The following is a 68,146-nucleotide window of genomic DNA, read 5'->3' as shown; positions in this document are numbered from 1 at the left end:
TCATATGTTACAGTAATACCTTGTGAACTCTCTAGCTCTATATATCAAAGCTCTTCAAGCAAACTGCAAATAAACAGTATGTAACCACTTCTGTTTTCCTGCACATTATGAAAACACCCCCACAGAAGTAGATGACCCTGTGCACTGGGAGATAATGAACTGATCTTGTGTCCACATACTTTGTAAGGCCGTCTTACCCAGTGGTGGGGGAGGTCAGACACTTTACTTGAGGTGGGACGATCTAACTCTTGAAAAATGTAATAATGCAAACCTCCTCCTCACACAAACGATAAGCTGGACTCAAAAGCAATAAAAGACACCCTTTCTCAATTTATTGTTGTTCTGGGTTTTTGCTGCTACACCTTTACTTAGTCTGGTGTGACCACAAGCCTTTGGTGGCGTATGTTAGTTTGCAACCTCGAGATAGATGTTGTACAAACGTAGATGTATTTTTGCATTACCATTTTTTATTTGAACTATTCTACATCATTTTGGGTAGTTTAATCTAAAGCTATGCATCATATATACTATATATACTGTATATACATACTTGAGTAAATTTACTTGAAGTTATGTTCCACCACAGGTCCTTCCTGTTGTCGGCTTTAAAATCAAACCTAAATAACAAAATCAGTCTCCAATTCATTGTGTATGTAGCAGCTCCAGACTTTATACTTGATGACATCGCAAGTCTGAGACTTACTTCTCTGGTGTCTGGCTTTGACTGAGAGTAGCTCATGTTCACAAATATTGATTCAACTTTCCTCAGCCATGGAAATAAGATATTGGAATTCTTAATTTAAGTGGTGTCGCCCTTTATAAACTGAAATAATCTCACACATTTCACTTAAAAATGTGGCGACATCTAGCGGTGAGGTTGCAGATTGCAACCAACTGAAACTTCTCCCGTGTGGCAAGTGTTTAGGAGAACTATGGTGGCCAATGCAAAACCACAACACACTACATTTTCATTTTCATTAAACTCTAAAGAAAACCTAATAATATTTCATTTAATTTCTGCCAATAGATAACCTTAAATGCTCCCCACCGTTTCTTTAAGAGTTTATGAACACTATCAGCATTTATCAGACGCAGCCAAGATGTCAACAGAGGAGACACTTTATCTGAGGTGAGAAAAGAAAACAAGGAGCTTCTGACCAGGAAAGAGCATGAGACCTGAGGGAGACGAGGACCTCCTGCTGACGCATGAAGGGGTTTTAATCTCGCAGTCCAGCTGATATCACCCACTCACTTAAGAGAGCAGAGAGCAGCATGCACCCTGACATTACCACATCAAGACTTTGCTAAACTGGTCCATGAAGGGGTGTTTAGTGCTGATGTAAGAGCTGTGTTTTATGTGAACTATTATTGATGTAGTTTTATGTGTGTTTGCAGAGTAGGGATATTCATTAATAGGACTTGGCACACACACACACAAACACACACATGCACGCAGACGCGAAGTTGCAGCTGTTGGCAGTCTGTCACGGAGAGTGGAAGTGACTCATCGAGCATCAGCACAGGATGCCTCTTCAAAACCGAGTCGGCCTGATGATACGGTTTCTTCTCCGAGAGGAGGGTTAGTGCGCCTCCACAAGGACAAACAGGCTCATTGCTGTTTCACGTTTGGAATGAAAATACGACATCTGGATGGAACTGCTTTTTGCAACTGATGTGGTATCTTTAAGTGAAATCAAAGTATTTTATTCCATTTTATTTTTCCAATTCAATTGTATTCAAAAATCTATATAAAAAATCACACATTTGCCTCAGAGGGCTTTTTAATCTGGACAGCAAACAACATCCTCTGTCTTTGGACCCTCACATAAGAAAACACTGTATTATAGTGTATATAGTATACAGCTTAAACATCACACAATTCCATCAGCATCCTGTTGTTATTTTTAGTTACAATAAAAGCTACATTAGCTGATATGCTATAATAATTAAAATAGTCACAAGTCACATTGAGGACACACAGTCCATCTGTCTCATCCAAGAGAGCCCTCAAACCCTGTTTCTTTTGTGGAGCACCACCTGGAGCTTTCCCTAAATGTACCATTTCCAGGCATAGCACGGTATGACCTCTGAGGCTGCAGGTGTTTATTTTGATGTGACAGCAGATCTGCAGGGAAACTGGGACAATTTTGATGACGGTGGAGGCACAAAGTCTGTCCCATCTCTTGGCAAAAGGAAATCATGCATCATTCCTCCCACACAATTAATGTGACAACTTAAGAGTTGACAGAAATGGCAAAAAAAGTCAGAGTGACTTTAAACGTGTAGGATAGATGTGAGGGTGGCAGTCTACCAGTAGAGGCTGCTATGATTTCATTGTTGAAGCACTGTAACTCCCCAAAAGAGGTCTCTTCAGCTCACTGTTTTAATGCTTTTATTTAATAACTTCAGTATAAACATGTCCACCTTTCTACTGAATCAGCAACACCGTAGGCTGTATATTGAATGAGAGCACAGTGATGAGCACTGTACACCACAGGTTCGCATATTAAACTGAAGAAAGTACTTTTATACCAATATCTCACCCTGACGATTTATTTGGCTGCCTTTGAAATTGGATTAGAGTGAAAATCAATCAATCAAACTTTATTTGTATAAAACTTTTCATACAGGTTAGAGCAGTTCAAAGTGCTTCACAGATGACAGACAAGCCGATAATAAGACGTTTGGACCGTGAAAAAAGTACAAAAAATAAAAAAACAATTCAGCTATTTGAGACCATTGCACGCGAGACAATAGAAATCAATGAAAATATAACAAATAGATTTAAACGCCGTAATACAGTAATAGTAGTAAAACAGCATGCAATAAAAAACTAGATAAAATAACAAAAATAAATACGGAAAAATTGTACAGCTTAAATAAAATAAAATAGGTGATCAATAAAATAACATTAAAAACAATAACATTGAACAGCTCTAATACAATTAAATAACTCCTTTTTAAAATAACTGTAAAATAGAATAACATTTTACAGCATAAAAACAATAAAAGGAGTGAAAAAAATGAAACCCTTCTAGATCAAAAGCCTGGCTGAATAGGTTCTAAGACATGTTAAAGATTTTAACATTCGCAGCAGCGCTCAGATCCTCAGGCTCAGAGCATAATAGCAAAAATATAAATAAAAAATAAACAAATAACACTGGAACCATGCAAAAAGGGATGATTATGTCCATTAAACATCTGCTGATTTCTAGTTATGACAGCAGTGGAACGATGCCTTCAGGTGGTTTTCATTCTGTCTCAGCTTCTGAAAAGACATGGCGCGCTGCAGGTGGGTAGTCGGTGCATTTCCTGAATTAAAGTCTCCTCTGACCGGATGGTCGACCCCACCGAATGAAGAGGACGTCCCAACTCTGGAGTGAATGCACCCGTGTCTCCTGCTTATCAACATCTGCACTGCTGCTGCTTTGTTTACCCTCCGCTGCTCTATTCCGACGTTGTTTTATTTGGCCCTCCTTATTGTTGTGCATTAATTGCGCAGGAATGTGCATCTGTGAGGGTCTCTCAAGCCGTGGCTCTGACCCCTGTGTGCGATGCTGATTCTCGTTGCGCTCGGGGTGATCTCGCACGTAATTGGAATCCTGTTGTTGCAGCGATCACATCAACATCCCGGCGCGTACGAGACATTCATAACTATCATCTAGATTGCAGCGGTAGCCCGGCTTATTTGTAAAATTAGTAAATGAAACAGCTGCAACCAGGATTCAGAGGATGTTCTCCCCCTTCTCGTCTGCACGGTTTGATGGATTTAATGTCTCTTCATTTCCGGGGCTAATCAACAACAACATCTTTAACAGTCAAACACATGGCTCTTGACAAATCATCTGAAATAAGTACAGTTCTGATCCAACTCGGGGAATCTTGCCTTTCCACAGCGCTGACCTCAACGAGCAGGCCAGCCGCACAAATCTGTCCTGGCCCAGGAAAAGTAAACCACTACGTAGTCCACTAATACTTCCTTCCGAAGGGGCTGAATGTTAGTGTTTGGCTGTGCCACTTGGCCCTAACAAATAAAGATGGGAAGGACAGTAAATTAAAGCGAGCTCAATACAAGGGGTCAGCGAGGGATGGCCAGGAGGCTGAGAGGAAAACCTTGTCATCCTGTCGGGGCCCCCTGCAGGGGGCCCCGACAGGATGACAGAGAGCACTGCTGGAGCCAGACGAAGTCATTAGAGGCTGGTTGGGATTTATGTGACAGCCTTCACGACAATGTTTTACATGATGAAGAGGGCGGAGGCAGACGAGGAGGGAGTAGGATAGAAGATAAAACGGGAGCTCTTTGGAGAAGCAAGTGTTTACAGATGTAGAGGCTCTAAATGGCTGTTTTATGTTGATGACGTTCTGTGTCGCTCATAGCTGGCTTTAAATAGCATTAAGAGCGTCTCCGTGGGGCCGTGCATGGGCGCAGTGGTGCTTTGAGTTAAATGCTAACGTCAGCATGCTAACATCCTCACGATGACAACGCTAACATGCTAATGTTCAGAAGGTTTACCACGCTCAACATTTTAGTTTCGCCTGTTAGCATGCTAATATTTGCTAATCATCAGTGGTATATTCCATTAGGTAGGCTGTTTAGCTGTTAAGCGTTACTTTTCAAAAATTAAACTTCATTCTTTATCTATTTTTCAGCACTGTCGCTAACAACATTTAAAATGTGTATTGGTTAGTCCCAGCCCATATGATTTATTTTTTACAAGGTTTCTAAATAGATGATGGTTCATGTTTTTAGTATTTAGCATAGCATTAGCAAAACATGAAATGTGACAACAATGCTAATTTCATGAGAACACTTCCTAGTGGTTTACCAAAACTACCTTTAAAAAGAAACATAACAACATATAAGAAATAATTAAGGGTCTTGTACCTTGAGATTGACAGTCATACTTACTTGTGGAATGTCCCGATTAGAGGGGGGTAACAGGAATGAGTAACAACCTGGAGACATGACTAACATATAATGATATGGAAATAAAGTCACAAAATAAAATATAAAAAATAAGATTCTCGTCACAATATTTCATGGTTGTTCTAGGTAGTGTGTTTTAATGGTTTACATGATGTTTCTTTAATTTGCAGTAAGGACAAAGTGCAGGTTACAGTATTGGGAGCCTGTTCATACTCCATATAAAACCAGTTAGGGCTATAAGCTAAGCTAATTAGATAAATAACTGGGCTTATCAGTGCATTCAAAGCGATCTATCATGCAAACTCTCTTCAAACGAGCGACCAGCAGTGGAAGAGAGGATGGCATTCATCAACGTCATAGCCTACGTCAAGCGTGATTGGCAGTAAAGAGGTCACATGAGAAAAGATGGATAAACACAAGTAGGATCCATCCAGAAATTAATTAAAATTAGAGCGGGCAGACTAAAACCAACAACGCAGCGGCACAAAACGGTCAAATTATCGTTTATTATGGCACTTTTTGGCATCATTGATCACGAGTTGTGGGAAAATGAGGACAACTTAGGTCGCTTTCCAAAGCCCGGTGATTCGCATGCTGCACCACTGTATTTCAGAGATATTAAACGTGCTCGCAAAACATCTGGCCTATTTGCTTTGACACATGGTCTCGTTACCAGAGATCTTAAAAACACATGTTGCTTTTGGCTCGCATGGTGTCAGTCAGCAATCGCACTTCATTACTTGTGACCGCAGCAGCCTCTGGAGCAATAATTGGCCACACACTTCTCACTCGTTACATGGACCTTCACAATGTTACCAACACCGAGCTCTGCAATCAAACGCCCCAAAAGTAGGATCTGCTGCGCCTTCGTTCTTCCACCGGTTCTGCATCCAACTTGTCATGCTTTCTGACGTCCATACTGGTTTCCCATGTTTGTCTGTTTTTTTTGTGAACTTTGTCACAGGAAGAGAAAAAAACTAAAACTGTGCTAATTTATGAATTACACAAACAGGCAAATGCTCTTGAGCTTCATCTTCCCATGATGTCTTAAGTTGATTTATAGTCTCTCTGGGGTCCGTATTAGCTGATCCGGCCTTTACTAACATCAGAAAGAGAAAGACACTTCTCAGCTCTTTTCATCCAGCTCAGAAGCCTTCACGCTATTATCACTTTGAATAGCTCCTGCCGGGACCTGCAGCCTGTCTCTCTGCTTCACACCCTCTGTGTACACCGAGTGTCGTTCTCTCTCCCACAGGCCATCAATCACATCCAGCTCCTTTTGAGTTTTTCTACAAGAGGGAGTCCCTCACCTCAACTCAGGTTTACATTCTTATTCCACTCTATTTATTTTGCTAAACCGCAGGAGTTTGTACTCAAACCAGCATTGTTCCACCCAACATGGCTTTTCTCCCCACAGTTGAGCAGAATATCTCTAACTTTGAAGTAAGAGTATTCTTGTGATAAAACTCAAGAAACTTGCAGATGAAAGTTGGCCTTCGCTCGTCTCGAGAAATCAGATATCAGATAACTTCTTGCAGAAGATTTGGAAATCTATAAAATACATTAACTTGACATGGATAATGTATCGCTTTGATACAATGGCGTCTGATGAATTTATAAGTTCATTCTACAGTGCCCTTTCAGCTTTTTAGTATGTTTGCTTTATCGGCGGTCAATAACTGTGCCAGTTATGCGGCTGAGCCGACGATTTCTTTAGTTGCTGGCGCTGCCTATGGCCCCGCAACATGAAAAACATTTAAGACCCGAGTGTCACCAGAGAGCCGGAACGTGGGGCTTTCTTCTTCCCTCACAAGGCTGTGCAACTCACAGCTAAAGTTTGAAGAAGTTGGCATTTAAAGTCTGTCACTGTGTCAGAAAAACACAACAAATTCAATGACAGCAAATCGGAAAAAAAAGACGAGATACCAAAAACAAGAAACACAATACCAAGGAAACTAAATTCAAAAAAGCAGGTTATAGCACTGATTCACACCACGTTAGCTGAATGGTAAGACAACCTATTTATTCTGTTTATGAATTATTCAGAGATAGTTAACCTGACTGCTAGCCTTGTTAACACACCGTTTAAATGAGCTACTTTGGCATTGAATCATAGACTGTATAGAAGAGGTGGACATAGTCACTCTGACGTTGCCCATTGGTTTGTGGACTGCGGTTTAGAAGCCTCAAGTTTGTCATTTTCGACATCTTGGCTTTTGGAGCCAGTTCCAGTTCCCAGTGCTATTTAGGCGACAACCTCAGGTTCTGAAGAGCGAAGCCATTGTGGAAGTATCTTAAACTTGTATTCTTTCTAATGGCCATCAGGGGGCGACTCCTGTCTGATTGCATAGAAGTCTATGAGAAAATGATTCAACTTCTCCCTTGATTTATTACCTCAGTAAACATTGTGAACATGAGTTTATGGACTCAATCGCTAGTTTCCAGTCTTCTTCAATACAGCATGATGTTCATTTAGTAAATTATGGTCCATTTAGAATCAAATAGACCATAAAGGGGAGTATGCTAAAGTGCGTGGCTACCTTGTGATTGACAGTTCGCTACCAGAGCAGTATACGGCGTCCAAATATGGTCACTACCGTACACTGGTTGGTGACGGCTGTTATTCAAGATGGCGACGTCCAAAACATCAAACTCTTGGCTTCAAAACGGCAGTCCAGAAACCAATGGGTGACGTCATGACGACTACGTCCACTTCTTCTATACAGTCTATGCTGCTATCTAACGATATGACGTCAACGAGCACTAGGGCAACACTTCAGCAGCGACTCGCCGACAATGTAGCCGACCACAGTTGGGCGTTTTGTTGGCCTTTTGGCGCTTGTATTGTGAACACAGCATTAGCCGTCATAGCCATGGTATGCGGTTATTATATCTTGGCTATGAACCAATCAGATTGCTTGATTTAAGGGAACCAGTTAATAATCCCTATTTGATTTCCTTGGTTATTTACATCTGACTTGATTTAAAACTAAATTACTTTAATTTGACTTATTATTTGAATCCCTTATAATACATCACGGCTCCACAATGAAAGAGGATTATATCATTAGCCGTCTTTCTCATCATCTTGCACTCTGCTTACAACAGGGGTTTTTCTGCTTAAATCCAACCATCTTAGTTGTAATATAAAAAGTGTTTGTGATGGTGTATTTGTACTGGATTGATAATACTAGAATTAGGAGCCCATTCTAAAGGCATTTTATGAATAAATCTGATATGAAGCGAAGGGCTACAGACATATACTCTATTTTTACTTCCACTTCCTTTCTCTATGTTTTTATTCATTTCCATGTGAGCAGGTGGCCTCTTCAGGGGATTCAGTGGCCCCCGAGTGTTCATACTGCAGGTACTGTGCTCTGTCGTATCTGATTTGGTTGAGGTCCAACGCTGTCCGTCTACATGCGGATCAGACCCTCAGGGAGTCCCATCGCCTCGCCAGCGCTCAGCTCTTCCTCGGTTAACAGGAAAGGATCCGCTTTCAGTGGATCAGCCTGGCTGTGGATGTGAGGAGCCGGCGATGTGTGTGTGTGTGTGTGTTTATGTGCAGATGACAAGCAAAACACCACTTTGCTTTGACACCTGAACGTCCACAGAGACAAAACTTCCACCGGTTTCAGAAGTGGTTCTCGGTACCTCCTGTCCTCACTCCAACAAAGGACAGAGCTTAGGACCCGCATAGGTGTTTGCCAGCGTGCACGGACTCTCTTCACACCCCACTGCTCCGGACTCTGTATAGAACACATTCCAGCGAGGGTGTCGGGTCAGTGTGGGCGCCGAAGGACACACAGTGCTTTTGCAGGCTGCAGTAATTTGTATAACCTCTGATTAGGCCCAGGAATGTCAACTATGAGGACACTACGGGTCCCGACAGCATCGTTTGACACTTTGGCAATCTGTCATTGCCGCTAGCGAGCAAAGCGGGCGGGTCACCACTCAAGACAAAAGCCACTCCGCCGCCTGGCCAGAGAGGGAGTTTAACATATGAACCATCTGGTTTGGGCGGAAAAGAAAGCATGTCTGTGTATCTGCGTTATTTATGTTGTGTCTTTCTGTGCGATAAGCTCGCTTTGCATGACATACAGTGTAGCATTTGTATCAGAATATTTAACCTGATGTTATCATTAAAGGTAGCTTTTTTTACATTAAACATGTCTGCTTAAAGAAAGACGTAATGAAGGGCAATGTTTTGGAACCCTGACTTTAAACCTATGTCTATCATCACATCAATTTTGCACACAAAGTGCAGCCTGAACGCAGAATGAAAACATTTCCTCTTTTATTTAATCTAGCAACACAACACTGACCACATGTTACAAAAAGATGTTTAAATAAATCTGCAAAATCTGGAATGGAATGAGGTAAAAGCAGAGTTATCAAAGGCACATTTCTCCAGGGTTATTATCTTAACTTCTATGTGTTATGCTCAACTTCAAAACACCATTGTACTTCTGTTGGAGTAAAAACAGAACAAAAAAGAAAGAATAGCTTTCCGCAGGAGAGCTGCTCTACGCACACACACATTAAATCATACAATTTTAGTACGTTAATAAACATGTCAATTGTAGTTTTATAAGTTGCAGATATGCTTTATCTTCTCGCCATATGTACCTTTATTAATATCCCACAGGAGATTCTGTTGTTACAAAGCTGGAAGTTATGAAATATGCGTTCACACGGATCACTTGGTGGAATCATTAATTTCATGCTTCATATCCAACTCCAGGAGTTTCTTTTGTTTTTTCCCCACAAAGCAACATTGATGAGAAACAGAAACTGGCTGGGTTCTTAGGCTGTGTCATGTTGATGTCTGTGAAAAACATGTTGTAACTCGTCTTTACGATCTTCTCTTTGTCTTAAGGTTCGAGGTTATGACCAGGGTAAGTTCAGTACTTTCCAACCTGGAAACGGGCTGCAATGTAATAGCCAGGGTCAACTCCTTACCGTCCACCAAACATCCACCAAACGTCCAATAAACATGCTTGTTTTTGTCACTGACAGGCTCTGATTGCGTTTGTACCTTTCGCCTGATGCAGTTTGATTGGTTTTGTGACCACGTGAGTTGGAGAGAGGAGTGCAGGTGTTGTTAGAGATTGTTGTGTTGGAGTCTTAGACTGTATATAAAAAGTGGACGTAGTCACCATGACGTCACCCATTGGTTTGTGGACTGTCGTTTTGAAGCCTCGAGTTCGTCATTTTGGCCGTCGCCATATTTGTTTTTGGCCATCGTCATATTGTTTTTTTCCAACCAGAAGTGACACGAGTTCAACCGAGCTCCGAGTAACACTTTTCTAGGCGAACAAAATTTTACAATTAACTTTCATGAAGTGAAAACACACTGTGAAAGGGTTTAAGTTGTAAGATAAAGACACGGACAAGTCCCAGACCGGACAACGCCGTGCTAGTGACCTGTCAATCGCAAGGTAGCCACGCCCTAAAGCATGCCCTGCTTTTTGGTCTATTTAACTCTAAATGGACCATAATGTACTAAATGAACATCATGCTGTATTGAAGACTTGAAACTAGAGATTGAGACCATAAACTCATGTTTATAATGTTTGCTGAGGTAATAAATCAAGTGACAAGTAGAGTTTTTATCATAGACTTCTATAAAATCTGACTTGTTTTTGCAACCAGAGGAGTCGCCCCCTGAAGGCCATTAGAGAGACTACAAGTTTAAGGCACTTCCACATCAGCTTCACTTTTCAGACCCGGAGGTTGCGGCCTGGTTGGAGTACAGAAAGCGTAGCTTGGTGTTAGATAAATAAACAACCATGACATTAAAACTCTTAAGACAATATCAACAATGTGGATGTGACGCAAGATTTAAGAACGAGTCTTCTCCGAGCTAAAAGACAGATCGGATCAAGCGAAAGGTTTAGAAAAAGGGTTTATTTCTCTGTAAGGTCCTTTCCATCATGTTGTCAGACACTTACAACAACAATCTGAGCCTGTCAGTGGCATAAACAAGCACTTCTAGAGGACATACATTGACGGTGAGGAGTAGCCCCAAGCGATTACATTGCAGCCCGTTTAGCGGCTGCCGCCTGCAGCGTTCTCCCTCAATACTGGACCAATTTCAAAAAATTGTTGTCCCTATTAGTCACAAAAACGTGGAAAAATAGGGTCGAGAAATACTGAAATTACCCTTAAAGAGCTTTTATAATGCCCTTTAGAGTTAGAAATAAGATTCAGTAATATGAACTCTGACCTCATTCTTTGTGGGACATCAGCTTAATATAAGCATTTACATCTTTGTAAATATGGACGGATCATGACGTGGTACTTCATCATCACACGCTGGAATACACTGTTTATCTCTGTGTATTTGAAAAAACACACATTACTTGTATATGCATTTGTGCATTCTCTTCCCCCATGTGCACACAGCTGTAATTGTTATACATCACTAATAATAGGAATCAGTATTAATGTCCTTTTTCATATCCAGCAGAGGTAAGGTGATCACTCACATGCTGAACCTTGGCAGGTACGAGTCGTTTCTCAGCCAACAACAAATGCAAATGGTTCTCAGTCCAGAATCGAACCCAATAAAAACCTCACATGTTGAACTCTAATAATAATCACACTGTCAAGGCAGCAAATGCTCCAAGTGACCCTTGTAACTATTACCAGCTCATCGCTTGAATGTTAAGGTCACCTTAAAACTGTGCGTGTGTTACACTTGTAGTACAAAAGACAATTTCATCTCACTTTGGATATTGTATACAGTTGGGATAATAAAAATAATACTAAAAAAAACCCCACAATATATAATACAATGGTAATATTTATCGGCTGCGTTCTGTCAGCAACATTTTAATAGAAAAGCATCATCTCCTTATAGCGTTCCAGATACGTTCTGTCCTGCAGTTGAAGAGTCAGTGCTGCTCTGTCATAGCTGCTTTCCATTCAGAAGAGTTCAAGTCCTCTATATTATTACAGCGCAGGTCCCCAGGATAATGGGAAAGCTGTGGTTTGACATCGTGCTTGAATTTTCAAGAGCTGTTATAGCGGGCTCTTAATGTGCACACATTGCAAGTGTGGAGATAACACATACTGTATGCTTTTGTCCTTAAATAACATCACGTTTGTGAATCTGTTTGGGAACAGAAACAGTTCAGGTGAATCATCTCGTGCTCCGTTGTTCCTCCTCGTGGCTGGCTTTCAGACCGCTGAGGGGGAAAGGTTACGAGGCAGCGCAGCAATAGCCGTCGCTCTGGAGAGGAACCAGATTGAATAAAAACAGATTCATTGGATGACTCCCGGGGCCAGCGAAAATGAGATGAGACAAGAGGATGAAATAGGGAAGTTCAAAGTTCAAAGGACTAGGAGAAGTCCAGCGGGCGGATCATCATGACCGTGGCTCGTAGCGAGTAGCTGGGGCCCTTGAAGTAGTGCCACTTGATACCGTTCAACTTCCCTATGTGCTGTCCTTGGGTGAAGTACATGCCGTTAAGGTTGGACGGGCCACAGGCATCAAACCACCAACCTTTGAAGAGAATAAGGGGAAATAAAACATATTAGTTGCAAAGCGGCGATGCCTTTTAGCAGAAGAAACCAGGCTTTGAGTAAGGCGTTGATGAAGTCACCTCTATCAGAAGTTTTTGTCCTTGGTAAAGGTTGACAGCTTCCCATGGCCTCTCCCACGGGGCCATGGCACTGCTTCAGACACCATTGCGCTGCTATCTGCTCAATGTGTTACTGTCATGGGTTCAATGGCATCCGGTACCTGCTGATGGACACTTTCGGTACCTCTTTCTATTTAAAGCAAAGGGTACAAGTGCAGGAGCTCCAGTTTGACACCAGAGGGGTGAATGGCATGGGAAACTTATATTCCACTCCCAAGGTGACACATTTGCTCTGGTGCTCAGAGGAAGGGTACACGTGCTTGGACTTAGAGGACGGCTATTTCATAATTCAACACACACATTGGCTTCCTGTATCTTTCAGAATTAGCAGAGTTTAGAAGCGTCTGAATGGTTTAGCACCGCCAAACTTATATTTACTGTTTCTCCCTCTACCTACCGGTCACTGAAGCAGTTAAGACTCAGAAGTAGGGAGATATCATGGACCAAATGTGTGGAACAACCATAAATATCTACCATGTAACTTCTGTAATTATAGAAATATATATTTCTGAACATAACATGTAATCCATCCTGAACTAGTGAACTCGCCCTCACTGATACAGTCCGATATAGAACATATGTGAGGCATGGCATGTGTCAGTTACGCGGGGACAAATGGCAGCTCCTCTCGTCTCTCCGGTCGGACCTGAATACCACTGCGGACTACAGTGTGACATTTCACGAGAGCTGTCAGTAATCAGGAGCAATGTTCTGCCCTTGTTGCTGGCGTGGATCGCGCAAGATATAAATTTCACATTGATTGCTGCTTCATCATGAGGCACGTACACAACATAGAAGGGGAACTGGTGGACACCTCCTTACATTTCCACAGCTGCTTATAATTTCAGTAAATGCTGGCGCCAGTGGGAACCAAATATTAACGAGCACTTGCTCTTCTATAATTTCTTAAGATTTTTTGGGGAATAGTCCTCAAGCTGGGGAGCTCTTCCAGAGGAGCTACTGCACCTGCCATCTTAACAGATGGACCAAAGTTGTGAAAGGTTAAAGCTGCTATCGTCAAAATGTATAAATTAATGATTGATTGAATTCATTTTTGTAATGTTAAAGTGGTTGCTTGTGGTGACGAATCCACAGAGAAATTGTCACCCAACTGTGCAGCTTCCCTCAGCTCCACAGGACATTTCAGTCTTTCAGCTCATGGTTTTGGTTTTAAAGGCTGGCAGGCTTCTTGAGTTTCCAGCCACAGCAGGCGCAGCATGTCAGCTCTAAACTACAATAACCGCCTCCGGGTTTTATGCCTCCGCCAACCACTCATGTTGCAGTTTCATAACATTCATTTCTGTTCGAAATGTCACCACTTCGTCATTTTATCCTGTTAGACATGTGTGTGTGAAATTGTCAAAATTAGCGTATGAATTCTCGCATTCCCAAAATAAAAAAAACACAGCTGTCGCCGCTGCACAGGCATACTAATCCTCTGAACACTTCCTGCCCAACACCAAACGTCAGACAGACAAAGTTAAAGACTAGCTTCTAAACAGAGTGGAGCATTTAGCAGCTAAAGAGGAGATATTTCCCTCACGAGGTGGTGGAGACCAAAACAGAGCTAAAAGGTGAGTAATTATTGGACTTAAATTGCCGAGACAGCTATCTGCTGAATGTGTAAATAAGCAATACGTTTTGACATGTGTTGAGTTTACAGCTCGTTTCCGCTGCCCTCATTTGGCCGAAAAAACATTGAAGCAGCTTTAAATAGGAAACTGAATGTCTGCGAGCCGATTAATCACAAAAGAGAGGCTGGGGTTCACACTACGTAGTTTACGACACCAGCCACAAATAGAATTAAAACATTGTTGAAATAGCCGGGAGAAAAGCTAGCAGTAATGTCCTGTAGTTGATACAAGGATGGGATGGGGTTTGGTGGTATCATCCTAAAGCGTGTTGTGCAACCTGCTGTTTTATTTTATTGAGGTAGTGTTTTTTTTCTCCTCTTAAAGCGAATGTCTCCTACTTGCCATCCCTCGCTCGTTGATAAAGTGCAGACCACACAACGGCCGTCACGCCTATAAACATTTAGTGTGCACAGCAGCAATCTTTTGGGATTCATGACCAGTATCCTCTCTGTTTCCATGACAGATATCTTTACTGACTTGTAAAAACAGTGGAGATGTCTTCTTTTGAAAAAAAAAAATATTTAAAAAAAAGTCTGGTGCAGTTTGTTCTCATGATAGAGGGATCCCCCCCCCCCTTACCTCCTACTGTCAGCACTTTATCCATACTGTATGTTCTGGTGTTGTGTAAATATATACATTACAGTATGTGTACCCCCACTATATCCTGCTGCCTCTTCTTAACACAGCATGCTGCAGTTGTCCTCATGAATGTAGAAGAGAAGTACTTTCCTCTTGCATATTCCAGACACTTACATCACTTGATGTCAGCCCCGCTCTTATAAATGCAAGGGAATAAATCGAATGATATACTGTATATACTGCGGCGCGGTGCTGGGTTCGGACCAGCCTCAACTCAGGCTACATGTTGTCATGCCTCTCCTCTGTGGCCTGGCCAGAGGCAGGCCATGAATCAAGCAGAGCAGGGGGTGTTGATTGGTGATCAGATGCCAGTTCCCTTTAACCCACTGCATTCACAATGACCTAAGAGGTAATGCTGATCTTAAATCTGCACTTAAAATAAAATGCTTGATTCGTACCAGGTCACGATTCCACAGCCGTAGAGCTGCCATGAGGTGACAGCGAGGGTCACTGGGCTCCACTTACACAGCAGGAGAAGCGGAGTCATGTTAAATCTCACTGACACTTGGTGGCGCGCCCAGGGATTTTTACAATGTGCCTGTTTCCAACCACGGTGCAACTGGGAGGGGATGCGGAATATAGCCCTAATAGGTGCAGATAGATGTATAAGTGGCCATGTTAGCCCATTGCACGTCTCACAAGTGCAGGTTTGCGATCATAACAACCCGAACTAATGACCAGGCAATGAAAATTGTGGGGTTCGTCATGATGCCAATCAGAGAAAATTGCTTTTTGGAATGATTACATCATGCAATTGTTTTTCTTCTAAAAGCAATTCTGTACTGTCTCGCTGGTGCCATAGAGACACAAATGCTTAAATGATCATACCGGTTCATTGCTTCTTGGGTTTTTGTAGTTTAACCTAAGGTTTATATTGGTAATAATGACATTGTATACTCCCCGAGTTTATTGCTGAGACCTGACAGGAAGAAGACATTGCTGAAAAGGAAGGCAAATGGTTCCACCTTTCGTAAATTGAAACAGCGTTCTTATTTGATTGCTCTGATTTAAATATTCTTTGATTTTGAAAGAGTAGCCTTATGCTGTTGTTGTTATTGAACCTTTCTGAGGCTACTGCATGGTTAAATCTATGTCTTTTATTTATGAAAAATACTTGACCCCTCGCAATTTTTAACAGCCCTCAGTCACTTCAACCCGGTGCCTGGCCTGGGTATTGGAGTGTTCTGTAGCTAGTCAATAGTAATACAAGCCTATGTCTGTTTCATTGCGTATGCCTCCCACCACCCCCTCCACATTCCTTGAAATTATGGCCCTTGAAATTATGGCCCTTGTTCTGATGCGTTCTGGGATCCATGGATCAGATGACTATACTGTATTTAATGTTTATGTTGCTGTTTGTTGTGACAAACCTACAGACAAACCCACTGTTCCATGGAACTTTCTTAGCATCTTTTAGCTAATTGTTTTGGTTTTTATAGCCTGTAATACTTCGTCGGTCTGCTGATTGAGGCTGGCAAGATAAAGTGAACATAGTGGAGCATTTAGCAGCCAAGGAGCCAGATATTTCCCTCAGGACTGGGTGGAGACCAAAAACGGAGCTAAAAGTAGAATGAATATTGGACTTACATTCATAAGGTGGCCAGAGACGTATAGGCCAACATGAATGTAACTGCTTCTCTGTGTCTGCTGGTAATGTAAATAAGCAAATGTTTGCTAACACCTTTTCTAACTTTATAAGGTGATAATATGTCAATGTTGTGTTAGCAGCTTGTTGTGCAAGTGTAAGTGGCAAAAAAAAGAAAAAGATCCTGATTCAACTTTGATCTACTGTACTTGCCACAGTCACACTGGGAGGTACTTGTAATATACAGGTGGTCCCCTCTTTTGCTATGATTATCCCCTCTGTAAAGCAACACTTGGCTGCACTTACCACCAGTGAGCATGAGGGCACACTTGCACATGCAGTTGTCATTGTCCATGTCCTTGGTGCTGAAGTCTGCTCCGTGGATTACAAGACTGCTCTGTCTGCCTGCGGTCCCACTGTGGCTTTTCAGGAACAGTCTGAAAGACATGAGGAGGAGGAGGAGGAGGAGGAGGAGGAGGAGGAGGAGGAGGAGGGAGTCAGGACATGAAAACACATCAGGGTCGGAGGAATGGGGAGAGAGAGAAACGAGTGCGGTGGAGTGAGCAGTGTAAGCAATAAAGACAGCAAGAAGACATAACATGCTGCAAGAAATGTCTCCCGAGAGATATTTATTTTTTGTTGTGATTGAGTACATGTAGAGCACCTGGCACAACATTAACAGGGTGGAGAGAAGATAAAATAAAGAATGAAAGAGAGAGAGAGAGCGAGAGAGAGACAACGAGAGGAAAGAGCCGTGTCGTGTAAGGAATGTCTGGGAATCACATTTCCATCCGCGGGTCCACAGTACGTTAATTTACACCACAAATACTGACCTTTAACAGCTACACAGTCAAAAAGCAATAAGCAACCTGTTTAACCTATCATCCATCCACAGCGGGGCAGGTAGGGCAAACTCTCAAGTCTTTAGGATCCAAGTAATATGCAATATTTCTCTCTGTCTTGTCTTCGTCTGTTTAAGTACGCAGATGCTACGTTTTATTTCTTTTTTTCATTCATTCCTATCACAATAAAGATACACACCACTACATACTTGCTGTCAGGTACAATTTAAAGGATTTTGTATTTAAAAAGCATGTCAGGGAGATCAGAAATGTATGTCATGAAAAACAAATATGTTATATTTTTAATACTTAATGTGTTAATATAATGTGTTTATTATTATTAGTTTATACTTTTTTATATTATCATTATTTCTATTATATTATATTTATGTTCGATTATAACATATTTTAAAACTTCTAAATAAAGTAAAAATCCTTTGACAGTAAAAATGTCAAAGGACGCAGGCATGCAATAACTGTAGAGTGCATACTGTGCAGAACCTAGAATATGTTATTATCCTTATCAGGGCTGCTAAGCAGCATGCAAGTGGTGCGTCTACAGGCTGGTGCATCACACCGAGCTGCAACTAGGAACTCTTCATTTCTTCAGGAGTGCCTTTCTATTAGTTACCAAAGTAAATTGGTACATCATCCTGGCAAACTGACAAGAATAAGTTTTAGTTCAGAAAGAAAATATATAAATTGAATTCCTCTTTTTAGACTTTTTGTTACTAAAGTTTGAGTCTCTGTAGGTGGCACTATTGCCTTTGTCTGTTCAGTTTAGGCTGCCCAGTTCCTCTTCCTCTACCCCAAAAAAAAGGTCCCTGCTGTTGTTAATGCACACTGAATAAATGGAGAGGTGCTATGATAAACAGCTTCCTCCGCACACACATTGGAAACGAATAGGCAGCTTCGGAGCAGATTCCTCCAGGGCGTGTCCCACTGTGAACTGCGGATCTGACAGTTCCTTCATCCCTTCGAAACAGCTCTACCATCCCCAGCAGAACCTGCTGCATCACACGCTTGTCTGTTTTTTATTTTCTCCTCATGTCTTTTCTTTCTCTCACGCTCTCTCGTTTTCAACTTTCTCCCGATAGAAGAGCTCGCGCATCCAAAGAGGAGGGACCGCAGCGCCGCGCCGAAGAGGTCTCTATTATTAAGCTCGGTTCACTGTCCGTGAAAGCATTTCCCTGAGTTCACTTCTCGACAACAGGGGACCATGGGCGTGTAGTGAACCTTACGCCCAGCTCAGATTTTTCCTGATGAGAAAGTAACATTATATTTCATGTTTTCGGCAGACGTTGAGCGACTCCTCGGGCTTTTGTGCAGCTCGTAGCTCTGAAAACAGCATGAATACCTCAAAGAAGGCGACTCCCTAAGAAAGAGAGTCATTTAGCGGGAAAAGACTTCTGTATTTGGACAGCTGTGTAAATGGCTGATTTGTACAGCAGAGTAAAAAAGTGTTACTGCGGGTCACCGTGGGGAATTCACTAAGCCAGTAAACCGATGCGTGTAATCCTACAATGCAAGGGTGGGTCATGTGTCTAATCAGTGGCACCAAACGACGAGTTTGGACAAGGGCCTGTGAGAATAAGCACATGGGTGTGCGTATAAATGCGCAGGTTCCTCTGTGTGTGTGTGTGTGTGTGTTCGTGTGTGTGTGAACGGTACACGTCACGTGCCGAGGTGTCAACCGGTCTCTGCCGACGCTTTCCAGTTCAGAGTAAACTGGCAGCACACTGCCTCACTTATGGGAAGCATGACTTCTATCAGGCCAATTCCTGATTCCGAGGAATAAAACATGCGATGTCAAGGATGGAGTCTGCTACCGCTCTGATGAAGAACAGACTCCGCTGCGCACTCGCTCTCCGTTTTTCCAAAGCTCTTGCGATCTCTGCTGCGCTGACGGATCGCCGGGGCACATCATCACGAGGGATTCCCAGCATGACACTTTGACGGGCTGATTTAAATAGTCGGCGGCTGTGTTTACCGGCTGCGCTGTATATTTACGCAGACCGACGATCCCCCCCCCCCCCCCCCCCCCCGCCCCGCTTCCCTCCCCAACTCAACCGACATCCGCAGTTATTTTCTGTCAGGATCCATTATGCACTCAGTGGGGTAACGTAAAGATGGGCCAAGTAATGAAATGAAGAGGAAGATTCCTGAGGCCTGTCTGTAAGGATGAGAGAGAAATAGACTGAGACTTGGAGAGATGGCGTGCGGTAAAATCATGTTAATGAAATGGATCGGAGGGCCAGACACCAGGAGCTCAACGGGCAATGCATGCCAATCTGAACGTTCCTGTTTAAGTAACTCAGTAATGTGATTGGTCAAGGCTCATTGGTAACCAAAACATTGAGCTGTGAGGGGAATCATTTGGTTTCACTCAATGAGAGGGAGGTTGGTGTCCCGCCATCCAATAATTCTAATATCCACCGGGGGATGTCGGCTTGTTTGCGATCTTTCGAAATACTTAGAAAGTTCAAATAGCAGCAGTGCATGTCAGCATTAAGATCAGTTCAGCCAAATTACAACAATTTACCTGTGGTGGGATCTGGTGATGCAGAGCTTTTGAAACATCTGAGGTGAGACTTCTGCTAATCACAGATGCAGACACAAAAACGTGTAGCCTGTGTTCTGAAAGTTTTCTTTTTCTCAGCCATTGTGCTTCTTGTGTTCTTGGATGCATAATTGCAATCAGATGCAAAAAAGGGCAAATTACCAAACTTTACGAGTGTGTTTGCGCTGTAATGTCATTAGCGCATTATCCCACGTGGCGGATAGAGGTTCCAGTTGATGCACAATTTACGGTGCCATCAGCGACCGCAGGCCATTCTTTATTCATTTGCCGGTCAGTGTGCAGAAGCTTGACGGTGGCCCGTGATGTGGTTCAGCATGCATTGCACCCTCAGATGCAGTTTGAATATGAATGCCAATTGCCAGCTGTAAGGCGCCCGGGACTGTGTGGCCATCCCCAATGCTCGCTTTCTATTTTTGGTTCATGTATGGGCAGTGTGGCAAAGTGCAAAACGGCTATGTGAAGGTAAATATATCAAACAGTTATTATATTATATTAACACATGTGTCCTGCTACCTTCACATGCTGCAGGGGTTTCATGAACTGAAGGAGAAGCTTTCCGTGCAGTATAAACATATGAAGACAGCAGATACTTATAGAATCAACCACGTTCATAGATCAATGCAGACGGATTTACTGACTTTCCTGCTTTAACCACATTAGAGGTTATTTTCTGCACCCATTGTATTACTTTTGATACAAAGTAAAGAGTTAAGCAATATAAAACTTTTAATGAGTAAAACGTAACTCATTACACTTCCTGAGGAACTTGCCCAACGTCTACTTACTTCCTTATTGCAGAATAGCCAATTGAAGCACAGGGGGGCGGGACTAGGCAGAACACTTTTGAGCAGCAAGCCAAATTCTGCCATGAAACATCTACCTTTTTCCAAAGATATAACATCTTTAGGACTACAAACGTCATTCCACACAGCCTGATTATGTAACAGGTGGCTGCAAATGTCTTCAACAGAAATACATTTTAACTTAAAATAAAACTAAAACTATTTGCGTGACTAAATAGCCCGATCTTGAGTATTATTACAGCTGCAAACTGTGTATGTGAGAAATGAGTTGCAGGGTCAAGTGAAGAATCAAAGGACTCTGATATGTTTATGTGAGAGCACTTCCAAGTAAATGACTGACATTCCATCACACTGTTTCTTCAACACATCATTGATATCAAAATCATAAAAACATTTGCACTGTTTTTACAGGCACAATGAAGGCTTCACATATTTTTTGTTAAAAACCTTTCAATTAGCTGCGTTTGTAACTGTTGCCATGTCGGGCTCAGATCAGAAGGTGAATCAGAGCCGATCTCCCTATAAAGCACCTTAAAAAACCTGATATCAGCCTTCATATTTGTAGAAATGCACTTAATTGAAAGCAGAGCAGCGTTAGATGAGGACTCCTTGGAGGTGGTCCTACCAAAAAAAAAAAGATTCCCTTTCCCTCCTCACAGAGGAGAGACGTGTTGGATTGACTCGGGGCCTCAGATCGGCAAACATGCCGCTTGTTCGCAGTCTTTTCTTTTATCTGACACTTCCCATTTCACAACACACTGTGTCACTCTGAGCAGAGGATACTGCTGTCATACAGCGACTTTATGGAAGAACGTCTCCGGAGAGGTTACGGAGGAAAAGCCATAAAACAATGTGTCTAACGGAATGCATGCGCACGAAGTGATTCAAGTGATTCTTTGGAATAATAAATGGCAGAAATACAAAATACAGAAACGGTGTGAGTGATCACTGTAATGTGCGTAAAATCTTTCCCGAGACTCAAATGAAAATGGTTTTCAAAAATATGCCACTTTTCATCTTCTTGACTGACACGGCCGAGCTTAGCCTGCTTTGCTTTCTTTCATGTGCGTATACGCAAAGCCAACGATCCAGTCGGCTGAGCTGATACACACCTGGCAGTCGTTAGCCTCCTGAACTGCAGTCCGATTGGCCCGTTGCAGAGGTTAATCACCCTGACCAATGGTTCGCTTCCTACTGCAAGGCCACAGAGGTGTCTGGCTGGCTGAGAGCCGCTTGACTTCTCTCTTACCGCTGGGTGACATATAGCTCCATTGAAACACATGGAACAGTACGTATCCTATGGATGATTTACTGTGGGTTAGCTGTGATAATACATTTTCAGGGTTTTCTGTATTTAAGGAACTGGCCAAGGTTTATGAATAAAGTTTCTGGATGCAGTGAACGGCACGGTCGTCTTCTTTACGTCTTGCGTTCATTAAAAGAATATTACAAACTCGGCATGGGATGTGCCCGGCCCAGGACAGGAGGGCTCTACAGCGGGGGATTAAAACCGTCCTGAACATCGTTGGTTGGCATCTGCCTAGCATCAGTAATATTGGTGAGAAGATGAGGATATTAAAAGACAACACCCACCCCAGCCACAGCCTTGTCCCGCTGCTGCCGTCTGGAAAGCGTTACAGAAGCATCAGCTGCCGTACTACCGGGCTTCAGAGAAGCTTCTTACTTCAGGCTGTGAGACTCCTTAATTCATCCTCCACCCTTCATCCTCCACCCTTCATCATATATTAGAGTGCTTTTTCTTATGTAGCAAAATAGTACTACCAACTGCATTTCATCGCGCAATCCTGTGTTAAACAATGACAACAAATGAAATCTTGAAATTTTAATTTTTGTCCAGGTAAGCATTCAGTCTTGACTTGTAAATCTGGCACAACTTGAACTCGGGCCACACTTGATAGCTTTTTCCAGAGCTCTCAACCGTGTCGCAGGACTTCATCAGCGGGCTGAGTTTGTTTGTAATGGAGATGGATCTCAATCCACAGATGAAGACCATGTGGTGTGGTTGAAAGCTCTGGAGAAGGTGTTAGGTGGAACCTTGAGTTGGGGTTGCTTTAGGTGTGAACAGTAATTTGTTTTCATTTCATTCCGTCATAATTGAATGGGTTTTCTTTGGTTGAATTCAAGAAGGCGATAGAGATGCATAATCACCCCAACTAAAAACAACAACAACATTACAACTTTGATTTAAGATGCACTTTAAATACACAACAAGTTGTTCATTTCAAACACATTGCTCTGCTGATCCTTTTTTTTCTGTCCGACACAAGTGTTGCAGCCCGCAGCTTCGATGCTTCATCTCAGTATGATTGGAAACGGTGGAGCTTGAAGCTTTCAGGGACGGTGTTCAAGACATAACTTGAGATATCTCAGACAATCTCAGTGTGAGTCTTGGAAAATAGAGTCCCCATGTTTTGGAACCCAAATATCTGCCAATTTCTTTACGAAATCCTCACATGAAAAAACATCGAAACGAGATCTGATTCCAAATTGGGCCGTTATCATGTGGAGAAATCACTGGATTTAAGAACTTGGCTATCCAAATAGGGAAGGATATTGAATAAAGATGTAATGCATCGTTCAAAAATAAACATATCAGTCTTTTTCTTACAGCGGGGGGGGGGGGGGGGGGCTTTAACGGTACAAACGAAACATGTTTCTATGTTAACCTCAACTTGTGTCTGCGCATATATTCAACTGCTGTGAATGTATACCTCAGACCATTTTGGAAATGATGGCTCTAGCTGGTGCCCAGGGTACTTCTCTACATCTTACCATGCTGCGTGCATTAGCGTTTTAAGATGCATTAAACATACGCACACATACGCCCTCTGGGAAGTAGTTAACTTTAAATTCTTAATCCTAGAAAAAATATTGACATGGTCAGGCTTTGGGCATAAATAGTAAAGCAAAGGATTTTTTTTTTAAACGTCAAAAATGCTGCATGTTGGAAAACATGATTTGAGGTTTGAGTCCACATCACGAAAAGGTTTCAACATGTAAACATTTTATGTATTTCAATCAGATCTTTAACATATAGATGTATCTGAATGCACTTTTTTATGCCCGATTAATGACTGATTAACGGCCCTAACTATAAAAAATGTAATCAATTTAGTACTATGCACTATATCTGCCTTTAAATGATCTTGCATGAGGACTCGAACTCTTCTTATTTTTCTCTTCACCGAGACATAAAACCCTTTGGAGTTCATACATCAACAGCACCAACGTTTTATTTCAGGTCAAACTATCGAAACAACTGTGAGCATTCATGAGAAGAACAATTGTACTAAATGCCACTTTGATTGCCCTTCTCCTCTAAGATGAAGTCGACCACTTTAACATTTACTCTACAGCTACTGGACCTCTAGTCCAGTTCCAGTCAGTAACCCACAGGAGGTTAGCCAGCGTTCAGATAGTTTACATGCACTTACTTTGAGTATCCTGGTTATTCTCGACTTTCTGTGCTGTTTCCTTACAATTATTGCCTTTGAATCCGTAATTTTCAAATACATCTTTATGCAGACGATACTTCTTTATACTTGGTCGTTCTGTTCAATAAGCTGCAGAGAGATTGAAACTCTCTCTTAATACGCTGCAAGAAGCTCTGCTGCCTTCACTCTTAACACACTACTTTAAAGTTTGTGACTGGAAGATATTACATGACACACCACAGTATTGTGTTCAAGTTCAGATGATCTTTCATAGCTAAGAGACATTATAATCCTTGGTATTTATCTACCAAGCCTGTGTTAAAACATTGTATTTTAGAAACAATAACAACTCTAAATCTCTAACTTCATGGCCATTCTCAGTAATCACTGTTTATCTGCATGAAACTGTTTATGTAAGCCAACATAGTGTATCATTCAGTTCAGTTTGTTGATCAGTCTTTTTTTGTTACGTTATTTAGTTTTGTGCAACGTGCAATTTTTTTCATTCTGTGCAATAATTTCCCTCTGACTCTTTGCTTTCATAAAGGTTGCCTTTTACTTTCCCTCGTCTATTTACACTGATATGCCAATTTGTGCAGCAAAGAAACTTTGATAAATGAGGGTAATTAACTGAATGTGTTGATCTGATGGCTATCGTTAAAAAAATATGCGTAGGTCATCAAATTATATTTGGTTTTATTATTTTCTTTTCTGCAACCCATGCTGTATCGCAGCAACCAAATTAGATTTGATGATGGGGGAGTGTATGTGCTGTTTATAAAGACAGTAACCTTTGCAATTATAGTGACCCCAGTCACAATGAAGAAAAAGACTCGAGAGCTCATTTCACAATGTTATGAGGTTCAGTGGGAACTTTGGGGCGCTGGTCAACCCAAATGTATCCCTCAGTGTTGTCCACAAGATTTGTTCGTTTAATTTTAAAACAACATTACTGATGTCAGCTCACACTGTGCAGATGTAGCCAGAGTAGATTTCTTCTTTTATTCGGCTGCTATTGCATCGATGCGTGCCTCTTGATCGGCTGCTGCTATAATGCTCGACTTCTAAGAGAAGTTATGCAAAATGAATGCATGTTGAGCATGCATGATAGATGGTTAAGGTGTTTTTTTTTTTAATAAGTTAAGTTTAAGGCTAAGTTTACAGTAAAGCAAAAATGTTATATTTTCTTCATTATACATTAATCTGTACTTTATTTTCTCTAATATATTATTAGTTTGGTCCACATAATGTCAATAAATAGTGAGAAATGCCCGTCAGATTTTACAAAGCCCAAGTTGAGATACTCACATTTCTTGTTTCGTCTGGCAAGCATTTCAAAACCCACAGATATTCAGTTTACTATCATGGTACACTAAGGAACCAGCAAATATTAACTTTATTTTCTGTTGATTGACTAATCGACTAATTTTCAACTACACTGATAATATTTGCAATACGATAAATCCAGAAATAAAGAGGTATACACAATCTGCCTCTTTTTGCCCCGTGCTGCAGCGTCCGGGCTTAAGTCCTCTGGCAAATGAGCAGAGACGTCCAGGCGCTGGCAACACAGAGGCAAGTCAAACACGTTCATCTGCGCACACTGCGATAATACAAAGCTTTGAAAATCGCAAAAGTATCCCTTTTCTAAGCCCTTGAAGATGACAGTGTTGGACAGCTTGAACTTATCGGTTTTGATTTGCCTTGAAAAAGGCCTTCAACACAGGCAAAAAATAATCGTATCCACTGAGAGAATTAATAATTTATCCCAAAATCATTAAATTGGGGGGAAACTGTTCATACCCATTGAATTATCTCTATTTTTGAGATATCATAGAAAGTAGTCTCAAAGGGTGCCCATTATTACAATTCTAATGAAAACATGAACCAAAAGAAAATGACACTTTATTTTGAAAATATGATTCAAGTTATTTCAATCATCTGATAGCTAATGAACTGATTGATCCGTTTTATTATGCCATCCAAAGCCAACAAGAATTAGATGACTGAATACAATTAAATGGCAGGTCCATACTTAAAGCATACCGGTAGTAAATATGACATTTATTCCATAACAAATGACTTCATTTATGAAGGATTAGGACCTTATATTTCACAAAGGAATGATTGCACACCTCCCACCCTCTCTGAAAGTTGAGTCATTTCCGTTTCACACTATATATAGAAGAAACCAAGAAGCTGGCAGCTAGACAAACCTTTCCTGGCAATTCTCAATATTCAATTATTATACCTGGTTTCCAAGTGGTCTGTTTGTCTTGTTTATGTGCTTTCCTCCATACCGCCTGTGTGTGTGTGTGTGTGTGTGTGTGTGTGTGTGTGTGTGTGTGAGTGAGACAGAGAGCAAGAGGCAGATTTACGACACCAAATGTTCTCTACAAATGCTTGTCTGATTCGCACTGACGCAGACTGTATTCCAGTAAACCATCGCGGAGGACCGGAAATAATCCCAAACCAACTGAAAGGCATATCGCGTACAACTATCGCTTAGGTTTCAGAGAACGAAATGTAATTCGGAGAACATTTAAAAGCAGGTGGGTGCCAAAGCAGAACACATGGCAGCGTCAGTTTGTTTTGGGCCCCACCATCTGGTGTGTTTTGGCCCGTGTTTCAGAGGAGCAGTGTGTGATTATCATACCACAACTATTTTTCAAGAACAAATCTATTTCTAGAGATCAGTGTGTCGATTGGACTCCTAAACAGCATGAGCCTGCATGGAAAACAAGGCTGCAATGGGCAGGGATGCCCTTTGCCTGCTGCAGCGGGACAAAAACAATTATTGTTTCCTTAATTCATAAGAACAAAAGGTCAAGCGTGGGATGCTAAATATATGCGTGAAAACCCCCAGAAAGGATGATATGAAAGCAGATATAAGTGTGTGTGTGAATGAAAGAGATTCACACAAGGAGAGACACAGTTCAGTATGTATTGAGGTTTGATTCGGGCCCGCACTCTACATATCAGTGGGCCTTGTACACAAGCCTGAGGTCAGCGCCTGTGCATTCAAACCAGAGCCAGAAGTAGAGACTAAAGGTACAGTAATAAGAGATGATTTCACTCAGTCCTCACATTGAGGTCACACAAAACCTCAACTCTGCGTTAAATTCAAAACAAACAAAAAACACTTTGATCCCTTTCGCTTGATTGAAATCCATTTCTCCAGTCCTCAGAGAGACCACGAAGACCAGTCCAGGTATGAGCTCCTCAAGACGGAAACCTCGTAAAGTGAAACCCCTGTCATCGCATGACAATTTAGAAAATTGGATATTATGGCAACAAGCCCCCCCCCCCACACTGTAGGGAAACACTTGTGTGCGAGGAATGGAGGGGTTGAGGTAAACACTTTCAAGCCACAGAATCTCGTTCCTCATTTCGTCATTCAAAGCTGGACGCAAGACATTTCGCAACTACAGGGACCTCTTATCAGAGAGAACCAGCCATCCAGTGAAAACTGCAGAATTGGAGATGTCAGACCTTCTCCCGAGAAGCCAGCAATTGCTCGGAACTCTGTGGAATTTGCAGTCGTTTTCCACATCTGAGAGGGCCAAGCAGCTGCCATAGTTTTGAGGCCTGTTATCATTAACCCCCACAAAAGAAAACAGAAACCTTCGCCCCCGCAACACGCAAGGACAAAGCGTCAATCAAAGGAAACGAGGAGACGACGACAAGCGATAGATTTGGTTTGGAAGGAATTTGCGATGAGAAAAGCCTCGCCGCAGACTTGCATAACCGGATCGACATGATTAAAGCGTCTGGAGAGCTCACAGTTGCTAGCCATGTTTATAATGTTAATACTTTCGAACATTTTGTCCTTCCATCTACGTAATGCATCCTTATGTAATTCCTTTCCTCCTTCCAATGGTGCTAGATTAAAGGCCAGATAAAAGTGATCCCCCCAGGTTATTATAATTCATGGCATAAATGTTTGTACCAAATGTCATGGCAAATGAAACCAATAGCGGTTGAGATATTTCAGTCTGGACCAAAGGGGTGGACAGTCGGTGACCAACCAACCAACACTGCCTTCGACAGGTTATTTGAGGATTAATTCATTTATTCAAATTTCAGCCTGAAGTCTGTATCATTTTAACATGTGATGCAGATAAAAGTTCAAACCCGAGGATGTAAAAAAAGCTGTAATGAGGAGGGACACATCTCGCTGTCAGAGTGTGTTCCTTGGCCTGAAGAAATAAAAAAACATTATCCCCGTCCATGTCGACCAGTAGCTTCATATCAGCCGTCTTACCTGTAGTTTTGTTTCTCACCGCCGATCTGGAAGCGGTCATATAGCGAGAAGGCCTGGTGTCCGTCCCAGTCGGTCAGTTCTACACGGAGGGCGTACTGCCTCTGGCTGGTCAACTGGTAAACATACTCGTTCCCCAACCAGTGCTCTGCAGGCAAGCTGCCGAAACCCTGGAATGAAAGGAAGAGGAACACAACAATCGGTGCGGGAATAGTGCGGAAAATCCCTTTTTGTAAATCATGGACTAGATATCATTCACTGCTATCTCCAGTATTTTCTTAGAATGATAACATCTCATCACTAGAGGATTGTGGAATGGATTCATTGATTTATACTTTATCAATCTGATAATAAATAATGTATCCACCAGCAAAAATGTTTCTATGCTGCATTTTTTTTTTTTTTACTCATAGCTTCCCAGCATTCTTTTCCGTTCCTCCAGATCTCAGTGAATAAGCCGCACACATTACTCACATTGTATATTCATATTCATATGCAGGTTTCTTAAGCTTGCCTTGGCTTGGTCCTCCACGTGGATAGACTTACCTACCTATAAAAGTCTAAATTGGTACCAGCTGAAATAGACACACACCTTTTTTCCCATTCCTGTCTTCCTCTCGAGTCACACACATGCTAAACTCATTATTACTTTAAGACTTCTTTCCCAAAATATATACTGCATGCACGTGACACTCCTTCAAACAACTGCAAAAAGTTTGCATTTGATCAGAGTGGCTCCCGGTCACAGGCAAAGTGCTTCTGACAGCGGCAAGAGCAGTGGATTGCAGAGGGAAATATTGTGAAGCGGGATGACATTACAGCTCTGACAGGACAGTCTGAACCGCCGCTCCATTAAAGATCGGGAAAGAAGGGGGGGGGGGGGGGGGGCAAAGTCAGGGAGAAGTCTGTGTTTGTTCTGAGCGTGTGTGGTGATGAGGAATGGGAAGGAGGGAAAGTAAATATGGGGCATTCCTCTAGCCTTAGGCATGTCCTGCCGAGTGGGTGGAAGAGAAAGTGACTGGGGCCCATTACTGCTTTCTCTCCCTTCTCTCTCTCTCCGCCACTCTTTGAATTGATCTCACTCCTGATGAGATGTTCCCTTCCAGCTCGATCCAATGCCACCTGCTGTGAGTGCGGAATATGTTTCAAGAAACCCTGGCCGCATTAAAAGGTTTGGAGCTCCGTCGAGCTCCGTGGTTTTTCCTTTATGTGGTTCCGGTTCTTCGCGATCCTGATCGAAATCACTCAGCTCAGAGGAGATGAGGAGATGCTTCGTCACATCGTTGGACTGAGCTCTTAGTTTGTATTTCGGTTACACTTGCTGAAAGCACTTTGTCAGGGAGGAGAGTAGTTGTAAACACTGAGCACTGTAAATGTCAGGAACTGTTGTACATGCAAAGATGAACTAGAACTACTGAGAGAGTCCAATCCTTTAAAACAATACAATATATCTGAACAGTCAATGTTTATGTTGCTTTGGTCAAATTTGCATTCACACTACTTAGGAGTGGCAGAATCCATTACATTTAACGTACTATTTCAACAGTTTATTTATTACTTTAAACATATTCTACATATATATTATTTCAAGTGTTTATTCATACTTTAAGCTAACTATATAAACAGCTTGTACATGTTGGGCTTTTTCGCAATCTTGGAACCCATTGGCTGTTGGTCTGACATATCTGGGACAAGACTTTGTCCTCCGATTATCAATCTCTCTTTTTAACCTGCCAAAGCCGGCTCAAACATGAACAGTCATTACTACACAGAAGACAAACAGAAAGCCGAATGCTTCCGATACCAAAATCTTTTCCCCTTTGTCTACAGATTCACATGCAGATATCTGTTGACAGATTAGCCTTTTCACACATGAGAGTCCGAACCACGGTTTGCGTATTCATTTGATGCAGTTAGTTTTGGTTTCACATTGCAATTATGCAAGCGTTCTAAAAAAAACTATACATGATATATCTACGTCCTGTCGTCATCCCTACACTTGCAATTGATTGTTTTGTAGAAGGGCTACATTGCACGAATGTAGTTGGACCAAATGTCAAGTTCTGAGTGTTAACCATTCCTGCTTCAGTTTCCAACAACTTGCTAGCAACGTGCGATGTTAATGTGTTACAAGTGACTCAGGCTGACGGTCAGCTCACTGCTCACTGCAGATTTACCAGTTAACTACATGAGCTTCCCTCTTACCCCCTGGAAACTGCACAAGTATCCCCTGAGGTGCTTGTAGAGGCTGGAAAGCATCGCTCTACAAGCATCATTTTCACATGCTGATAAGATGGAAGAGTGAGTTGTGAATATAATTTGCGAGGTCCCCTTGTGATGTGCGGTCTCCTGGCAATGTGATTGTAAACACTCACATCACTGCACTACATCCCCGTTGCCAAAAAGTCTCTCCGTGGTCCCACAAAGAAACAACACGTCAGCGGTTACAGAAAGATTTACAAATCCTCAAAGCACATTAAATATTAAATCTGTGAGCACAAGCCTCTGGAGACGAAGAATGAGAAAACGACTAACACAATCAAGCACCGTCGATCACCTCCGGAGTTTTCAAGGAGACCACCAGTAAAACGCTAAGCTATTAGATCAGCACTGTTAATGTCGGCCAAGGGTCCATGAGTGTGCCCAATGCACACCCTGTTCTCTATGACACCTGTTCAAAGCTTGGGGGGGGGGGGGGGGGGTTTCCACGTCTGTCTCATTACCTCCGCTGGCCTGTGGGGAGATCATGCGGCCAGTCGTGTGTGTGTGACCTCTCACGGTTGCGGTGATTCAAAACAGGTCTGAAAAAACTATTTTATTGACTATTTTATGCCGTCATTGACTGCCGACTCCTCACTCCTATTAGGTCGTGAACAACAACCGCTGCAGTAGCAAAAGGCATTTCCGGTTATCTAGTTCCTAGTCTGTTGCAGGACACATTTGGCCCTTTGTCGTGGCTCAAACACAGACATCCAAAGAAAAGCTTGGCTTTTTTTTACTGCCATCTTGACTGTGAGATTCAATACATCTTTGTTTGGAAGGGGAGAGGAAGACATGCTGCACTTGTCTAGTTGGTTCTTTCTTTTCAGGCTTCACATATAGTTATTGTCTTTATTTGTATTTGTCTTATTGTTTCTTTTTTCACCATTCAAACCTTTCACAAGTGTTCAGTGCTTTTATTCAATCTAACTTGGGATTTTCTCTGGTTATAATGTCCCACAAACTTAGAAATCCTTTCCCATTGACTGGAGGTTTGTACATCAAGAGCAGCGGAGACAGGGGAAATAATTAAAACGGGAAACACAAAGCAGACTACAGGGGACAGAATGAACACAGTCCATTTGACAACAAACTCACAGCTGGTGGAAGGCATACACAGGTGACTTCCGCAGCAAACACAAGCAATGCAACTGCCAGCAATAATAAATCCAATTCCCCGCCGAAAAACGCAACTTCGGCTCTGAAATGTTAACACCTTTAACGCAAATACGCATAGATTGCTCCCTGATGGCAAACAGATGACACACCTGGCACAGCGCTTCGGAGACTAAACAAATGTGTTGTTTGCAGATTTAGGTAATAATTTCCTGTTGGAAGAAGAGGAAGAATAACAGCATGTCACTGAAGCCTCGGCTAAGGAGCGGAGAAAGTCTCAGACACCCTAGACAGTATTGCTAGTACAACGGGGGAGGAATGACATCTGGATTGGCGGATCCTGCCTCTTAGCTTTCAGCATGTTCAATCGAGGCCAAAAAAGCGTCCGCCATTTGTCATAATCCGTGGTGTATTTTTGAAACAGGATGTTTTGCTCATCGTACAGTTTCGTAACTGATATTTGAGTGTTTTATCTTCATTTTCTGTCTGTGTGTTGACTTACTGTCTCGTGTTTAAAAGGACCACCGTTATCTTGATTTGAATAGATATGGATGAGTGTCTGCATGCCAGACGAGTGTGTATGTGTGTTTTTGTCTCGTCTCACCATCTTGTACTCCTTCCACGTTCTCTGGAAGTCCACAGTGCCGTCCTCTCTGCGCTGGATGAGCGTCCATCCACCGCCGGCTGTTTCCATGTTGCAATACACCTACACAATTGAAAAGAGAGCAAGCAAAGGAGGGGTGGGAAAAACCCATGGATGAAGGTAATGGAACAATGACAGCACTCATAGGTCTCTGTGTGAAATTGATCTAACAAGCTGATGAATTCGACATTCAACGTGACTCAGCGGCATTAACAAACAATGAAGGGTCACTTGGACAATCATTTGGTTTCAGACACTCCTTTTTCCCAGCTTTCATGATGAATCATCTTTGGGAATGCGACGTATCTGGGTCCTCCTCAAACTTAATCAGCGTCTCCTTATCCCATACCGACTCCCCGGAGATGTTCCTCAACAGGCGGCCTCGTTTCTGCAGGATCAAAGTGGAGGTCCTTGGTGTAATGTGGCCCTTAACCTTGGACCCGGTTGTGTGTAAGCTGATAACGCAGGGCTGGTGCTCTGTCTGCAGCGTCGCTCTTTGTTTTGAGGAGACCCCAGGGTGGAGTGGAGAAGGTCTCTCACCTCAGCCAGCCCACACAGCTGAACACACATGAACACGGCCTGGGTATAATTAAGGAAGTGCCCTTGACAGAGTCGTTTTCCCCAAGACGAGCTCATCATTCATGGTGTTCATGCACAAACTTACTTGGAAAAATATAATATGGGACGAACACAAAGCTGTGAGTGTGGGAGCTGCCGATGACTCGGCAGGTGTTGAATTAACATGAACGAACGTCGAGCGTGAAGACTCGACTAACTAGCTTCCACTCGGACAGTGAAAGTTAGCTGCGGACGGGAATTTCCACCCAGAGGTTTGAAGCTTGGATGCTTCAAACGGGCGCAAGGCCGGATGTGCGTTAACGTTTGGTCGCTGCTGTGTGTTGCCACATATCGTATCGGCATAGTATCATGTTCAATTTCTCATGTTTGTAACAAACCAAATTGCATGAAAGTTGGTTCAGAATTAAACGCTTTTCAGTCGATTTTGCAGAGAAGTCTGCAACTCTCTCAATACCCATTGTATTTCTTTACAGGTGGTTCTTGACCACTCTGATACGGCAGACACAAGTCCACTCGCAAGTCTTTTACTAGGTCTTGAGGTGGGCAAGTGGCGGTAAAGCTTTCCCTGAATATCGATCCCGGCTCCCATTCTCACGAGCCCATGCAGAGGAGTAGATTTCTAATTTCTGCGAGTAGCCCAGCAGCACCAATCTTGACTTTGAGAGACAGAAATCCACACACACAAAAACCTTGTGCCGACCTCATACCTTATTAAATCATCACTCCCATCAATCAAGCTTATGTAAGTACAGTGTAGAGGTTGAGAACACACATCCACGATTGTCACCATCGTGATCAGCTCAGTGTCCAGTTTCACACCTCACCCCCCCCCAGATAAACTCCTGCGCTCACAAAGCTGCCAAGTGTATTTTCAGCTTTCAGGATTCCCTGTAAACCCACTGTGAACGAGCGACCTAGAAGTGATGAAGAGGCAGATATTTTCACATTACAGTGTAGTTATTGTCAGATATTATGGCTTCCCACCTTTTTGGTCTCCTGAGGGTTGATCTGGATGGTGTAGACTCCGCTCTTATGGAAGCCGGCCTGGTGGAGGTCGGCGCAGTCGCGGAACTTCTTCTCCTCGTCCGCGACCTTTGTGCTATTAGGCACAACTGCGGGTAGTAAAGTAACAATGGAAACAGTGTTAAACCTATCTCAAGTTCTGCAAATAAATATCAAGCACTAGCAAATCTACTTGCGTCTGTTGGGTAACTGGGTATTGCTTTTGAGTTTGAGTGCCATGATCTTTACTGCTGAGACTCTATGGCCGTTACTTCAAAGGAACAGTTTGACATTTTGGGGAAAAATGCTTATTGACTTTCTTGCTGAGCGTAAGGTGAGAAGATCAACACCACTCTGACACGAGACATTTTGTTGCCACATATGCCAGCTGTCTGTCAGAAACGCGAGACGAGCGGTTTTAGACTGACAGGATGCCAAAGCTCAGGTGTGAAAACATTTTGTGATAAATCAAGGGATCTGTTACCCTTCATGTTACCTTGTGTGTCGGACAAGCATGGGAATCATAGTGCGATAATGTTTTGTGAAGTCACAAATTGCGAACATCGGGTCAATTGATCTTATCTCAGATACGTACATCTCAGAGGAGAAAACATAAAAGGAGTCTGAGGCAGAAGCTCGGTGAGGTCTCACTGCGAGTATCTTGTAACGGACAGATACAATCTGAGGGCGACTAAGTTATTAGCAAGAGAGAAGCAGTTCGTTGACTGGATGATCCCCCGCTCCGAGAGGAAGGCCTCGGTCTTTTGACGGGACCAGCTGCATCCATTTCCATCTGTAGATAATTACGCCGGCACTATTTTGAAACCAAGCAAGGGGCTAAGGACAAAATACTACAAGCTATAAATTTCAAGTTCCTGTTATAACAAGTGGTTTGTATTTACCTTGCAAGCCCTTGTTATATTGATGGGAATTCCTTCCGATTTTTCTTTTTTTCTCTCCATCTCTCCCTCCTCTTTCTTCCTCCCTTTCTCCTCCCATATGAAGCGATCATAACAATTTTCACACCATTGTTTTTATTGTTGGAAGAGTTGGGGAAAAGAAGATGTCAGGGAAAAGTGAAAAGTGTCAGCGAACCTCAGCCTCCACTTTGATGCCCCCCCCCCTTCCTGAGCGCGGAACATCCCGGTGGAAGCAGGGCGTTTATTTTGGTGCTCCATCCGAGCATTTTGACAAAGTATTGAGTGTCGGCGACAAGAATCTCCTGCTGTGACAGGTTGACAGAGTGGGCCCTCACGCCCCGGACTCTAATACAACAAAGACCCGCCCTGTCAGGCGGTAATTTACCCCAAGCCGGCAGACAGCAGGGGCACATTTTAGAGGCTGGGGGGGGGGGGGGGGGGGGGGAGAGATCATTGACAGAGGGGAGCTCTCTGGCCTTCGATCCGCAACAGTGTGGACAATCATTTCACAATCGCCTCTGAGATCTCCCTCGGTGGAAGAAGACTGTCCACCGAGGGACGAGCCGCTCAAGTGTCGGAGCGGCTCCCTTGAAACAGCGTGGTGCCCAGCTCTGCAAATATTATTAATGTCCCGATATTTATTTACAGAAAAATATTTTGTGGTTCAGCGGGGACTCGTATGCAGTAGGGGGTTCATGTGAAAAGACCGGCAGGGCTCGGGTGTTTGCATAAATCAGTACCCTTGCCAAATGAGCCCAAACACTCGTGCTGAAGAGAGCGAGTAATGGAGCTAAATGGACTGCCGTAGACATCACTGCTCCCATGTGACTATAATCAGTCTCTAAATGCCGCTGAGAGTTTAAGTGATCCCATTCCGAGATCCAACGGATTTTCTCTGGTGTATTCATATGTGAAGGGTGCAAAGCACTATGAAATAACACCAGTTCATTCCCACAGTGCACTTGTCAACAATGATGTGTAGTCCTTGTTTAGCATGTGAAGAGGATTATGGTTGTTGTGTGTAAGAGTCATGAGAGTCAAGTTTGTTTAATAATAGAAATCATACTTCCTATAACTAAATAACATACTAACTTCCAAAGTTCACTTAGTAAGTTTACCAGTGAGTAGAGTTTAGTTGAGCTCTTCCATGTGAAAGACCTCCTGTTTATGTTTTATCACTCTGCCTTACAGTATCAATTCATTTTGACCTAAAATACCAGGCAATCAATGAACTTACCAACTGTGATGACTGGGATTGCTATCTACCGCCTTATTACACGGCTCTAAAACACATTGCTTCCATTTAAGGGTTTTAACAGACGTGTGCAAACGACAACATATAATAAAACAGTCTAGCTCCCTCTGCGAAAATAAAGGTTTTAGGAAGGTCACCGAGGTGACTCGCAATAACTGCTCGCTTTACAGGGTCTTTGCAACAATAAGTGTCGACTCATTCTGCTGGTCGCTGAAGCATAAAGATAATCATGTGCAGCAGTCGAACATTTGGTCTGGTTTGTAAAGGGATGTCTAATGAAGTGGTTTACCGTACTGTCTTGTTGAGGCATTTCAACCCACATGTTTTCTTTTTAATTATTTTTTAAAAGGCTTTTTTTGAGTGGAGCCCTAAAATAATTCCACTTTGTTTGACTCCTACTGAGTAAGCAGCTGTAAAAATGATGAATGGCGTTCATTAAGTGGGATAATAGAACACTGTAAAACAAAATCATATTTAGCAGCCAGAAATTTATGAACGAGTGTTCCAAAGCTGATGTCGATTACCGTTAATAACAGTACGTGGCTCATTGCACCCTAATGAGGTTTGGGTAATGATTACAACCTAAACAAGAGCTGCGCTGTTGCATCTGGCCACATCAAACACGTCCGCCCGGCTCTCAGTTTGCACTGGAAGCCTTGCTTTTAGGAAAAGCTGTACACGGACAGCCGGGGGGGGGAAGAAAGGTCATGGAGATTTAGTGTTAAAACTCCCTTTTCTAAGTATTCGTAATCTTCCCCAAAGCAAAGTCAAAGATGATTTGAGTCCATGCTTTTAGAGGAAATGCTCGGGCTCAGTTTTCAAAACAGCGACTAACGCAAGCAGACGCCACTCCGTGGCATCACATGCTAACCCTTTCCTCAAATGAAAACACTAATCCATTTCTCAAACAAAGAAAAGCCCTCCCCCAAACGTGGAAAAACAAGAAGAGAGAGCTTTGCTGCTTCTGTGTTTGTCGGAAAAACAAGGGGCAGTGCGTCACATGATCGGTGAGGTCTACCTACTCCTTCGCCTCCTTTGGACGGGGCGTCCCCCGGGAGCTATTACAGTTTGACTTATTCAGGCTGGGGTGAAGAAAGCGGAGACCTCTGACCCCCCGCGCGCCCGCCTCAGCCTTCATGGAAGAGGAAAGGACCAACCACAGAGCGGCGGCGGCCACGTTCCATTTCTATCGCTTCTCATTAAGACAGCCACCAATCACGGACAGCGGGACCCGGCTGTGGTGCCCCCGCTCCTCCTGACCCCGCTGACACTGGAAATGGCAGGAGCGGTGTCAAAACAAAGGCTAGAAAAGCATAAAATTCAGAGAATTTAATCAAACTTGGCAGATTACAAAGCCAGTAAAAAGAAGAGAGCCAGAAGTGTTGCATGTGGACACACTTGAACATGGAGATGATACATAATGACCAGTCAGGCAAAAGTGGTCTCAAAAGACCTCCGGTAATTAAATGCAACATACACAAATCCAGACTAAACAGATGGAGAGCCAGCAGAGGCCACCCGTGACCTTTTTTTCGTATGGAACATTAAAATTACAAAAGGGAGCGGCGTGATAAATAAGAAGCATGTGTTATCATGTGCACTGGTTATCCACTCGTGACCCTTACATCCCTTCATATCCTTGTCGTTTCCTGTCTGTTGGGAAACCTCAAGGAGCACAGTGGGGTCTCGAGGCGTCTCTGCCGGAAATCCGCAAATGGAAATGAAGTCGCATCTGACCCCCCCCCCCCCCCCCCCCCCCCGACAAAGATATTCATGTCAAATCTCCTGTGACCGATGGGATTTAAAGCCACTGTTAGGATCAAGTGGGTTCGGCGTTTAAATGCCTGACAAAGGAGTAAAGGAGTTCACCGCGTTTGACCGAACTAGAGGGGTCTGCGTTGCTGTCGGGTCAAACGTTGGGCCAAAAGGGAAATCCCTGGGTTCTTATTCAACAGAAGCGAGAGACTCTGAGGAATAAAATAAGCCTATTACTTCATAACCAGTCATGCTTAACGTTTCCGTGAAGCTGTGTGTGCAAATACTTTATCAAGTTAAGCGTGAAAAGTGATATTTGCAACAACAAAAAAGAAGGAGAGCACCACGCTGGTTTATGAGAGGCACCAAGCCTCTTTAACAGGAGCACACCGGGTTACAATAAGAACCGTGTTTCTTTCTTCATGCTGCTCTCAATGATGCAGGCTTTAATAGCCAGTGCATCCCTGTGTCTCTCGGTATGGGGTGAAGTTTATAGAACTGGTTGTCATCACAATTTCATGAGGATTGTAAACTCGAAGATGTTGTAGCTCTAACATTTTACCAGAGGAAGCAAGTAATGCAAAGCAAGTCGAGTGCTGCCTCGTAGTTTAAGCCTGGAACAGCCGATCCCCAAATTTTGCTTTGCACATTGTGGTCTGGCAAGGGTGGCTAGGCATATTTTTAGGTCATGGTCATCGCTAGTTTGCATTGGTTCAGGGGGGCTCACTGAACCCCTCAGTGGCCGTTACCAGAAATGCATGTAAGGAAGCTATATTATTTTATTATAGCACAGAACTAATCATTTGTTGCCTTGCTCTATAATATATAATATGAAGGGTAAACAATCGCTACAATTTGGATCACTCATAACTAATTAACGGATGACTGAAGAACACTCTCCTCCACTGAAACACAGATTTCTTCAATGGTTGAACCAAGCCAGCCAGTGCACGGTGGATGTCCTTGATTTTGCTTCAGGGTTTCAAAATGAAACAAAACTAAAATCCGTTTCACACCAAGCACATACGCAGGAACAACAACACGTGTCACTCGCTACCTGATCTATATATCCTGCCCGAACGGTGCTGCACATGCGTAACTCTCAACAAAGATGAGTAAATAAGCGAGATGGCTCACTCGTTAGCTACTTCCATCATCAGCTCAGGAAAAAAATCGATGATGGAAGTAGCGAACAAGTGAGCCCTCTCGCTCTGTTGAGAGATGAACATGTGCAGTATCGATCAGGTAGTTGAAAGCGGAGAATGTAACGTTCCAACAATTTGGCAACATTTTCAACTGAAAATCCATCAGACTGGAGAACAAAAGAAAGTTCTTTGGCATTCATTTTCTAAATGTATTTGTTCATTTATTTTAGTTTTGAGGGTTTAACCTGAGCCAGACAAAACAAGAATGATCGCAGAATCATGTTTTGTGAATTGTTGTATTCCCGCAGTGCATTTTTGCATTACACTGGTGAGAAATGGCTTTAAAGGCCTGTGAATAAAAGTACCAGGATGTGCCTTAAGAGCATATTTACAATTGCTGTAAAAGCTCCAAACATCTCAGCTTTTGAGACTCTGACTCCAGTTCACCTACCTCCATCTTTGGAGCAGAGGCTGAGCAGGTTGTGGACGGTGTCCATCATCTCTTGCTGCTGTCTCTGCAGGGCCGTGCTGTTCCCCGAGGCCCGGCTCAGCTGGGCCTCTAGCTCCCCGATAACCCCACTCTGCCTCCCCACCAGGGTGTGGAGACTCCCCTTCTCCTGCTTCAGCGACTCCAGCTCCTCGTGGTGTCGCGTTTCCATTTCTAACATCTTCTGCTCCAGCAGGCTGAGGGAAAGGACAAAAGGAAGACGAGTTTTTTACAGAAGACGGAAAAGTTGCTAATTATTAAGGTCCTTTAGGGCATCCAAATCCACTGGAATCAGGTTTGTTTTTACAGATTTAAATGGATTGAATAATGTTTTGCAGTTTTTATTATGATAATACCAGTGACTTACTGATTATGTAACGTGTATCTCTTCCTTTTTTCTCTCACTTTTACAGCATTATAAATTGGGGTCAGCAGAATAAAGCTGAATTTGTGAAATTCTTCCACTTTTGACATTTCTACTTCCTGTTGTTACTTTGTCATGGACACTGGTATGTTATTTCCCGGAGAGCGATATGGGATTACAAATACAAGAAGTGTGCATAACTACAAATAAGGATGTCTGTAGGTTTGGTTGCTATGTGTTCCCCACACAATATAAACACACGCCTCATAGGTAAATAAGTAAGCCCTTTCCGTACGTGTGAATTACCGCTGTACAATCAGATGTCTGAAAGATGATATAGGCTGACATCAAATTCATTAACTGATCACGTTTCCCTCTATTATAGATTTGGTAAAGGAAAGAGTACAGACGACACGTACAAGATGGAATAATGTCATAATTGCTGAGGTTTAGGGGAATTGCCCTCAGAAATCTTTCTATGTAAGCCTCGAGAATAACTATAGAAAAAGTCAGAACCACTGGAGACTGCGCTTTCAAATGGTGTTCACTTTTTTCCAAAGTGATTGCATGGAGTCTCTATGGACACTGCAACGGGAGACGTGGACCGAACCCTTTTAAACATTACATCATCTAAGACAATCCCACAGCACCAATCACTGTAAAAGGACTAGATTTGGAGACCAAAACATTTTCATATCCTGATTTTGCAACAACTGCACAGTGGTCCAACATGGATTATTATGCTGTTGTATAAACAACTGAATATTGTTTTGGAAAATGGACAGAATATGAGAGCTGGTAGCAAGCCTTTGATTTTGGTCACGCAATCCCGCAGAGAACAGCAGTACAGACTGTCGATACATCATCTCTATTTCCTTCAATCTATCTCTGCTGCAGTCTGGATTGTGTCCAGTGTGTGTGTGTGTGTGTGTGTGTGTGTGTGTGTGTGTGTGTGTGTGGGGTTATGTTTGCTCCAAGTGTTGTCTGTTTACCTGTTCTTGTCATGCAGCTTGCTGATCTCATTGGTCTGGACCATTAACTCTTTCTCCAACTTGTTAGTGGAGAGAGAATTTTCCAGCAGCTGGATCTCAAGCCTGGATGTCTGATTCAGAACCTGCCAAGATAAGAAATACACACACACATATATATATATATATATATATATATATATATATATATATATATATATATATATATATATATACACAGTAGATGATGTTATGCCTCTATATATTATATATTAGTTGTAGTATCACTAGCTAATATCATGCACATGTGCAACAAACCTTTAAGAGAAACCAAGAAACGCAAAAGGCTGTATTTAAGGCTTTCTAGACACTGGAGTAAAAATATAAACCATCAACTTTGTTTTCATTTTGTCAAGTGTTCACCCAACACATGGTAATACTTAGGAGATATTCATCTCTGCTATGATTAGCGTTTTTACTTTGTTTTACTTTGCAAACAGTTATCTTTTTAGTGCTGCAGCTAAAATTACCCACCACTCACTTTAAAACTTTCCATCACCTCCTCCTCAAACTCCTCCGTACAAACACTAGACGGAACCTGAGCCAAATGAGTCAAAGAAGGGGTCGGCATTTATATAGCATCGGTATTGTCTTTGGCCACTGCTCTGTAACCTTTTTGGGGCAGTTGAACATGGAATAGTTGAGTTAATGGTGCTTAAGATGGATCCTCTCGGTAGGTGTGTGTGTGTGTGTGTGTGTGTGTGTGTGTGTGTGTGTGTGTGTGTGTGTGTGTGTGTGTGCATGGGAAAGACGTAAAGAGAGAGTTGAATGGGACACATCTGCATGTTGTGTGTGTGTGTGTTTTTCGAAGGCGTTACCTGCGTCTCGACGTTAGTTAGCTTGCGTGTCTGTTCGGCCGTCTGAGAAAGGAGGTTGGTGCCCATTTCCAACATGGCTGCTGTGTGGTTGTGGACGGCAGTCTGCTGCAGCTGAGCCATCTCTGTCTTCATGCTCTCTTTGATGTAGTTCTCAATCTGCACCCAAAAAAGAAAAAAGGTTGCATTGGAGATCAGAGACATGCAGAAGAGAACAGAACACAGTATACGTGTAGGTTTGCCCCATTGATGTTAATGCTGGAATATTTTAAAAAAATAGAATCATGGAACCTTAATGGCTCGATTTTAGCTTCGGATCAATGTCGAGACATTGTAACTCAGATGCCACATTAGCCTCTGATGCACAGCTGATATAACCGTTCCCACTGGCCTGTTAATGAGGCACTAGACTGAACTGATTTTCAACCCTGTGTCTGTGATCACAGCGCAGTACAATGGTAAAAAGGTGGTGTACACTGGTTCACTGACATCAGGCAGTTTTCAACTTTAAGAAATAAATGAGCTGGCTACACCGATGTTTTTGAGGCATTGTTCTTGTCCCCACTTGTTCTCTTACACATTCACACTAATAGCACGTTTTAAGGAGGCCTTATAATGTACCTCAATCAAGATACAAAATTCTTTGACTAGATTTTTAAAACTGGGGAAAAAAGGGTTTCTTATGTTGCCTACATCTGAAGAAATCCACAATTTTGATTGGCTCTCAAGTGAAGAATGGGTTTAGTCAATGTGGGCACAGCCAGATGTAGGTGGTTAGCTTTGGATGGAAGAGGCAGAGATGAACAGATATCCACTGAAGCGCGTCTGTGAAGAACTCTTTCATCCTTATCTCCAAACGTAAACAAATGACCAAACAAAGATGGAGGTTTGTGTTGGATACGATTCTTCATATGGATTAACTATGTTGACCGTCTGTGTACTGTGCTCGGATTATTTATATAATTTGCCTCTCAGGGAATCGTTGATTTACTTTCCTTTCCTTTACTGAGACTCAAAAACGATGCTATTTTTTTCCCGTAATGAGGTTGATTCATCGAAGGTATCATCCAATCCCGTTGTGCGGAACTGTATGGTTACTGACATTCGTTTGTTTTATAAATAACTCTTGACTTGATTGGATTTTAAGTGTCCATACACAGTCTGAGGTGATTCAATAATCGGCCAGTGGGGGAGATTTTCAGTTTTTCTTTGGCTCATCGATGGTGTGGAACAGCCATGTTTCAGGAATGCATCAGCCAAGACAAATCAGAGTCAAACAGCACAACATCGCATGTGTTGGTGTCCTTAGCAACGGTCCCCGTCCTGTACTGTAACTGTGGGCCAAATTTAACTGCTGGAGGAAAATGCTTTGTTGGGAATAAAAAGACACTTCCTCAAAAAGCAGCCGGTGACAGCACACGTCTTAATGAATCTCTGTAGGTTCACGTCAATGCTCTTATGATATTCCTGAGGCCCGGGGATATGGCCTGTGTTTCTAGTAAAACATTCACCAGCAGAAAAAGTAGCCATTTCCCTGCTTTTATAGGGAATAGATGGATTGCAACATTTCGATCAACCCTAGGATGATCGATAATGAAACGATAGATCTCTCTGCTCTTCTACAGACACAGGCAGCTCTCAGTCATCTGCACAGGTCCGCCAAGTGAAATTAGCTTTTCAGTGTATTATCCTCTCTTGGCAACAATACTAAAGTGATATGTAACCTTTCTTCGGGCCGGATTTCAGGCATAACACCGCTTCCCCTAACTGCGAACTACAAACGGCTGATATAAGTGTCACTTTCCACATAACCTCCAATTGTCTGGCCTGAGGAATTGGAAAGAAAACAGTGGGACCTGGAATCCCCATAGCTCAGGTAATGATGGATTACTCTGCCTGATAATAAACCAGAGAATATGACTGTTTTTTGAAATGTTTTTTAGTCCATATAGAAGTGTAAAATCTCTGAACTCTGTGGATGTGTAGTTTGTTACATCCTTTAAGGCCACGGTTTAATAAACCTCCCTGCTTCATACATCTTACAGCAGCAGCTTTGCACTGCAGTTAACACAGTGTAAGTCACCTTGAGAGAAAAGGTACCGAAGGGACAAACGGCAGACAGAAAACTAAAGCCCAGCGATCACCTCATGGTCTGTGTTGTAGGGAATGTGGCTTACTCATGGCTGGATCTGGAGGGAGTCATAAATGGAAAGTACCAAGGAGAAACAAGATTACGCAAACAAGCCCAATCATGTAAAATCAGCACTCGGGAAGCCGTAAAATGGGTCTTTGCGGGTGTGGGGCTATTTCGATGGTTTCGATGGCTCCAGTTAAATGCTGCTCTTTTCCAGTCATTGACTACCAAAAGTAACAAATGTTGAAATACATTTGAGTGAAGGATGAGAATGCAAAGGTTGTGGTGTTTTATTTTCTACGAAGACATGAGGTTACGATGCAAATGACATATTTCTTTCCAGTATATATTGTAACTAAACCATTTATAGTTTACCTGAAACCGGAACCAATTTAGGCTCATTTCATTTTCATTAAGAGATAGAGTCAAAAAGTCAATGAAATAACAAAACCAAGAGGGAATTTTGTCTGATACTGATAGTTTTCTCACGAATGGGAATTTGACGAGAAACAGGTGTCAGAGCAGAAAACGTGGCTTAAAATGTTTATGGATTGGTAAACCTCAGGGTAAAAAAAAAAAAAAGAAAAAAAAAAAAAAGGGTCACCTTTAACTTTACAGTCAGGTGTAAGCATCTAAGCATGATGAAGAAGCCACTGTGGCCACAAGTGAAAATTCTGGCGTAATCCTAAATACGCACCGTAACAGTGGAGAGAAGTCAGTAAATTCACTGATTGATGGTGGTCGAACAGAAATATTTACCTAAAGTTTGCCAAGATTAGCCACCATGAGCCGATGGGTCATACCAGACCAAATAAGGTTGTAGCTGCAAAACCAGAGTGTACTAAAGACAGGAATGTTTTGTTTTGTTGCTTCCAAATTAAGCTTTTCATTTGTTTAAGAAAGAATGTGTTATTTCTTCATTCAAAAGTTACAGCCTCCCTTTGAAATTTGCAATTTTTAAAGTTGTAATTTTGTCAATTCCCTTCTGTGCGAGAACATTTCCCACTTTGGAAAGAAAGAAAAATCAAATGAAACTCCACTTGAATCAAATATATTTTTTTGTGTGTGTGATTTATAGGGGACATTCCAGAAGGTGCAATAATACCAGGCTCTGCTTTTAGAAACTACTAAATCTAGCCTCTGGTTTCCCAAAATCACTGTTTGCTAAGTGAGAGTCGCATAAACACACGTTTATGTTTCCCTGAGTGCTACTTAACACGGAGGCATAAAGGTTTAAAGGTGGTGTGTTTGGCACAGGCTGGCTTCGTGTGAACTGCCTGTGACATTACCAATGACGCTGCCTGCCATCACAACCACGGCGATCCATTAGTACCTTAACTGCACCCTCACGATGCAGCGTACTGCATGTACAGACGGGTCCCTTTAGACAGTTTATGAGGTACAACTGGCTTTTAATCACTAAACGAGCTGCTTTGGGCTGTCTACAACATAAAGGACAAGCTGGATAGCATAAAGCGTGTACCAGCAGCAGGATGCCTTTTGATTTTAAGAGCAAAGGGACTGTTCATCGTACGGAGGGACAAGTGTTCACGGGAAGAAAAAGAAAAAGGCACAGGGCTAACATCCCCGACATCTTCTGCACATCATCACGGTGCAGCTGCTAAATTGCCATCTCTTGAGAGCCAAGAACAGGATTATCCCTCAAGATGATACTCCCTGCTATCATTTTAACAGATTACTGCAAATGTTTACCACTTTTCTGACATTTCCCATTTAGCCATTCTGAAAGGGGGTCTTGATCTCTTTCTAAACAGCAGCAGCGGTGGAGCTGAGAGACTGTGAGAGTCAGAAAACTGTGGGTCTGGACTGTATAAAACACTTACTGCTGTAGCTCTGTCACATCTCTGCTTATCTCTTGTCTGGGGTGTCGGGTGGGGGTGGGGGGGGGGGGGGGGGGCATGACGGTGTTACTGGGGCTCTGGGATGCATCCTTTACGCTCAGGCCTGAATCCACTTCAAACCACTTTAATGGACTAGAGCTGGGGGGGGGGGGGGGGGGGGGGGGCAAGCCACCTTGGACTGAACGGCAGGGGATTCACTCGCGCCTTCTTATCGCCCACTGACAATGAAGGGTGAATTTGACACCCCCTCTTTGAGACCTGGGCCTATAATTCACCCTGGTGGGGCTTTAGGAGGTGTTACCCTGACTCTCTGCCCTGTCACTCTCCAGAATACAGATACGGGCAACCTCTGCGCGCAGCTCAGAAAGCTGTCGTACTAAGTCACAGGCCTGTTTGTTTTTTTAATCCACCATGAAAAAGTTTTAAGACTCTCTGTCTTAAACTCTGTCAAGATCAGGTGAGTAACAACTCAGGATGAACTCCCGGTTGACCTCTGTCACCTTCGCCCTGGTGGTCAACATCCAGGCATTTACTCAATTGCTGCCATATTTATCTTCCTCTTTAGAATGTTGAGAGAGAAATAGAGAGAGTTGCAGGAAGACAGATGAAAATATAACAAACAAACAGATGTGATTTATGCCTTAGTGGACAAGATTGCAGCTCATACTTGACTATGAAATGGGAGGTTTGATCAACTGACCTTTTGCTTATAACATCTCCCCCAAAATTACAGTTCTCCAATCACAGCTTAGCTATCTTTACGAGGCACTCCAGGCCTGACATGCTAAGAAAAGGATCCTTCAATATAATGAAGCCCTTTGCAAAAGTTTGAAGGGCCTTATTTTAGCCTTTCCAAAACCCAAAAGAGCATGTGTTTATCTGGTCTAACGTAAGCTGCAATTGTTAGCATAAAGCTAACTAGCTTACCATCTCCAGCAATCAAGCGTTGCTTTCAGGGTCAATGTGTACGTCGTAACTAAACAACAACATTAACTAAACATTAGTTTGTGAGGTTACAGGTTATGTTAAACAAAGCCCCATTCACGACTACAACATTCACTATGTAGGCTAATATTTGTGTTATAATATGTCTATTACGCTAACATTAGCAGCTCTGCTCTTTATTGGATTTGAGGAAATGTATGCTCCTGCAACCACAGACAACACGTTAAGGACACTTTTAGCACAATATCATGTATGTAGCTATCAAGTACATATTTAGGCCTTTTTCTATTTTTAAGAAGATTCAGCAGGAATCGTTAAAATGTCGCTAACATTAGCTTAGCTTTATTAGCGAGGTAGCCACAGCTAGAAATGCACTGATCCGATACTGATATCGGGCCAATACCGACTCAAATAGCTGGATCGGATATCACAATCGATTCAATTCACTTCTATGTTTCGTCTGATTACACGCGCTCGTACTACGTCATGTGTCAGCAGCACGATGGTTGACCTCATAGCTGAGAGAGATACAACAAACAAATCAGCTGTCTCAATCTCTTTGGCTACTTGTGACAGCAGCACTGCTGCAAAATATAACAAAACCAACCTGGAGAAGCATCTTGCCAAAGAAAATCGAACGAAATTTGAGGATTTGTTTCTATGAAGTTGCTGGTGCAATACAGTAAATTCATATTTACGTGTTTATTTGTCTCATTTGGTTTAACAAATGGAGGAAAACAATGTATATGTCAAGCCTAATGTTGCACTTTCAAGCAATGAGGCATTCAACTTTTTAACTAAACACTGGTATCGGATTGGTTGTCTTTATCAGCCCATATCTGAAGCCAAGGTATTGGTATCGGGACTGAAAAAGTCTAATTGGTGCCTCGTTAGATACAGCTGATAAAAGCATCAGTTTTATTTGCATTTGGCAGAATCAATAGTTGTTAGGCTGTTATCTGAAATCAAGGTCCCATTGTTTCAAAATTAAAAACACATTTTGAGGAGTAAATCTGCCATCTTCATCACTATAGACTATAGCCTATGTGGTGTGCAAGACTGAAAGACTGCAGCCGTAGCAACAGTGAGGGGTAGCTTAGCGAATGGTCAAATATCAGAGACGGGGGTCTGCAGTGAGGTGGGTGGTCCAGCGCCTTCCTCATCTCTGTTGCTCTGTCCCAATACTGTTGATCTGGATGTCACTCGGCTAGAAAGACCGACTGCCATCTGAAAAACAACGCAGCTACCGCAACCCCCCCGCCTTTCTAAGACTCTTTTCTCCCCTCCTTTTACATCTTTCTTTCTTCTGTTCTGTCCTTTTATCTTTCCGTCAAGCCGCTGTTGTGTTGACGTCAGTTGCGTTTTCTCGGTTGTGCATTTCCAAGGACATAATGAGCCTTGTGTACACAATCTGAAAAACAAACCAACTGTTTCTCTGTATAAATTACTGGGTAAAACAATGTGCTTACTTGGAGGTGCCCAAAAATCGCTTGGCAGGATCAGAGGCGGACCATTTCAAACGTTTTCTGTCACAATGGTTTGTCAACAGGGCAGACAATGAAAGAAAGTGAGAATATTTAGCCAACAGTTGAGTTGTCAAGAATTGTCAAGGTTGTTTCTGTGGAAAAATAAATCAGAACGTCTAACCGGAGGACAAATCTTTTTGGCCTAATTGATTTTCCATTTTCATTTAGTCAAATACGTGCAACCTGCACGGCCTTGTTAATCATTATCCAGTGCTGAACCACAAGCTGTAAAAACAGAGTTGAAAATGTGATGGTTTGATGTGTTGCATTTTCAAATGACTAATGAGCTTTGAAAGAGGCCAATTTAGTAAGTTAGAACAATAGAAAACTACAATGAAATAACAAGGCTGGATTTCAAGACAGTCTGAGTGAAATGTGAAGAATGTGGTGCTACATCATGATTTAGAAACACACATTGGCAGAAATGTGGCTCTAGTTGAGTCAAATTTGATATTTCAATGTTTATTGGGATGAGGTCAAACATCCAAAAATATAAAGGCCCTGAGAACTGAAAAGAGACGTGATGTTCTGTTTCTGTTTTTAGTCTTCTTTGGAAAAAGAAATGACATGTTTCAAAACATGAATGTGTCAGTTAGCTTTTTATGTTATTGTCACTTTTCCCCTCAAGACACAAATTTGGTCTTTTACGCCAAGCTTTGTCCTAAATGAAGACGTGTCATCACCAACAGAAATCACACCATGTGAATGTGGCTTCTAGCTTGAGGACTTTTTAAATCAAGTACTCTGACAGTGTTGTGTCTATAAGGCATACCTTCAGTGATTAACTACAAGCCTCAGAGCGAGACGAATCAGAGAAGGTCTTCTGTACATCTGTAATATGTACGATGAAAGCCAATTCATCTCAAACGTCAAATGAGGTAAACAAATTAAGTTTTGACATTGTGTATTGGAAAGAATGGACTTTCTCTTCGCATCAGAAAAGAGACGGACAGCATGTTTTGCCTTGAACTTGAGTTGTTAATCACTCTGGAGCTCGCGTGAGCACATCCAACAGAAATGTTTTTACTTTTCTGTTATTGATACTGGTGCGGTGCTGTGGACACTTGCTTGTTTTTACGTTCAATATTCATTCCGGAAATTAATTTTCACAGTTGATCCAGAAAGCGATAACTCTACGCTTTAACCTGATTCCAGTAGCAGCACATAAAGCTCAAGTCACGGACGGTATGTGGAACTTTTATTTTAAATCCCTGTAGAGGAATGCATGGTAGTTAAAAAAAGGGTTATAAAAAGCATGCATGAAAACATTAAAATCTATTGTACAGGCTTTAATGCCAAAGTCATTGCAACAGTAACCCCTGTAAAGAAAACCTCCAACACCCTTGCACCTAATTAAATCAAGGGCAGAGTCAAAACAGCAGGCTTCCCGTTTTGTTAGACTTTATAAGCTGTATCAACACATATTTTGGGAGTTAACCAAACTACAAAATGAAACATGGTGCAACTTGAGGTGGTGTCAAGTGCACTCAGCCAAATGATGTATTTTTCTTTCTTCGGAGTGAAATGCCACTTTTGATATTTAAAAAGTTAGCGAGGATTACTTGATTGTGCTGCTCACAAAGCCCAGCAGAGTGATGATCCTGTCGGTCAAACCATCCGGCGTCAGCTACCTGTATGTTGTAGCTAGACGGCAGTCGAGTACTGACCATACAGCTAAGGCTAGTCGATAAATAGTTGTCAGAGTTCCTCAGGGTTCCTCACAAGCGTGACAGAAAGCAGATGACAGCAAAACACAATAAAGACTTCAAGAATTTACTGAAATGAAACCAAACTGTGTCACTGTGTCACTGCATCAATGCAGAAATGTTCACGTCCCAATTGCGGCGCATCTTAGAATCGAGAAATTGTCACACTTTTGCGTGTAAGGATTAGAATTGTGAAAGCTGGTCTGGTTTTCCAGTTACGGAAAAACTTGGAATTGTACTTTAAGTGTAGTACTGATACCATTGTCTTTAGAGTAGGCCTAATCCAGAACAAGAGTAATGTCTGTACAGTAAGATGACCAGCATCAAATATTGTATCCTTTCAACATAATTGCGTAGCAGCCACTGGTACAGCTGTCACAATATTGTTTATAGCCCCCCTTGGACGGAGAAGTAGTTCCCCGAGAAAAGTACTTAAGGACCCATTTGACCTTCAAACACTGTACTAAACGATATATTTCACGTTTGACTCAAACCTCAAGCAGACGAAACCATCTCAACGTCTTGTGGTTTCATTCCACGTTGGACGAAAATAAATACAGCGAAGTACAACTTAAGCCTGAATGTATATTTTCACAAATCCTCCAGTTACAATCCTGCTCTCTGATGTCAAAGTGGGCCCAAAAATTAATCTAATTAATTATGCGTATCTGGCCGTATGGGAGAGGAAGTACTTGCACTCACCCAAGGCATGGGAATGTGTACGGAACCCAAACAACCAAACAAACTGGGACCTGCTCATTCATCTAGGTCTGAAACAGCAAGTACCAGCAGAGGGGCAGTCTGTAGACATCGTGACGCAGGTTGCATGGGAACTTGTCCTCGGGGACACATCCGGGCAGGAATGTCCCTGACGATGGATTTTTTCATTTTGGTGTTAATGCAATAGGCCATGTCAGTCTGCCCCTTTTGCTGAAGCACACAGGGATACCACAAAAAACCCTCCATCCCACGGAGGAGGCGTTTACATCCAAATACTTGAGATAGCATTCCAGAGTACCCTCTAAACATCACAGTGGGGGGGATTCCTCTGCCAAGAAGCTGCAGAAGAAGATGCAAAAGGACATGTTTTGTTTCAAGCTCAGCCATGACAGAAACATTACTGTTATGTATTAAAACCTCCGAGCCGGGCAACATTTCAGGGGAAGAAAAACCCCTGCTTCCAGCATCTGTGTGTGCCAGCACCACTATCTATCAAAGCTGGGTGTCTCGTCTAATCAAAACGAATGGGCGTTTAATGACGGGGGTTGTTTCTTTCAACATCGCGTTTGTGTTTATCTTTCATCCCGACATCCCATTAAGCGAGGACTCCGGAGTTTATAAACCGTCGCTGCAGTCGTCCAGGGTTACAATCACCACAGTGAAACTCCAACCGCAGCCGCGCAGTTTTTCCTCGCTTTCTCTGTCTGATGCTCTGCGTTATCTACCCCCCCCCCCCCCCCCCCCTTCGTTCTTACAATCTCTGCTTCGCCTTGCTTCTGTCACCAAAGACGGATCGACGCTAACGCCATCGGGTCCAGATTATGTTACTCACGCCGAGTCACTTTCCACTCTCACACTGTTGCTTTTGCTGGTAGCTAACAGACGCCGGGCTATTTATCACATCAGCGGAGACATGAGGCACTTTTAAGAATGGATGGTGGTACATTAAGGCAGTATGGAGTGTGTGTGCGTGCAGGCCTAAATTCCCCCCTTAAGTGATGCAGAAGTGACACTCAATCTAAACAAAAAGAAGAGATGAGCAGGAAGACGAGGTGCGGTAGCCAGACTAACATCTCCAGATGGAGCTGTTTCAGTCTGACCTGCGGTTCACCGCGGCTGTTGGAGAGGGGGAAAGCAGATGCTGCTGTTAGTGATAAAACGCAGCTCACAGACACTTTTCAAACCGCCGCAACATCAGAAACAGTTGCCGCTGTCTGGCCTTAAAGCCGATGATGGATGAAAAAGCTGATAACGCGTGTGTAGCACGTCTTTGTAGTCTGCTGCGATACAGCTCTTCCTAGCAAAGCCGCAGGATAAATATATTTGTGAGTCACGCATCTAAAATCAGTTGGAACAAGCATGGGAAACGTGCAATTTGTCGGGCTTTCCATTTTTCGGTGATTTACAGCATACTAAATGATGCAAAAATAACTCAGGAGGAAAGAATAGGAGGGTTTAGAGAAGCATAGATGACACATGGTGCACTGGATATATAACCCCTGGTCTTTCCTGTGCCCAGGTTTCTGTGTATTTTTACGCTTTCTTTGGCTAAAGTGCACCAGATGAGTGTGTAGATAGAAGAGGATGGCTCAAATGATCAAAACCAACTGCTGGGATCGTTATGTCAACACAATAAAACAAAACATCCTCGCACATCACACAGGAATTCCCACAGACCTCCAAAGCATAAACCATTTTTATGAACAAGGCATATCTTCACCAAACACAAACGGAACGGAACTGATCTCATCCTGTTAGCCTCTCGTACTTCAGGGGGTAGAGTACGGCGGAAATAGTGGTTGAATGAAGTACTTCCTTTAACTCTTAAATCTCACTTCAGGGTCACTTTAGCGGAGCTTTTGATTGAATGGCGTGCTCTACATCAGCAGATACTGTTTTCTCAGTTGGCATGGTATTGTAGATGTTTAGATTTCCATTCAAAGTAATTTTTGAACTACTCAAAAATGTTGGCTTTAAAGCAGAGAACTACGTGGACTGCCACGGAAATGTGAAAAAGGTAAATGGCCCTTATCTACAACCAGTGTTTGGTTTGTCCGTTCTGGGCTACCGTAGGAACATGGCGGCGCAACACAGCAGACTCTGTGAAGAGAACACGCTCCTTGTGTCGATATAAACGCCTCGCTTGAAGGTAAGAAAAACACAACGACACCAACAGATCCCCCTAAATGCTGCACACTCTGGCCCTTTAAAAGTACCTGGTGGTTAATGGATCTTTGTTTTCCTAGATCAAGAATGAACTTTGAAAACTTAACTTTCTTAACAGCCCAAGGACCTCAGCTGTATACTATTAAATATAAAGGAAATTAATCAAGCTAAAATATGTGTTGGTACACTCACTGTTGAGTGAGGACATACACGTAACTGAAGACAGGAAGTGTGTTTTCGACGTTGTTCAGAAAGGGTATCATTGGTATGACATGTGCTATTCTAGACATGATGCATCAGATGCACGCTACAGCCTCTTTTCAGTCGGAGCAAGTAACATCTCATTTGATTCTTTTACAGGCCATCAGTACGATGTCGTGCACGAACACGTGTGCAGAAACGGACATTTAGAGTGACACACATTCGTCTGCACAGACATGCAGAAGTCCACAAACACGCAGGCCTCTGGAGATTTAGCCTCTCTGTCGGCACAACCACTGCTAACAAGTCAATTTCAATAAACATCAAGAGCCATTTGTAAGCATTTGTATTTCGGTTGTAAACGCAGACCCCCAAAAAAAGCACATCCATCTGTTCGATCAATGAGAGATTTATGAGCGACTTCCTGTGAGGTCAACGCACGGCAGCACATTTCAGGGCCGGTCTGCGGGCTGTGATACACTTGTACTTTGGAGGAGCGATAAGTGTTAGGATACTTTGCTGTGGTTTTCCATCCACCAATGTGGTAGTCAAGGCGAAAAAACTTGAGCGAGGAAGAATACTTACATCTCATCTGCTGAAGGCCCATTTCATGACACCGTTTGAGGTCAACAAGCTACTGATCTGCACCAGTCGTGTTTACGTGGTCCTGTCATTTAGAGTGTAAAGTGTGCCAATGAATGAGGCAACGGATGCCAAAACATGTATCAAATATCGACATGTATTGCTTTAAAATGTTACAGTTTTTGAACAATTTTTATGTTCAAGGTAATTTATGCGGCTCAGAATACGTGATGTGTTACAGCCTCATGTTATCTTATTGAAGAGTGACCACAATCAGTTTCCACTCAATGGAGGATATTGATTTTATACATTTCCGGTAGAAGCTAAATCCCTTATTCCAGGCATCAAAATTGGTATCAGGCAAGAAAATCTTCATCAAAGCATGCAACACAAACGGGGTGCAGCAGGTGTTTTCCATCAGCTTATAATCACCTGCTGTGACATCGCTGACTGGGCCGTCAACCAAAAGCGCAACGAGCTGAGAGGACGAAGGATGAAAAGACTGATTTTATGAGGACTTTTGACATGCTCTGTAATGTGTTATTTTTGAACAGTGGAGAGGACGCATAACATGCTGTACTGTGTCACGTCTGTGGTTTCTGTGCAAACTCCGGCCCTGGTGCTGAATGTGAGAAGCCTGGCTCGGGTCCCGGACGAGGCAAACACAGTTCCAAAAGCAGGGTCGGGAGTGTGTTATCGGAACATATATGCAGATTTGTGGGTGTATATGAGCTTCTATATCAGTGTTTCTACTGCCAATGCCCCGTCCCCCCTGGCAGAAAGGAAATATAAAAATATTTTATTTACCTAATTCAGATGGATTCGTTTTGTTTCAGCTCAGTGTGAGAGTCTTTACTGCGTTTTGCTGCCGCACTAGTTTCTCTCCTCTTCTTTGATTCTTCACTGAGTCAAACCAGTTCGAGTCGACTTGCGTTTTTTATAACCAGTCTATGAACATTCATAAAAGCCCCGTTTATAAACGGGTTGCGGTGACGCGTCGCTCAATTCAGCACGTGTTACAAGATTTCATCTTCGTCCGTGCTGCCGTTGAAAATCCCAACATTCCCTGATTTTGCAGCTTTACTACAAAAGCTTTAAAATGCTTACACTTGACCGATAGACCGAGACCTTAGCGCCCTGAATTGTTCAAACCTCCCACAGAAAACAGAGACGGGTTCCAGACTGTCTACCATAACGATGTGTGGGTCTCACGTTGCAAGTTCATACATCACACGATATTCACCCACCGACTCTCCTCTCTCACCCACACCACAGGACAAGTGAGATTAAATAAATAAGTGAGGTAATGCGACACGGAGGCTTTAAGAACAAGTGGCTGCTATCCCACCACCACAAGAAGAAAACAAAAATAGAGAAGCCAACTATTAGTTATTTGAACATCTATCTAGCCCCCATTGTGGGGGACTGAAGCAGTTTATTTTTCACCCAGTACCTGTCTCTATCACTTTCTTTCTTTTTTCACCTTTACTTGCTTCCTGTCATCAGTTTTCCCAACGACTCAGATTGATTCTACAGCCCTCACTTTTCAGATTCAAGCATCTCTTTCAACTATCCGATTGCGCGTCTTTTTGTTTTCCTTCAGTTTGAAATCGTAGCAACACCAAATCCGCGGGGGCTGAACTCCTTAAAAAAAAGAAAGAAAGAAAGGTGGACCGGTTCTGTCCTCTGGAAGGCTCCCCAGCGTTGACAGACAAAGACATCCACTCAGAAAGCAACATCTGTCGGGACGAGTGAGAGAGACGCTGCGGGGAGAGTCGTCCTCAGAGGCAGCATGTGGGGAGGCTTCAGGAATTCTTCTCCCCACTTCAGACTTTACAGGACTTTTACATATACGAGTTGATGAAACTTAACAGTAAACTTCTAAATTTGATGAACATAAAATAGTGAGAGCATTTACAACTTGCAGTGAATTCAGATTATTCTCCAGCTCCCTGCCTGAAAGTACAGCAGGGGGAAAAAAACAAAACAGCGACTGACACGTTACTGTAAATTCCCACTGTGTGGACATCCTGTGGTATCCACTGTGAGCGGCTCAAATTCTCAAATGCGGTTTAGTTACTTCATGCCGTTTCAGTTCTCTCGAACTCCATCAAACCTTGATTTACAGCACCACATCGTGACTGAACCTAAAGCCTGGAGGAAAACAAATAGCAGCAGATACGGGTGAGTAATATTATCATCTGCTCTGTTTATCAAGAGTCATTATAAAGCAAAAAATACAACGAAGATAACAGGCGGTTCTGGGACTGAAACAAGTTCAAACACAGTTGTGATTTGCAGCAGGCCATGATAACGCCACAATACTTGCCCGTTATACTGCGCGCTCAGATTGACTATAATGTCTAATGTTTCGCTCCGTCTAACCTATTACTATCTAATGTTTGGCTCCCAATCACTCAGCCTTAGCAGTGGCAGAGATACAGCCATGAACCTTGTGCTCTTGGCTGCTCTTCTGACCATAACTTACACTCTCAGTACAAATGACTTCCACTGGCCTGCCCGGAATAATATTATCTATACTCATTCCTTAGAATAAAGCTCTTGCTCTTGTTCCACTCATTTTAAAAGAAAATATTTTAATGCCACAGTCAATATCACTGCAGAGCACTCACATTCACAATACATTAAATCTGCTGTAATCAGTGTCTTTATATTAACAATAGATCAAATGACCACATGTGTGCGCAAGGGGTGGCTTGTAATGACGAACCCACAGATGATTATCAGGTGACTGTGCAGTTCCTCTCAGCTCTATTTGAGTGTCTTTCAGCTTGTTGAAATGTTTTGGTTTACTCTCATGGCTCTCGTCAGTGTCTTTTAAATCACAGCAGGCAGCTTGTGCCATTTTTTAAAATATCAGCAATGATGTTTGACGTCGTGAAAGAGACAGTCATTTCACAGCCACACACAAAAAACATGTGTCAGTGAGTGAAGAAGACATAAAGTTCACAACTGCGAGTCCAAAATAAGTTGTGGAGAAGCAACCTTAAAAATATTTGGAACTACTAACTTAATCAGACCTTTATTATATTATAATTCATTCCCATGCAAGCTGCTCAGAGTAACCACCGTGGCCGGCTTGTCTGCCGACAGCATGGAGCTAAACTGCAAATGTTAAGAAAGGAAATCGGAATCCGCAAAAATCGGAAATCACAGCAGACAACAGACGGACAAAATGAGCAACTAGCTGTTGAACATAGTGGAACATTTAGCAGCATAAAAGTCAGATATTTCCCCCTAGAGTTGGTGGAGACCAAAAACAGAGCTAAAAAGAGAGTGAATATCGGACTCACATTAAACAGGGAGCCACGGAAAAGAAATGCTTATATGTCAATTTTGGGTACATAGCGGGTTTTGCTTCCTCCAAGTAGCCTAAAACAATCTATCAATGCAGGTTAAAGAGATCACTTCCATACCTGAGTGACACATTGCAGAGCACTGGCATTCATAAAACCTTCGGAAACCAAATGAAGAAAAATTTGCAACATTACGGGGATGAATGTACTCGAGGGCACACGGAAACACAAACCATCAGTGGAAGCTCTCAATTTATTTCACAGATGCATCGGGGGGTGCCAAGCTACAAGCTTTCAAGCAACAATGTTTTCAGAAGGGATGTCATAAATCCTGCGCGCATTTAGCCAAATGTATAACCTTATAATTAAAACAAAATAAATCCCCTATAAAGTGCCCACCAGAGAGCGATTCACTCCGATGAGTGATGGAAAAGGAACCAAATGCTTGTGTTATAGCAGCAATAAGGTAAACTAGACGGATTCAAGACGCAGAGAGAAAAAACGTCTTCGTTTATTGAGCTTTAAAGAGACGTAGGTGTACAAAACCTGCCTGCCCAATATCAAAACTTACAGCATGTTTAGGGCCACCGACTGCACTGAAATATGATTTCTGGAAAAAGAGGGGGGTCTCAAAACAAAGTGGTTTGCCATATTGAGCGTGACAAAACTACTAATTGCCCCCTTTTCCTGAAAATCAGGCCCATTAACAATGTTGGGCTCCGTTTTCACATCCATGTGGAAATACTGTGACATGGCCGTAATGTTTCTCCCTATTCCCATGACATGCTAAGCAGAGAGCTCTGTTTCCTTTTTGTTTTTAGTCATAGTGCTGGTATGGCCGAGACAACTTTTTTTTTTGAAGCTGTTATTGTAGTGTCCTTCAGCAATTTCCATGGTTTCCTTTTTACAAGTTTTCGGGGTCAGGAAGGAAGAGCTTTTTATTCCTCCGAGCATTTCTTAGCCTTTCTGCATCATCCGACTGTTGGTTTTGGCCCACATTATCAGTGAAAATAAACACTCATAGAGGCAGTCACCCCTAAAATAGATAGCTTTCTCCTTGGATCCCCAGGCATGCTGTGTGGCCCTCTGATAGCACTAAGGAGAGAAACGTATTCACCCTTTCTCGTATGAACTCCCAGTATGGAAGGGAAACAAGCTGCTGCACACATGTCGCTATATCCTTTCAAACCGCTGTTATTGCAGCACGGTCATGTTCGTCGAGAGGCAGAATGATGGGAATTACACAGGGATGAGACACCGTTGATAGTCTCTCCCCCCCTCCCTTTGTTCAACAGCTTAGTTTGGCACAGGCCATCCTGAAACCATGCTCTCAAACACTTTCTACTGTCTCCACCAGGATTGAAACGACAAGATCCATTACTTTCACTCCCAACACCAGAAACCAAATTTGGCTTGCTAAACTTCTATCTTGGCCAAAATGTTCATCGTCCATGACGTATTAGAGAAGTAGAAAGGATACTCTCAAAATGTGCTGTGAGATGTGTGCTTCATCTTAAACAATGCAACCTTTTCTTTATCTCGAATAACCAATCCATTCTCCGTTTCCAACAAGAGACTGAACCCCATTGTCCTTCAGCTCAACGAAAGCTCAGCAGCCTTGTAACAGGAACTAAAAAGAATGACGTATTACACCAATCTGTCCACTTACTACCTGTGGGTAGAGCTTTGTTTAAAAACCCATTACTTATTTTGGTAATGACGAAAAGTGCTCAGTATTTAGACAATTTAGCATATCACAGACTTATTCTGGGAAAAGTTCCAGTAGTTGCACATGTTCACAAAACGTGATATTTAAGGGTTTTGTATTTTTGTATGAAGTATGGTACTGAAAAGGCATTTAAATAGCTATCAATATCAGGTATGGAATCGGTACTAGTGTTGAAAATTGAAGATTTATACCACTCCCGTCTGTATAGTCAGAAGACAGTTAGCTTAGCATAAAGACCTGAGAGAAGGGGAAACCGCTAGCTCCAAAGGTAACTCATTTGACACCTCTTAAGCTCTTAAATGCAGGATGCAACTTTATATCTCATTTATTTAATCCATACGAAAACCAAAGTGTAAAAATTACAACTTACGGTTTTACTTGGGGTTATGTGCCAGACTTCTTGTTCGACCTGGATCAGTAACTTTCAGGAGGTAGTTGCTCCTGCTAAGCTAACAGTCTCGCATTCAACTCTCAACAGGATAGCAAATCAACTACTTTCCCTTTGTTGACTGCTGCCATCGATCCTTGAGCTACAACTGTTCAGGTGGTTCCAAAGTCTACAAGACCAAAGGAGAGCAATCCTTCGCCATGAGGGCTCGTAGATTTCAAAACCAGCAGCCTAAAGGCGCCTTAGACTGGTGACAAATAATAAGTTCATTGATTGTCACACTGTGCGAGACGGGTCTAATAGAGCCAGGGTTGCAATCTGTCACGGACCGTACAATGTCTATTTTGGGATGTTTTACGTGTTCAATGAAAAAGAAAGGAGGGGAGTGATTGTGAGTCAATTGCGGCCAAGAAAAAGAGGGCAACTAAAAATGCCTTTTTTAAAATGAGTTTGAGGCCCCTTGAGGCCAATTTTTTTTTATTTGCGATATTGAAGCAAATAGATAAGTTGACTTGACTTGGTTGCTTTAAAATGTCGTCACATTGTGGGTTTTTGTCTTTTGGTCCTGCATTTCTATTTCAGGCCATCTTTGTTGGACAAATGTAAGACCACCGTTCTATTATTAATCTCTCCAAAGATCAGCAACTTTTGTCTGAAACAGCCCAACATTTTCACAGTATTGATTGATTATTTTTTTGCTGTAGCCTACTTAATTTTGCAAAGCACCATGTTCTGTCAAGAAAGATGCTACACAACTAAAGGTTAATTGGTATTGTTTTATGTGTGCAGTAGCTTGTTTCCTGCTGCATCTCCTCACTGACAGTAAAGCCTCCTCGCCTTGCAGGCAGGCCACAGAAGTAATTCTTGGACAAACACAAGTCACCTTTGACTGGTCAGGAATGTTATCAGGGTCCATATACTCTACCTCGGGTTGAAGGAAGGAAAGATCTCAGACTTAAAATGCTTCCCCAGCAGCTGTTTGCTGCATCACTCTCCCTGTCTACCCCCCACACTGGACTGAGCACCCAGGCACGGGAGTGCTATCTGAATCTCCTCGGCCCGTCTCTTTCATCAGGAGCTGGAGCGATCATCAGGGCGAGCTTTCTCTTAGACAAGCAGTAAAAAAAAAAAAAACGCTGGCGTGATTAAGATAGATAGATAGACTGGCTAGGACACTTAATCTTCTGTCCAATGAAAAATGTTAACTGCAACCTGATGTCCCCCCACCCATGCAGAGCAATTAGGCTTAATTACCACTGTGTGTTTAAGTGTCCCCTCTGAACTGTCTACGCCAATTCTTTTTTTGTGCTGATCTTTTACTTGTTACTTGTGTCCAATGTTTTTTAAACAACATGCATCCAGGGAATTTTGAAGAGTATTTGCACATTTAAACATGTTTTTTAAAGGTAGAAACTAAATGACATAACAGTACTTTGATGAAACACATCACGGCAAAATTTCATGGTTCAAAATGGCTCGAAACGCCATGTATTGTTTTAAATCAGCCCTAATCCTGCAAAGCTAGCGGCAGCGCTAAGTCCCTGCTCCCCGCCAATAGGAGACGGGAGGCGCTAGGGTTTGAGCTCGCTGAATTCAAGTTGCTAACAGCCATGACGGTCTGTTTCTGAAGCTAACGCCCACTATCCTCCTGGCAAAGTAGTCCCTAAATGGCGGGAAGTGAGGCGGAGGGGCTGGGTGTGTAATCATGGTCTTATTTGTGGTCTGATAAACAGTAAATTCATTAAATTTAGTGGCCCATGCTATATTGCTAATTTCCAAGCTAATGTAGCTTTCATATTTGGCGACACTGCGTCAAGGCCTTCGTTATACAAAAGTGGGCGTGGTTTTATCTTTCAGTCCCTTGCCCACTTTTTTTGCATTTTTTCAAAATTATGCAGTGGGTGGACTTAGTTTCAGACCCGGGGGTGAAGTTTAATTTAACTCTGTTTGTCTCATATTTCTAAATATAATCTGCTAACTATTACGATAGAACATGATCTTTGAATGTACTCAATATTGGATTTTTAGAAATAAAATTTTCTTTTTTAAATGACAAATGTCTGCGGTCCAGCAAGCCTCCACAGTGTCAAGGAAAGAGGCATGGTCGGTGGTGATGGCAGACGTTTTCATACGCTGCCGTTTTCGCGTCTGAGGAGGGAGTTACTCGAGAGGTCTCATTAGTCAAACCTTCGGTCTACCAACGCCGCCGTTCTGTTTTCATAGTATCACTTGTACTATCACAGACGGATGAGGTCCACTGAGCAAAGATAAAGCCGGTGTTATTTCACCCCTGGCCTTTCTTGACACATTGATCGCTTTTAGGAGCCATGCGGAAAGACACACAGGTTTACAGACTTCAAATAGTGAGCTGGTGCTGAAACTCACCTATAAAAAAAAAAGCGCTCTAAAGAGAAAAAGTGCAGATTTTTGCAGTTTACACACACACAAACACCATGTTTTAAACCTTGACATACACCATATACAGTGAGTTCCTCCTCTAAACTGAGATAAAGTCAGTGGTATTCTGTAGAGTCCAATGATAAACTGATATTATACATATTATTATAAGCTGATATTTCAGATTCTGCCATGTAAACTCAAAATACCTCTCATACAATGTTTCATTTGGATTTCTATCTGCTCCGTGGTTTAGTGAGGGAATCTGAATTTCTCCAACACTGTACCTCCTAAATTACAAACTCAATCAACATCTCGCTGTGACCAACGCCTATAATTGATGAGGAATGACTATTTCCTCCAACCTGAGGAGTGAAAAGTTTACCGAGAGTAAATGAAAAGCAGGCGCACAGGAGAGAAAGACACATTTGGGAGGACACGCCGATTGCTAATGAATTTATTCCCCAGTCCCACTGCTGTCCATCAAATCCATCGGGTGTTATCTGCGCATGCATTTGCTTCGCACAATTAATCAGATTGAACCTGCTAATCTTGCTCGAGAACAACATTGTGGGAAGTTGAGGAGCCGAATCTGGAAGTTTGTTTATTTGATTCGTGTATTCATTTCAGCGAGATAGTCTCGCTCTCTTTGGAGACACAAAGTCTCAAAGCTTAGAAAAGCAGAGTGCCTGCCAAGCCATATCAGCGATGGCCTCGCGATGATTCGCAGCTCATTAACATTACAGTGGAGCCATATTTGAACATAGCCAACACCTCAGTGGATCTATAAATACATTGTAATTCGGTTGTTCAGGAGTGATTAAATTAGTTACTTTATGTCACATCAGCTCAACAAAATTGAGGATTATATTCTGGAGAAAAATACAGGCCAAGAGATTTTTTTTCTTATATGGGAGTCTGGATTTTGAAGTTATGTCCTTGCCTTGAATAAATAAAAGGGAGCACTCTCTTTCTCTGTCTTTTTCCTCCTCTGAGCGTCTCTAGGGACTCTCTCTGACTTCCTGCCATTAAAGAGACAGCCCACTGGAAAACAAGGGGTGACTGACATATAACTACCTCTGCTGTACGGCCGACGCTCTGCGCAACTCAAAAGGACATCTGTGGAATTTACACAAAGGGTAGTTTACTCAGGACAAAAAAAATAGAGAGATAGAAGAATAACGTAGATGTGTTTTCTGGACGGATACGGAGCAACAGACGAGAAGAGATGTAGCGGTACAAGATGTCTGTGGAAGCTTAAAAAAAACAAAGAAAAAAAAATCAGACAGCTGTGAAACATCCAGAACAAAAAGTTTGATTCAGATAATGTACACAGTTACATAACAGCATAGCAGGGTTCATCTAAATTACATTGCTAAATCTGTCTTCTAGACACATTTCGTTGTTGGATAGAAGCTTTGTTATGACAAATAATCAGGAATAAATAAATACAGCTGTTCTGCGAATTGACAAAAATGCAATTTTGAGTTTATCCAATTATGACATCGAAGGCAGAGCATCACGCCACCTCATCCGGACAAAAAATAAATAAATCTCAACCTCCAAAGCACATAAAACAACGTGTCGACTACGAGAAAACCGCAAACATGGCCCCGCTATTTAGTCTGAGAGCATTGTCCAGAGACCAAAAACAAGTTATCTTGTGAACCCACAAACAGACCACACACGCACCCGCGGGAACACAAATATCTCAACAAATATATACTACGGCATGACCACTTCAAAAGGGACAGATCCGGTCTCATGCAGGGCTGTTGCAGATGTGATTCAAAACACAGGGAAATGTAACTGCATTCCTATTTTGATCCGTCACTAAGAAAACATGATGTGATATCAAACGGTTGATTTTATTATATTTTTTAAAAGGACCACTCTGTTGGTCGACTTTGTTTGGCGCTGCATTGAAACACTCTCCCCATCCCTCACTCCTTACCTTCTGTAGCCACTGGGTATAATTCTCCATAATGTGCTCGAGCTGCTGGATCTTCTGGCTGGGGAACTCGGGCTCGAGCGGCGGAGCGTCTCTCTGGAGAGAGTTGCCGCTGTGCTGCGGGCTGCCGGCTTTCGCCTCCCTGCAGGAGCCTCCTCTGGCTCCCTCGCCCTCCGGCAGGATGAACGTGTAGGTGCACTGGCCATGCTGGATCTTGTGAAAGCGTCGGTTACTACTTCCTCCAGAACTGCTGCTGCTACTGCTACTGCTGCTGCTGCTGCTGCCACCTGTGCTGCTGGTGCTGCTGCTATCCGTCCCTCTGCGCTGCTCCCCTCCTCCGCAGCTCACAATCACCAGAAGTGCCGCCAGGGAGAGCAAGCGGCGGCCAAAGTTGTACCACAGCATCATTTGAGCCTGGGGGTCAAAGTCGCAGGTGAATCGGGTTCTCGTGCCTTTAGCCGGTCCTTCTTCGTTTGACTAAATGTGTACCTTTTAAAGCTGGATCAGAAAGTGGTGGGGTGCATCGTTAGCCTGTGTCATCCATCCTGACAGTGGACCTCCAGCGTTGAAAGCTACGGCTTCTCTCGCCGTTGGACATTTACGCATGCTGCGTCTCCAAAGCTCCTTTCAAGTTCTTGTCCTGGCGGGAGAAGTTGTACACATGTCTTGCAGAGTGACAGCTTGGGTACAAATCCTTACGCTCCTCCAGTGAATGAAAGCCAGACGCAGGGTGCATGCATTTAACGATCTGTGCATTCAGAAATAGGTGCAAGCTGGGATGGTGGCGTCAGACCTCCCCTGGTCTCTCTGCCTTCCCTTCCTCCTCTGCTCTCTGACTTAACGACTGGGGAGAGAGTGAGAGAGAGAGAGACGCTCACTCTGAAGAACAAGCTGCAAGCTTTTCAGCACGCTCTGCGCCTGCCCCTCGCAGAGCCTGCAGAGGAATGCGAGTGTGTGTGCACGAACGAGTGTGTGTGTGTGTGTGTGTGAGCCTGGCAGAAAAGGGACCCCAGCACAGAGGATGTGCTTAGACTATGAGGATCGGTTTACAGGCCCTGCTGACTGCTGGCTCATGTGGTTGACCTGCCTTTTCTGTGTGTCGACACAAAAAAACTTGAGATACAACTTCACTCCCCTCTATACTGTACAATGACAGGTGCTATATCACAAGTACACCCGAGGGAGGGACGTTTCGAGGTGTTTCCTCAATATTCTTTTGTTCAAGAGAAAACCGTCATCATGGCAAGTGCGATCTTCTTTTAGTTAAAGCCATGTAATGTATTTGCATTCTTTATACTTTTCTTTGTAGTAGTTTGCATTGTCAGTGGCGTAGTGACACCGTATTCGAGTGGTATTTGATTCACAGGAGACGTGAATGCATGTACGTACTGAATTCAATTTGGGCGCGTTTGTGATTGTGAGTATATAAACTGATATTTAAATAGTCCGCAGATTTTCATAATGCCCATAAAACTAAGAAAATACACAAGTTGCTCGTCTTCTTCTCCCAGTGATCGATTAAACGTGTCATTGGCAACTGTGGGACTTCTTAGCATTACCACCAGCAACCACAGGTGTCGCCAAATCAACCACAACTGAAATCTTAAAAAGAGTACTCGACCTATTTAGCATTGCACTGCTATAACATTGTTGGAGTCATGATGGACAGTTTAAAAAAAATAAGGTATTGCAATTGATAGAGATATTTTTTTATTTATTCCATAAATTCTCTTTCCTTGTCAATGCAACTCGAGATTTGAGCGTGTAATGCTAGTAGCGGCTAATGTAGCCTCGAGCAGAAATGAGGAGCTCTGCTTACACAGCTCTGGTAAACTCCCTTCTTTCCAACTTCACATCCCCAGATTATTTTTTTATCAATTTTAAACGTGTGGTCTCCAGCCTCATCCGACACTGACTCAAGTGACATCACTTGATGCATTTCTCCTTCTGAGGCTTTAAACTTCAGTATTTAAAGAAAAAGCAGAACCAATTTGAATGTGGGATTCTGCAAAGACGGCAAAAAGCTCTGCTCTGATTTACTCTCCGGCTGTCATCCACCCACTATATCTCCATTACACGCGCTGTCCCTACCTTCCTTCATTTCATGTCGGCTACAGTACGCCGCTCTCCCACCCGGCCCTTCTGCTGTTATATTTTCAAGAAAACAAAAGTGAAATCCAAGAATGAGCAGTCGAAGAAGGAATGTGTCTTCATCATTAGGCCAGAAGAAGGAGCAGAGTGAGGGAACACAGCACTGAAAGGCTCTGGGTCGAAGGTCAAGTCCTTGTTATGGACAGTCCATTAAAATCTCTGATTCGGGGAGACACAGATGTCTTCAAATCTGGCCGGGCTTCAACATTCCTCTCGAGTCCAAAACATCCAAATCTGTGTGACGGTGCATTGCGCTCGAGTGTGCGTGTCCTCCTACTCCTCAGAGCGCCATTTTGCACACGTGTTTACCGTCTCCGGGTGCCTCCTCGTGCTTACATGTTATACTTAGTCTGCACGGTCCTGCGTGTGGGCGCGTTTGATGGATTGTGTGTATTCGGTGATAGTAGGGGGCTACAAAAAGTCGGGCGCTCCGTGTGGGAGCTGAGGGGCGGTGTGAACGAACGCATGAAGGAGACCTGAGATAACAAACCCTTGGAATAACCCAGACTGGCCCGAGACACAAAGCATGTGCAAATATCTCTTTGACGGTGTCCCAAAATCTGGGCGCCAGTTACCATTGTCCAAGGGAAACAAAGTGGGAGATAATCTGCACCTCTGCATGTGAAATTAAAACTACACATCACTTTTATGAAGAGCTACTCAAAAGACTCACTGATGTGGGAAATGGTGTAACGTCTAGTCTTCTGTCAACGATAAATTTACTTAAATTATTGATTGAGTTTGCTAAATCTGCTCCCCTGAATAGTCAACATGTACTGTATGTACCCTTCAAGTGGGAATTCAAGACGTTTTTTTTTTTTTACAAGATTCTTGTTTTAAAAATCAGTCCGCTGCTACTGACTCACGGGGCTAACGCTAGCTAGCGCGCTACAACTGAAAAAAGTCCACTAGTTACACTTTAATTTCAGCCGGTAATCGTCAGTTGTCGGGCAGAAATGAGGTGCTGAAGTTTATAATATGACATAAGTTTCAAGTAGTGGTTTAATATGTACGGATTCCCGCCTTTTTAGCAACGGTGGTAAGAAAAAAACAGCGATCGTGGCATGTCTAAAAGTCAGATTTGCTCCCTGTTTGTTTTTCTGCAGATCTGATTTGTGACTCAAAACTGTGATAGGATCCAAACGGTGACTTTTGTGAGTTTGTGATTTCACGTCGGAAACACCAGTTATCATCGTAAAGGACGTGCTGTGAATGAACCGCAGATAACTCAACAGGCTTAGTAACTACGGGGGACGCTTCTTAACGATCGGTCACTTCTACGTGGGCATATGCATGGAGAGTTAGCATTTGATAATAAATTGTGCACATGCACAAAAAACATTTTGCAAAAGCAGACTCAACATTCTCATATTTTGCTGCATCACAGCCAGCATTGGACTTGTCCAACTCGAGCGAGATTGTTTGGAAACACAAGCTGCTTATATTTATGATAGGGTAATGGAGTGGTGTAATCTCAGATCTGATTTCCTACTGGAATGTAAACTTATTGAGAAAACAAACCCGGTGTTCAAAGCTACAAGAGTACAATCATTTGCTGACCCTTTGAGGTCCCGGGCTTGTCTGTCCTGTACTTCCTGTCCCATACATACATCCAACACACACCCAGTGTAGTAAAATGCTATGCAATCATTTTGCTGGTGCCAGTCAAATACAGTGGAGGTCATGTCAGTTGTGAGAGGCCTTGAGGCAGCTGGCCTTCATGGGAATCTGGCTTATGTTGTACTTGTGAAAGGTTTGGGAGGACGTTTTGTACAGCTCAACATCAATCTGAATGACACTGCCATCCGCATGTGATCTAAATTTGAATACGTGATGTGGGAGTTTTTACATCTTTTTCCAGTCGCATCTGGTGTGGTAGCGGTCGCTTACCAGTTAAATAAAGCCATGGAAGCCATTTCCACTGGGGAGTGGGGAAAAAATTATATTTGTTCACCCAACATTAAGTTTAATATTGATATAATGACTAAAGCTTTTTCATTGTTTTATTAGGTCTAGTTCTATAAAACTAAATGCAATAGGCAGGGTGAGCACATTAATAATACAGCAATTCTTTTGTACAATTATTTAAAAGTATCCTGTATCTGGGGTTCTTCGTTTGGCCACATAGGTCACTAGGTAAGGAGATCGGCGATTGCAGACCGTAAATAAGAGCAATAAGACCTCCAGCTCAACAACAACACACGACTGCTGACTTAGAACAATAATAGAAGCAAATATATTCATAAAAGGTCCTCCGTTTAGTTTTAAATTCTCTGTTACACTTCCTTTTTTTTCAAATCAACGTATTCCTTTCCTTTAGAACCCAAATTAGTTTCACTTATATTCACCAACTCAAATGTACCATTGAAATGAAATTAGAAACAAATAAATATACAAATTAACAGAATCTGAATGCTTTAGGCTAATCAACGTTAATTGGAAAGACACGGCCAACGGGGTTCCTCCTAACGACAGCTACTCTACGGCTTAGCAGTTTTCTCAGCCTGTCAGCTCCACTCAGTTTCACTTCTTTGTTGAAAATCTTAAGTTATACGAACTTCTGTCACTCACCTGTCTTGAGTTGCGTGCCGTGGAGGTTGGGGGCCGGCGGTAATTGATTTACCTTG

The 68,146-nt window shown here is 42.6% G+C and overlaps 1 protein-coding gene across 1 annotated transcript; it reads right to left on the bottom strand.

The window, feature by feature from the left end:
* Positions 1–12,273: 12,273 nt before the first annotated feature.
* On the bottom strand, positions 12,274–63,776 carry angpt1 (angiopoietin 1). The gene is made up of 9 exons (XM_076106051.1): positions 63,372–63,776; positions 41,748–41,903; positions 40,894–41,015; positions 39,502–39,734; positions 33,958–34,085; positions 32,356–32,457; positions 28,380–28,546; positions 16,741–16,871; positions 12,274–12,437 (listed from the first exon to the last, which is right to left on the bottom strand). Exons 1-9 carry the CDS (start codon positions 63,774–63,776, stop codon positions 12,274–12,276), a joined length of 1,608 nt encoding a protein of 535 aa, XP_075962166.1.
* Between the last annotated feature and the right edge of the window lie 4,370 nt (positions 63,777–68,146).

This window comes from Anarhichas minor, unplaced genomic scaffold, assembly GCF_050575085.1.
Source record: "Anarhichas minor isolate MPS153535 unplaced genomic scaffold, ASM5057508v1 ptg000033l, whole genome shotgun sequence".
In the NCBI taxonomy this organism is placed as follows: domain Eukaryota; kingdom Metazoa; phylum Chordata; class Actinopteri; order Perciformes; family Anarhichadidae; genus Anarhichas; species Anarhichas minor.
This window is presented reverse-complemented; position numbering and strand designations above follow the sequence as displayed.

Bases quoted from the DNA above. Each gene is read 5' to 3' on its own strand.
- angpt1 (XM_076106051.1), bottom strand. From the start codon at position 63,776: ATGATGCTGTGGTACAACTTTGGCCGCCGCTTGCTCTCCCTGGCGGCA. The intron at 41,904-63,371 runs GTAAGGAGTGAG...TTTTGGGTGCAG, and splicing joins ATACCCAGTGGCTACAGAAG to ATTGAGAACTACATCAAAGA. The intron at 32,458-33,957 runs GTGGGAAGCCAT...TCAATTGTGTAG, and splicing joins ACCCTCAGGAGACCAAAAAG to GTGTATTGCAACATGGAAAC.